Raw genomic sequence first — 72,089 nt, 5'->3', positions numbered from 1 at the left:
AAAGAGAGAAGTATTCATGGAAGGTTGCTAGGGAAAAGAGGGAAGAAGAGGTCCACATGTGAGGAAGAAAGAGAAAGAGAATAACTTTTTTGAGATTTAAATGACGGTGATTAAAACAAAAGATGCATTTTATAATTTGAACAATGAAAAAGGTAAGGAGGAAATTAAATGTCATTTTCCGTTTTAGGGGTTGCATGGGATATCATTTTTCCATCTAAATATGAAAGTTTGAAATAATAAAAAAAGACACTAGCACCCTAAATATTAGGCTTAACAACAAAATGCCCCAAATCATCGATACAGTTAAGCTGGGATGAGCTTAACCGATATTGCGAAGCCAGGACCGGTATCCTCGTGTGTAATATTTTTATAATTGTATTGGACCGTATTTTCTGTAATTTTGTACGGTACGAACATAATTTTTCTTATAATTTATTACTCCATCTCCCCCCCCCTCTATATGCCTTTCACGTAACATCCAGTCAATGCCTGCCACACTTTCAAATGCGCTCAGATATGAAACAAACATGATGGTACGTAGGCGGGAACAAGATTCGTACAAGAGAACAAAGTTGGCTCAAGATGACTTGCAAAGCTCTTAGTGTTGGAAATGTGGAGAACCTTTATTGTCATAACCTTGATTTGCCATAGGGTGGCAAAAACTCAAAACATTATTTTGGGGTGGGTACCACACAAGCAATGCTGCAAACAAGACAGAATGCTTGATTGTGGCCATCGCATTTATGGAAAGGCAACAGCAGAGAGAGAGAATTCTCAGGGCTGAACAGAAGCCCAGGAATTGGCAACGATCCAGTCAAATGCTATTGGGCTTAGATACGCATCAGGAATCCCAAATGAACTGACTAGGGCTAGTGAATGTGGCCTTAGCTCACTGCAAAGCTTCATTAATTCCTTCCTGATGGTTATGGAGTTTGCTGATGAGAGGTATCCATATTGAAGAAATGAAGCATCTTCCTCTATGGTGACCACAGCATACATTGTCCTGAGAAGCCCCAACACATTCTGCAAACACAGCACAAATGAGAAAGTTCGCAGATTCCAAGACGTGATGGCAAAGCTTCTCCTCATATAACTTGCACAACTATAAGCACCATGAGTGAAAATAGTTGAAACACATATAATAACATGCTAGTTAAAAAGTTAAACAACAGTTACATGGTTTTCTATTAGTTCGATCATTTTTTGAAGAAAATGGGATAATGTCTGGCTTTCCTACAGGCTCTTAAGATACCCAACCTTCAAAACAACAAGTACTGTTTTCCTTAAAGAAACTGTATCTATTATCAATGATTTCAAGTACTCATAATTTTCTCAAGCAACAAGTTTTGGCACTTGCATTGCCATGGGGGCCGCATACATGCGACATACAGGTTTGTTTTTTATCTAATTAAAACTATATATAGGTTTGTTTTTTATCTAATTAAAACTATATATAGGTTTGTTTTTTATCTAATTAAAACTATATGCATATATACTATTTGTTTATTTTAAAAGAGGTTTGTGGAGATGAAGTCTTCTCTCCATACGGTTAGTGGATTACACTTTCTCAGAGATACCAGGTACATCCGAATGTTTGGAATAACTCCAACCGTCCATAGAATAGGTTTAACTGTGTCGCAACTCGCAAATGACCATCAAAGAAAAGCTTGTTTGAGAGCTTTGCAAACACTGGATCTCTGAGAAATACAATCCAAGCACATTGCAATCAATCTGGTAGCCTGGAGAGGACAACCCATCTTTCATTTTCTTCTTTTCTTTCACTGGTATGAGAGCCACATTCTGCTGTGAGGTTGACTCTCTACTATTATCTATTGTCTCTATTCTTAGTACCAAGAGTTTCTCTTTTCTATTATCTTCTAAATTGTGCTATCTTTTAGATAGAGGTAAAGATTCTCTCTGCTATCCTTGCAATCTCACCATTTTCATTCATCTTCTATTTTAGGACTTCCCTATTTTCTCTCCATAAAAGAGAACCACATCCCTCCGTTTCTTCTTACACACTTTGTGAAAACCCCTCACTTTCCACCATCGCTTTATTCTCCCTCTACAACTCTAACCCTTATGGTTTCTATCGCTAAAAGAGAAGGGAAATTTTAGTGAAAGGGTGTCCCAAAACCCTTTCTCCTCATAAAGTTTCTTCTTGAGCTTTGAGCACTTGACCCTCCTCTCCTTCCAACGATATCAGCACTTCTTTCTTCTCAGCACATAAGGGTGATGTTCAAGAGACACAAGTGCTTGGAGACAATTGTTGCTGCAAAACTTAGAGAAAGTGCACCATCCACCAACAGATTCATTTGGGAAGAATATTCTTTCTTCCTTTATTTCGTTTTTTTTGGTGGGTGGGTTCGAGCTTGTAAGTAGATATTTGGAGAATCCATGAAATAAAGAAAGAGAGAAAGAAATCAGTCCACCATTCTCTTTCCTCCTCTCTTTGAATTGCTAGGTTTATAGAGCAGGAACTGCTGAAAAACAACTCCCTTCTCTCTCTATACTGGTTTTGAGTAGGTGCACGAGATTGAAACACCAGTACTTGAAGGGCAGAATTCTAATTACTCTCGCTCTATTGAATTCCAACCAATAGTGAATGTTTGGTGTTGCTTAGTCTCTCTAAACCTCCTCCTCTCAATTTATCTTTCCACCTTCCTCCTAAATAGGCTCAAACTTAGTCACTGAAAGACAAAAAAAACCCGTTCACAGTTGAAAAGCTAGTTTTGGTGGGGAGATTTCGTGCCTGTTTTCTCAGACTGTCAGCCCCTTTTCTCAATTTACTCCACCTTTGTTTCAGGGCTTGATTGCATCGAGTAAACCTGTAAGTGAAAGAGATTGATGTGGGTGTGCCATAGTTGTAGGGTGCGGGTGTGTTCCAGGGAGCGGGAGCTGGCTCAGGTCCGCAAAACTGCGGATTGCTGGAAGCTCCTTGTGGTTAGGATCGTTGCCCATATGATCCCATATCAAGGGAGCGCAATCCTTGTCTTAGGGAAGCGCATTTCCATGAGGAAGGAATTGCAATAGTAAGTTTTAAGGGATCGCGAATGATGCATAGGTTCACAATACCATTGGGTACAAACATGAATCAGTCCTGGATAGAGAAAACATCATATGCTGCGTCACACACTAGAGAACCGTGGTTCAAACCCACTAGGCACGAAGTCCACAATATAGGGATCATCTTAGTTATGACTGACGGACCAGTAAAGTGGCTTCTTTTCTTTAGTAGCAGGGGAGAAAGCTTACCAAGAATTAGGAAATGTGCTTCTTCATATGCACTACATAGTCGGCTCCCTCTCGTCTCTGCTTGTGTTGTGTAGTATGACGTCCATGTCGTGTTTGACTCTGACAATCTTGTCAGAACTTCAAAAAGTGGGTCTGCAACTTCGGCTGGAAATACCGTTTTGTTGATGCTTTCTTGTTGAGAATGAAGAACAAAAGAGAGAATCTTTTGAGCAGGAGAATTTGGTCACGTAGATCTTCTATTTCGCCGGAATTCGTTGATTGCTCCATACGAATTTACAATGGCTGTTCGTTGGTTGTTTTTTTTTACTATGACCGGCTTTATTCGACAAAAAAGGCCCGCACCGCCATCCACGGTCACTACCATGGCCAACCTTGAGTATCTCAGAGAAAAGGGACAAAGGAAAAGTCAGTAAACCATTGTTTCTACTAACGCAGCCAGTCTGTTACAAGCATAAACTCAATTAAAATTTTTAGTTTGGTTGCTTTTAGTTGCATCTTTCAGGATTCTAGCCATATTATCTTTACCCAAACAACAATGGCATCTAGGCTAGTAATGACGGACTGATGGAAACTAGAAAAATTGAACAGAATGAACTTTTGAATGTGGAGGAGAAAAATTAGTTATATTCTCCTCCAAGATAGGATAGACCATGTTCTCAACATCAGATCTACAGGTCATACGAGCCAATGCCATTGACCAAGTTCGGAGGATTAGAAAATTAACTAGAAGATAATATCACTAAGACAACAGTGTCAAGTTTTATGGAGGATGACTCAATTAGGGCCATAACACAACCTCAAATATGATGGATGTTTTGTTTAAAAAATATGGGACTACTTCTAAGGTCCATGTTCAGCTTCTACTTGAAAAGTACAATTCTTGTGGGACGAAAGAATGGCCTCAGTCATCAAGCATGTCAACAAAATGACTTTGCTCGCAGATGACATTGGTGCAATTGGGAATCTAATCCCGGACTGCATGCAAGTGTCTATTGTCCTAAACTGTCCTCCACCTCCCCCCCTTATACTTTCCTATGCACCTTAGCATCACTGAGAGAAGAAATACAAAGAAGTCCAATGAACTTCACTTTTTCCAAAAGTTCCTCTTCCTAAAACCCTAGAAAAACTAACAACAATGTGTGGAATAAAAACAATAAGGGAAAGGGAAAGAATTTAAAAATCAAAAGCAGATGCCATTCCAAAATTCATCTGATAGGGCATGCATTTATTGTAAGTAACCTGGGTAATCGAGGCCAATTGTCCCAAATTGAAAAATAATTTGGGAATTGGGATACTAACAATGCTCATCACAACAATAACAATACTCAAAACAAGAGGAAGGACTTGATATGCGTTATCTCAAAATCTTTTGTTGCCGCCCATGATTTGAAGAACTGGTAGATTGACTCAACCTCTACTTCGCATGTTTTGAGGACCAAGGATGGATTTATACATTGAGGGAGATCACAGGCCGCAAGCAACGGATATACATTGGAAATAACATTATCATTACGTACTTTGTGCAGGAACTTTCAAGCTGTGTATGCCTAGACAAGCAAATCTCTTGCTTACTGATACTTTCTGCACACCCAATATCTTGTGCAATTTGATTTTTGTTCCTAGGTTAGATAAGAACGGTTATGAAGTTTTGTACCAATTGGCTATTAATGGACGATCCTCTTGTTATGCTTATACCAATGTTCTTTTGGTGTTCATGATGATATGAATGATTCTTGTTTCTGATACTTGAGATTGAGACATACAAATAAAAATAGAATGTAAAAATTAGTTAAAAATATGCTTGCTCGCCAACTTAAGAGGAATTAATCTTCAAATTTGTGAACCATGTATATCCAGTAAGCTAACTAGGAAGTCTTCTCCAAAAGGAAATAGGTCAAAGATACTCCACAACACTATATATGTAAAGTAGAAGATACATAGGGGTATGGATTATTTCATGACCTTTATAAATTACTTTTCTAGATATTATTACATATATCTTATTAATAGAAAATCAAATGCATTGGAAATATTCAAAGAGTTAAGTTGAAGTTGAAAACCAACAAGGTAGACATATCAAAATTCTTAGAACAAATAGGAGAGGTGAACATTGCTTTGACTTATTTTCTCAATTTTGTAAGAAGCATGGTATAATTCACCAAACCACTAGGCCCTATACACCACAATGGAATGATGTAGTTGAGAGAAGCAATAGGACCCTAATGGACATTGCCAGGTCTATGATGAAGCATGCTAAATTGTCCCCTCAGTGAAGCCACTAGGTCACGTAACTCAGCTAAGTGGATCCAAGCCATGAACAATGAGATTGATTACATTGAGAGGAATCAAGTTTGAGAGTTAGATGATCTCCCTAGAGATAGAAAAGTCCTTAGTTGCAAATGGGTCCTAAAGGAAAAGCTAAATCCAAATGGATCATAGAAAATGTAAAGCTAGGCCAGTATCGAAAAAGTTTACTCGACAGAAGGGTATAGTTTATGTGGAGACTTGTCCTCCAATAGCCAAATTCACATCCATCAAGATCATTCTAGCAATAGTTGCATATTATGAGTTAAAATTATCTTATATGGAAGTTAAAACAACTTAATTAATAGAGAACTTAAATGCCAAGAAAGCTCTACAAACTTAAGAAATCTTTATATGGTGGTTTAAGACAATCTTCTAGGCAGTGGTGTTTTACTCTTCAAAATGCAATCATAGAAACTTGTTATGTAGTCAATAAATTAGATCAGTATGTATATCTTTGGAATAGTGGAAGAAATTTTGTTACATTATCTTTATATATAGATGATATTTTGTTAGCTGGGAATGACATAGGTATGATTACCATACTAAGTCTTGCCTTAGTTTCCACTTTGAGATGAAGGACATCTGATACGCTTTCCTTTTCCTAGGCATTAAGATAACAAGAGATAGGAGTTTGGGACTCCTATTTTATCTCAGGATAATTATCTAGAGAGCATTTTAATGAGATTATTTAAGATGGAATACTATAAGGCTATACATACATCTGTTTGTAATGGTCTGAAATTATAAAAGGAGATTTGTCCATCAAGGGGATGGCTATAAAACTGAGATGGAAAGAATTCTATGCTCAAGCTATATGGCATATAATGTATGCAATATTGTTCACAACACCGGACTTGAGTTATGCAGTCTGTCTTGTAAGTAGATTCCAAAGTAACCTTGGGACTGCTCACTGGTGAGCCTTAAAAAAGAAACTCAGGTATATTAAAAAAACCAAGAACTATAAGTAGTTTATCAAGCTGATCATTAAGAGGTTAGAAGGCAGATGCGCGCTTTGCACAAGGCCTGGATGATAGAAAATCAACCTCTAGACATGTATTCCTATTCAGAGGTAGATGTTTTTCTTTGGTCAAGCACAAACCATAATTGTGTCACTCGGTAATGCTATGGAAAGCCAAGTATGTCGCATATAGCATCGAACTACTCATCCCATCTTAGATGCTTCATAAAGGATTTGAAGCTAGATAGAGTCAAATGGACGAGTTTCAATTCTCTATCATAATCAGAAGGCCATCGCATTGATTAAAAATGGAGCACATCGAAATTGAACAAGTGAGAAAAACTGCAATAGTGTGAAAACTCCATGACGAGATTATAATTGGATTTATAACCGCAGTAGCGTAAAAAGTCTCAGAACGAGGATATGCTCATAAAGGATAAATCCATTAAGTTGCACAAACCTTATGACAAAATATCGATGAATTCAGCCCTCATAGCTATGTCGGAGGTGTTGCTGGCACAAGTGTAGCCATGGGACTTCATAGCGCTACATACGTTTTTTTTGTATTTATTTATTTATCTCATTAAAGCTTTTCCAAAAATACTATTTATCTTTATCATTTATTTTAAAAGAGGTTTTTAAAAATCTCTCTCAAGGGGTTAGTGGATACCTCCCATACTCCCAGATTTTGAGGGGTCACTTTCTCAAAGATATTAGATACATCCAAATGTTGTAGTAATTGCAACCCTTAACTCGTTTATGAATGACCACCATGAAAAAGCTTGCTCGAGAGTTCTAGCAAACATTGGGTCTGCATAAAATACAGTCCAAGGATATTGCACTCAAAAGCTGGTAGTCTGGAGAGGACTGCCCAACTTTCATCTTCTTCCTTTTCTTTCAAGAAAACAATTTCTCATTGTGAAAGCCAAATAAAAATAATTATATTTGAAAAAGAAAATCCACAGTGCTATCTGCTAACTAAGCTATAAAACCAAAGCCATTCACAAAGAAACAAATATGCCTAGAGAGGTCTAAGGACACTTTTGGTGAATTCTAGAGGTCTTCGGCATGTTACCTTAAGAGGACCGCCAGGCATAGATGTTTCAACATCCAAAATGTATTGCAGTATCGTACGTTCTGTGAAGGCCCTCGCTAAATCTTCGGCAAGTTGATAGGTCTGAAAGCAAAGATAGAGTTGTGTGCGTGAGAGAGAGAGAGAGAGAGAGAGAGAGAGAGAGAGAAAGAAGGGGGGGGGGGGGGGCAAGGATGAGCCATCCTAAAGAAACATACCAACATGAAAGCATTCTCTTTATGGTATCCCTGTGACATGTACTGAGAAACTTCAGCTGCAAAGCGCCCCAATAGATCACGCTCCCTCAGGCAGAAAAGTCCAACCTATTAGACATATCATAAAAAGTATTATATGCTCTGAAAGCTTATTGCAAGTTCTGAAAACCTTGTTTTTTTTAAATATAAATCAAAGTGCACTAAGGACCTCAGCTAGGATTTGGCTTATCCAATGTCAAATGGACTCGATAGAATTTGATAAGTTTGACATAGTAGCCAATTTTTTAACCATAGTAAAATGCAGAGGTCTTTAAAACTCGAGTAGTGCTCGGGTCACATTAACTTGGAAAGAGACCCAAGTTTTACAATTGAGAAGCGACCTGAAAACAAATCTGAGCATTTTCTTACCTCAAACTGGGAGCTCCTTAAGACAGAGCTGGTCAATACAGATGGGATCACAGGGCTCGGTTCGTTCAGGTGCTCCAAGCCCAATCCTTTATATGGTTTCTTCGTCTTTTGAGCAGCCATATAATCTCCCAGGAGTACCTTACTGACCTGATTCCAATACTCAATATAATAAGTAACAATACTTGCCATCAATATTTAAAATAAATGAAAGGAAAAATATACCATAATCAACTAGAGAACAACTCCAAAGGGGCCACCAAAGGGCCATCTACATCCATTCCTGATGATGGATGGTGGAGATTGGCTGTTCCCAGGTGAATGTGCTGACGGGTCTCACTACTGCCAATCACCGTTGTCCATTAACAAGAACAGATAGTGGATACCCATTGGAGGAGCACCTTATATCATAATCTATAGGATTATACAACAATCACCCTAAAAGTAATGCTTCTAAGATTACCTGTTGCATTAACACATGGTTATCACCCTCAAATGTGGACTGCACATCATGTTCAGCTTTCAAATGGCCTACACGGTTCTCGGTTTTCAATCCTTGTCCACCACAAGCTTCACGGCATTCCTGAAAATATCATTGCTTTTAGCTCACTTCATAGCTACTTGTAATGATCTAGACATGCATAAGGATCCATACTGACCTGAAGTGTTCTCATGTTATGCCAGGTGAATGTGGCCTTGAAGGCACTGGAAATAACATGTATTGTCTTGATAGCTGCAGGGCTCCTATTTACATATATTTTCTTCAGAACGTTTCCTGCAAAGCTCATGGCTAATCTGAAATAAGGAAGCAGGAGGACGTTAGCCTATGAGTCCCTGGTCTAGAGAACATTAATAAAACATATATCAAAAACCAAAAGTCCAAGCCTTGTATAGGGCGGCCCTTTTTTGGGTGGCCTCATTTATGTACAACTCTTTTTAGTAATACAAGTGAACATTCTCAAAAAAAGCCATATATGCATTGAACAAGGCAAGAGTTTCCAGAAGTTTATGATTGAAACTAGAACATCTGGAACTTTTATTACATTTTAATGAGACCTCAAGGAAGTCTCTCTCTCTCTCTCTCTCTCTCTCTCTCTTGGCACGTCAGACCGAGGTTGAGAGAGAGAATACAGGTATGGCCTTCTATTTTGCTTCTTTGATTGGTAGAAGTTTCTATGGCTTTCATTGGAGCTTTGATGTTTAGATAGGCTATTAAATGATTAATGCAGAAAACTTTTTGGCAAGTTCATAATATTATCAATAGGCAAGTGGTGATCTAAGGAAGTTCCCAACGGCATAGTTCCAAACCATGTAAATAGTGTGCAACATGGTTGTTGGGATCTCCCAACCTAGGCGACGATCCGGCTATGCTCGTTCCCATGTTTCAGGAAAGGGATCTTCAAAGGATCTCATTTCTAAATTTTAAGATCTTGATCCCCATTGTTAGGATTCTCGATCCCCATCTTAAAGACCAAGATATCAAAATGATGAATTTCGAGTCAGCTAGCAATGCAACTATAGTTTTAGTAGAATAAACAAAAGAGATCCCTATTTTACATAGCATGTATAGTCCTAGAAATACATATTGTTTAATTCTAGGAGTAAGATCCCAATAGGTTGGAATCGAGATTCCGAAACGTCGGAATCAAGATCCCCATCATTTGGGGACCGATCCTTGACATATGCATTGTACAAACAATTCTCCCAACTATAGGGATCTTCTAGCCTGTCACGATCACCCCAGTCCCGATCCCTATCATGCTCCTAACTCGGTCCCAATCCCATCAACTATGGCCTACAATTAACTTGAACTCTTTTAGTTATAGATAAGAGAAACACCAAATTATAACTAAGACGAACATAATTCAAAATGACTAGTATTGATGAATAAAGTTATGCACTTGAATTTTATGCAACGTAAATAAGTAATTTGTTGCTAGACTGGAGAGTAATGCTACAGGTTAACGTGACCAAAACTTCAACAAGGTCACATCAATGTGACTTGGAACCAAACATGCCATATTCTGTACCTTTGTTTTCAGATTTTTTGAGGGGCAACTATGACAGAATAGTCATTTCTAATTCAAGTTAAACCCCCTAGAAGAATGGATGCAGCCCGTTCCCAGGTATCGCAATTTCGAAGGCTCTTCTAGTAATTAAGATTTATGCCCATAGTCAGCACATAATCCATGTCAATTTATCGCTTAGAATCATCAAACAAGATACGATAATGCAGCCAAAAGGAAAGTATGGCATTTTTAATTTGTGTCCCCAAGACATTGCTAAATAAATATGCGAGCGTCATATTATTTTCTAGCAATTGCTAGTGCTGGAGAAGCATTTCTCTAGCCAATATTACATACATGAAGTGCTTACTTATCATTTGTGGAGTCATATGCGTATAGTATTCTGGAGATTGGTCATTACAACTCATGCACCTGAGGTCTACAAGCTCATCACAGCACATTGATTATTTTTCTATATGCAAACTAGACATGAAATTTATAAACAAGTATACCTGATCAAATTAGTAGTCAGTCATAAGTACGCTCCTTTTTTGGTTTAATTATAAACTCTCATGCACAAAAGGGTGCACCCAAAAAAAAAAAACAAGATGTAATCATCAAAATCATTAGTTAAGTGATTCCCTACAGGGATGGCTTATAAAGCTTATTGTGCAGATAAATCATTAAATGTTCTTTGTGAGTTTCTTATCGAAAAGAACATGCATATCATTCTCATTTTATTCCACTGAATGAACTACATGAATTGAGAAGAAAGTAAATAAAAATGTACTACAAACTCTTAGTGTCAACGGCCAAGTCAAAATCAAATCCATGCGTACAAATTAACCAAATTAGATAGATTCAACTAATGCTTCAAAATTGACCAATCTGGATCACGAATCAACTATCCAAATCAGGAATTGGTGGGCGCTGATCCGGTTCCTAGTCAGAACTGGGAAACGGTCTGATTTTGACAGACTAGCCCGGTTCCATCTGAGAACCTCACGAGTTTGTCAAGGAACTAACTGATCCAGATCATCTGAGTTTCCATGTTCCCATCCATTTCATTTTTTATTATTTTTGTCAAAAATTTTATTTTTTCAAAATTAAAATTACGATTTAATTCTTATGGGACCAATTCTTACACTAGAGACGCAATTCATTTTGCCGATGCGGATCATTGGTTCACCGACTTGGACCGGATTTTTGAAAGGCTGGTTTGCCTTGCAAATCCATTTTTTGAAACACTTGATTCATCATAACTATTCTATTCCCATCAAATGTAAAGACATATTTTCTGTTGTCTATTTTGGGGTTTTAGTCTTCAGATAGGCAAGTTGGATAGACCAGAGAATCTAGCAGCTAGGTACAAGCAAACTTGGTTTAAACTCCAGTTGTAGGCAGTGTTAAAACAAGGATTTCCAATGAACAACATTATATTAAAGATTGTTAGATGGTCAAGAAAGAAGCAGCAAATTGGTACAACGATAACAATTTCGTTAACTACTTATCCTCAAAATAAAAAAGAAATCAATACATCTTACGTCTTTGCAAGCAAAGGTAAAAGTCGGCGCTGATGACTTGGGTAGTCGAGCAATAGCACTTCAGGCTCATTGGGAATGACAGAGAAAGCTCGCCTGGTCAGCGCATATCTAATTGCAGTCACTAATCCAATCTGTGTAATAGTGACAAATAATAAAAAAACTAATATCCTTGTAAACAAGAACAATGTTGCATTCTGCACTTGAATCCAAGAAAACAAGAGAACTCCAAATGAAGTAGCAAGGATCTTAATCCAAGTAAAAGGTGTACCTTAGATTGGTAAATTGCATTTACAGCTATAGTAACACGACCAGATGTCAATGGGGCAAGAAAGGCTGCAAACCTCTGAAATACGAACAAAAGAATTTCATTTACAAGTTGTGAACACTTGTTGCAGCTTGATGTAGCCATATCTACTATACCTACGACATATATCCTATCCTAAACAAGAGCCACATAATATGAAACAAGCATAAAGAAGAAGCAGATCAATTTCCAATTACTTTTTCTTTTATTGCGTTTTTTGTTGAGGATTTATACCCCCAATCCAACTCCCCCCCAACCCCCTCTTTTTCCTGCTCTTTATTTCCCTCTTTCCCTTAGTCCCCTAGAACATGTGTTTTAGAACTTTAAATTCCTAAATACAAGGTTGCAACTTGAATCTCCAAAAACCAAAAGATCACCAAAAAAAAAAAAAAAAAGTGTTTCAAAACATGTGAAATGGATTGGAAATTCCAATCCAGATCGGATTATGCGGGTGGCCGGGCGGGCCAACTCCCCTGGGATCAGGAATTGTCCTAATCACCCTCTAAATTTTTTTTATTTTTTTACTTTTCAAAATCCACTGTTTTTGTTGTTTTCAAAACCATTTGCAAATAAATTTGTTCCAAATTCTTCATTTTTAAAAACTCTACAAGATTTTCTATAGTATCTTTTTGGATCAAAACCCCTAATCACATAAATGACAAAGGAATTTTAACCGACTACGACGCCCAAAATGATAAATTGTTTATTACTCTCTCTTTTTTCAGTCAAGATTGATGGCCAGGAAGTACAAAAAAGATCGGCTTTTGATATCTTAGTTCGATAATCCAGGAAAATAGAGAGATTGAGGAAGATATCGCACACAAAACTAGAGTTGGGTGGGCCAAATGGAGATGCGCAACTAGAATTTTATATGATCGTTACATTCCAATTAGGCTGAAGGGAAAGTTCTATAGGACAACTGTGAGACCAGCTTTGCTCTATGGGACAGAATGTTGGGCAGACAAAAAACAATATATCCATAGAATGAATGTAGCGAAGATGAGGATGTTGAGATGAATGAGTGGCAAGATAAGAAGGGATAGAATTTGAAATGAATCTATTCGAGAGAATTTAGGCGTGGCTCCAATAGGCGATAAAATGAGAGAGAGTAGACTTAGTTGGGTTGACCATGTGTGGCACTGATCAAGTACAACACATGTTAGGAGGTGCAAGTTAGTTCAAATGGAAGGACTGAAAAGGGCAAGAGGTAGGTCGAAAAGAATATGGTTGGAAGTAGTCCGAAAAGATATGGGGAGTTATGGCCTCACTGAGGATATGACCTTTAATAAAGCAGAATGGAGAACCAAGATTCATGTAACCGACCCCAATTAATTAGGAAAAGGCTAAAATGATGATGACTCTCTCGTTTTTCAACCAAATTGAATCAAATTTGTCATAAGTTATTCCTCTTTGATAGACGTACAATTGTCCGATATTTTTGGTTTAATTAAACAAATCATTTATTTGAACTTTGATCTCTAGTGGAAAACAAGAGCTTTGAGGCTTAGATATATGTTTATTTAAATAAATATGTTTTAATTCAAATCTCAAATAGATTTGGATTGATTGGAATCATTTAAAAAGAAAATAAAAAAAATCTTTTGTTTTGAGTTTTTAATCATTTAATTTGGCTTACATACTTTTTCGGCTCCTTTTTATTTGTTTTCTTTCTTCATTTTGGTTAAACCAGATTAAAATCATTTAAACCAGCTGATCCATGTATTAGGTCATTTTAAACAATAATTGTAACAGATTTAAAATCATTGTAAACTAATTAAAATAGATTTTAAATCATGTTTTCCTTCATTTACTCTTTTCTGAATTTTTGCTTCTTGTTATATATTTGTTTGGAACGATTTCCACACTAGAGAATCCATCCAACTCTGCCAGCAGTGGTGATCCTTATAGGTCTAGCCAGAGACCGATCAGGCCACCCGATCCAGGTTGTAAAACACTGCCACAAAATGAATTTTGATAGCCTTCAAGATGTATTATCGAATAAAGCTCAAATCTTGTAACTGTTGTTTTTAGAGAATCAAGACGAGGACTCGAGTTCCTATAACCTGATCTGGGTCTTTTATTGCAGTAACATACTGTCCATCTGGGGTAACATCAGCAACTGAATTTAGTATGTTCTCACGAGGTATCCGAACATTATCAAACCTGCCACAAAAAACAAACAAATACATCTCATTTCTGGACTTAATCTATAATAAGAAACAAATAGCATGTACTTTCAAACTCAAGTCCACGGAATCATAACGTTACCATATTCGACCATTATCAACTCCATTTAGTCCTATTTTATGACCACAATCAGCTATGCGGATGTTTGGGCATATATTTCCTTCAGCATCTCTGATTTGTGCAATGAATGCGTGAACACCTTGGTTGGTTCCATTTATATGGAGCTGAGAAAAAACAATTGTGTGCGTTGCATGCTGCCAATGACATAACCAAAGCAAACCATGTCAATTTGCAATCAACGACTGCATAAGAGTAGCATAAGAGACATATCCTGAAGAAAAAAGCAACGAGGCCTCTATCAAGATGAACATAAACATACATTCATAACCCTATATGAACTTATCAATGGACCCACACAACAACAGATTCAAAAAATGGGTTGTGTTTCTCACATTGGCAGCTCCTCCAATCCAGTATTTCTGAGCAGATTCACAAGGAGTGTTTATAACAAACTCTCCTGTGTTTGAATCGTAAGTGGTGACAGTTTCTATTCCACGAACCTAGATGCCATACATCAAGTAGAGGAGCATCAAACAACCAAACCAAAGCAAGAAACTTTCTAGTATTATTTGCCTCAAGTACATCTTTTGTTTGTTTGTGACGGGAATAGGTTAACGTTGCGTAAACCAAAGCAAGAAACTTTTTAGTATTATTTGCATCCAGTACATCTTTTTTTTGTTTTTGACGGTAATAGGTTGAAGTTGCATAAAGTACATCAAAACTATCACCATACATTACTTCCATGGCCAAGCTCAGACATAGCAAAACAACCCTTGACAGCATAGCATTCTGTGTCTCTCAGCCATTTATCATGGTGTCTCTTCGTACCAAAAAATTGGATTGCACCACCCCTGTTATTAAGCCAGCAGGATATTATGTAATTACTGATAAACAGACATAACTAAAATATTATTTTGATTGTCCCACCAAAACAAAAAGACGACATGCTTCACACGGAACTAAAAAGAACATAGTTCCATGCCCGTAAACAGGAGCTACTACAGCTCAGCAACAAATGTACAGTGAATAGAAAATAACTTATGTAAATTAAGTCTGTCGTTTCTGATAATGAATTACAGATATTCTGTCAGATTCTCAATAAAAAAAATTATTTTTTCTTTTTAAAACCACTCTAATTCAGATAATTTTAAAACAAGTCGAATGAATAAATTTTACTATCACAAAAGGACATAAGTCAATTAAACAGGACATAATATGTGGTCATTATGCAACTCCATGAGGCCTTTGATCCACGTGATAACATATTTGTAAGTGCCACACAATCCAAAGTTCCAAAACACTCCTTATCGTTAGATTCCCATTATCCAAGAAACCAAGCTCAAAGGCTCCTCTACAGAAAGCATCAAACGAGTCAGCATGCATGGCGGTAGGAAAATGGCAGCTCTTTCACTCTCCTGGATTTTGGAAGGTGTAGTAAGCCTAGTTTCCAAAAACTGGGAAGGATACTCCTAGTAAGATGAGCATGCTTCCTCAAAATTTAGAATGAACAAGTCTAAATGAAATGGCTGATTCTCAATTGAAGCCTCATACATAGTCACTACAAGTATGATCCCTGATGTGGGAAGACAATTAAAAAAAATCCCCGAGAAACTAGAGCAAAGTATGAGAGAAGTTCTTAAATTCTCATGACAAGTTCTCGTTTGGTTCAAGTCTCTCCATGTCTATGATAGCTTGCCTAAAGTTGGCTTCAAGTCCCTTATTTAAAGGGATGAAAAGGAGGTTCCAAGTGGACCCATCTAGTGCATAGAAATGAGGCTCTTTAACCTTTGTGGACTGATGGACTTGGTATGAAGGGGGATGAAATGGAAGAAGGAAAACAAGGTCTAGAGTAGAGCTTTTGAAATATTACAGAAAATTACTCTGGAACCATTGCCTTTGTTCAGCCTTGCAATGGCTCATGCAGAAAAATTGAAGTAATCAAGTTCTCCTTGAGAGATGATGGAGGCCCAAGACCTATAGGGGAAGGGCCCTTCATGTGTACGTGTGTCAGTGTGAATCATAACTCAATGGGTGGTTTACGTAACTCCAGGGCAGTTATCAGGCAGCAAACCTAAATCTTGCTATATATCTGAATCTTATTATAAAATGGAGGTCAGAAGAAAAATCCCAGGCCTGCCTAGTTGAGGACTTTTATTTGGTACATTGCTAATTCAATGATCCTATAGATGTTGCCCCAAGGAGAAAAACACATGAATTGAGACATGGTTGGGGACTTTACATCAATAATTTTGCGATGCTCAAGGCCAAGAGGATGGTTGTGATGCTAAAGACATGGCATTATAAGCTAGCCCCAATTTCTTGCAAATTTAAAATGAAATTTTGTTTCCATGCCGACTGATGATTGCTGAAAAAGTTGAGTTTAATAACTCCCATAGGCAAATGGAGAGGGATTGTTTCAGGCATAGGTTCACTTAGGGAGGACATATATTGATGCAGGGAGCAAAAAAATTCATATTGATCTCTGTCTTATTCAAGGTCTTAGCGACCGCAAAAGAGAAAAGAACATTCAACTAATATTAGTTCTTTCTTCTTCTTTTTTTCTTCAAACCATCCGAAAATATCCAAAATTTCTGTGGAGAAAAACAAAAATTAAAACAGCCCAATGTCTCTTTCTACAATTCCACCAACTTCTGAGGAAACGATATCAATCATTGCCAAATCAAAAGCTCCAATGCAATATTACCCTATAGCTACTCAACAACCAATAAAACCCAGAAACCCAATACCCACATGTCCCTTCAATTGCTCGTTTATTATATAAAACAGCTATCAGAACTAACAATCAATAATAAAAAGTCCCTTCAATCGCTCTTTTATTCTATAAAAAAGCTATGATAATTAACAATCCATAAGAAAAACTAACAATCAATGACAAAAAAAAAAAAAACAGCTACCAGGGAGAGATAATGGCCAATTACCAGAGAAAGAAATGGACTCCGAGCTTAATAGAAAGAGAATGATCAAAAATCCCAAGGCACTCAAGAAACGCAAGCTTCTTCAGCTCAGCCTCCACACCCTTACGAGTAAGCCAACCCTCAAAAACCCCATTGCTGAGCAGAAAGGAAATCCTCTTCATCGTCACTTCCCTCTGTTGCTTCATGCTCTGGTTATAGTCTGCACCCACAAACACCTTGCCCCCAATTTCCCTAGGGCAAAAGTAATTGCATCCAGCCATGAGATTGAGAAGCCAATCTCTCTCTTCGACGTGGTGCCCATCCAAAAGCCTCCGAAGCTCCAAATTGTCGAAGGAAAAGGAGCCCTCAGACACTTCAGGAGGGGTGAATTGCAGACATGGTGAGGCTTCGAGAGAAGAGGAATGACTGCGTTCATGGAGCAGGTGACCAGTGATCAGTGCTGTTCTCCTTTGTATTTGGTCTGCATAATAAGCCATTGGAAACAGGGAGGCTCTAGAGAGAGACAGAGAGCAAGAGAGAAGGAAATGCAGCAAGAGAGAGAGGAAGATATAAGAGAGATGATAAAAAGAGAGGCAGTCGAGGGGGGTCTGAAAATGTAGGGATGGGGAGTACGCGGAGGCAGGCGGGGTGTCTGAATTGCCCTTACTGTGTCGTCACGCTTGCGTGTGTGGTAGATGTTCATCTCCTCCGCCCTTCAAATCGTCCATCTAGAAGGAAAATTGATTCATGCAGGCTGGACAGCATTTCTACAATATGCGGTCCAGAGTATAGAGCATTGAGGAAAATTGTTTAAGGTGGACGGCATTTCTACATATGCGGTCTAGAATGTTTAAAGTATCCATTTTAAAGATACAAGAAGGTGTTTCATCTAAAACCAATGGAATCTAATGGTCCAAATGCTTTTTTACTAAAATTATTACTTTTGGTTTTCAAAGTTTATTTATTTATTCATATTCATATTCATGATTCACATGTTATCAATTATATATTTTTAAAAATTAAATCCAAAAATTCATCTTAAAAATAGATTTATTAAAGAGATCCGTATTTCTACATATGCCGACTTGGCCCCAAATTGATAGCACATGTAAAAACAATTATAACTAACTGTGTGTAAAAAAAATTTAATATAATTATTATTTTTAGCTTTCAATTTAGTCTTTTTCATATTCATGATCTTCATATTACATATTATAATATTTTAAAAAAATTAAAATCAAATTACATTTAAATAATATACTTATTGTCAAGCCTCCATTTCTACAGTATTCGGGCTGGCTCCATAGAAAACGTGTCCAATTTAGAACCGTCCAATTTTCGCGTCTTGAAAGTCTCAAACGCATGCAGTTAAGACAGAGGATGAACAAGGTTCAAGATACCTACCTGTACCTTTTAAATTTGGGAAATCTATATCTGTGACTCCAACGGTATTCAAATTAAGTCTAAGGATGAGGTTTCTATACATCCTACGTTTGTTTGTGAAAGCAAAATAAAGCTTCATCTCAAATCTCGATCGAAAAGCACCTTGAGCATAAAAAAAAATCAATTTTTAATACCGATAATAAAAATTTTAAATTAATATCTAACATGGAGATCATGAATATGAATAAATAAATAAATTTTAAACTAAAAATAATAATTCTAGTAAGAAAATATTTGGACAGTTAGTTTCTATTATTTTTAGATGGAATACCTACTTGCATCCATCTTTAAGATGGATGCTTTACACTTTCTGGACCGCAATATATAGAAATGCGGTTCAGCTTGCATGAAACGAGTTTCCTTAAAAAAATTGGTACAGATCTTGTGAATCTGTAAACACTTAATTTTAGGGTGAAATGGATAGTCTATATGATTTGTTGCAATATACACTACTTTTAGAACTTGAAATGCTATTTTTTCTCACAACCATAATGTTCAAGCTGTGATGATCGATTTAAAGGTTTTTCAACACTTGAATTGTAATTTTTGATTAGTTACGAAGTGACGCTTTATTTATTTTGAGTAGGATTGCTGATGTCACAATGTCACACTAGAATATTGTTTAAAGAAAATTACATATGTATCCATTATATTCATTGTTATTACGGGATTGCTTATAAATTTTCGTTATTATATCTATATCCGTTTTTTCAACATCCTAACAATTTTTTATGGAAATGCCCATTTTTGGTTTTTCAAAAACCAAAATTTTAATATTTTTGATTTTTTAAAGACCGAAATTTCAAAAAAAATTATTTAAAAAATACAAATTTTTCTAATTTTTTCTATAAAATCATTTTTGCTAAAATTTGAGGCCGTACTCAGTAAAAAAATATATAAAAATATTTTTTATAAAAATAAATACCCCTGAAAGTTTTAGAGATATTTTGATAATTTTTTATTATAAAAAATATTTTTGATTATAGTTATCATGTGTACCCCTATCATGCCCAAATTTCACTACAAAATGATTTATAGAATAAAAAATAAAAATAAAAAATTACATTAATGAGCTATCGGAACATGATCTGACACTCAAGAGCCAACTTGTGACATTGTGACTCGAGCCATATCAGCCATCTACTCAGATCTATCAAGGTCACATATATTATGCATGTGGGTTGTCGCATGGAAAGATTTTCCTTTACATTAAATTGGACCCATTAATTTAAAGAAATTTTTAGGAAAGAGCTTATATACGGTGCTAAAAAAACCCCAAAACAAAGTTGTTTTGATGCTATAAAAACATCAAATTGATCATCTTGATATTACGAGGCGGATATAGAGAAAAACAATTTCAAGCCCCGAAAATACATTTGGCAACACATTGTCTAGACCATCCATTTTCAAGATTGTTATGAATTTATAGATAGATATACTTAATTTGAACTATTTTCTTAATTTAAAATTTTATGATTAGAGATTAAAATAGATTATTGTATCATCTTAAGAATTTACAATTCCAAAATTACATCTTATAACAAGTTTAAAGTTATGCCTTACTTCAATTATTTAATGTTACAACCTTATACAAACCACACTCTTAAATTAAGGATAGGCTTATAGTATCTAGAATTTAATTTCTCAAACCCAATATTTGAAATCGATTAAGACAGGTAAATGAATATTTGTGTATCATGGGGTTTTCTATTGGTAACACCTCAGGAAAGTCAATAGGTCACAAAAATTACCTTATTTCTCATTCTTATGTTCTGTAGGAGCGTTTTTGTCATTGAGAATGACATTGTAGATATTTCTACTAAAAGGCAAAGGATATGTTTGTCATCTCAGAAGACATTTTTCAAATATTTACTTTAAAAAAAAAATAGTATTTATAGTAATAAAGTATTTCAAGCTCCACTCTATAATTACCCTTATTTTTTTGGTGAAAATATCAAAAATATCATTTTCAAAGATAAAAGAGAAAACTACATATATATATATATATATATATCCTTTATATTTACCATTATTACAAAAATAACTTTTAGTTTCTGTTATTATATATATATTTATTTTTTGAACTTCATAACATTTTTTTAAAAAAAATATGAAACTACCCATTTTCGATTTTATGTAAAACCGAAATATTTAAAAAATTTTGTTTTTGAAAAACCGAATATCTATAATACAAGCAAAACCTTTTATTTGGTTTCTTATGCGGTAGAAAGAGGTCATGGCTTCCATTCTTGGGGGGCTATTTTTTTAAAAAAAAAAAACTCCAAAAAGATGGCATTTTAAAAAAATAGTGGAAAAGTTGTCCACACAAGGTGAAACTTTATGCAAGCGTGCTAATCAAAAAGACGCTTTAGCATATCTGATTTACATTTGGGGGCGTTTGGGTACTTAAAAATCTATTACGTGACAATAGATTACAAGGAAATACTCACTGTTTGGGTGCACTTAATTGTATGGAAATAGAAAGAGGTTACGCGAGATTTCTTCAAAAACAGGAAATCTATTACGCACAGTAATAGGTGAAAAATCTATTATGAGAGTGACGGGTAATTTTGAAATATCTTTCGCATCCATGTTTACTTACCCTATCCTCATTAAAAAAATCTTCCAAATCCTCTCCCTCTTCATAATAACTAGGTGATCCCTCTCTTTAAGCATGTCCCTCATCTGAAGGGATCAACTGCCATATAAAAACAAAAATAATAAAAATAAAAATCAGTAATCAATAATAAATTACACAACACGATCATAATAAAAAATTTCACACAACATAATGTGATCCCACCCTTTTTAAGCTGATCCCCTCATCTTAGTGTCATAATAAAAATAAGGCTTATTATAATAAAATCATGTTATTTCAATCATATTGTTCCAATAACTTATCATGTTAAAACCAATGTCATGTGAGAAAACATGTGATTGCACATAAGTGCCAAAGGTACTTAAAATAAGTTGGAAATAGTGTCATGACTGTAAAATGGTACAAGGTATTATTAGAAAATCTTTTTGGAATGGTGGTAATGTTATTATTAGAAATCTTTTTGGAATGGTGTGATGATGATTTTAATTCAGTATTTTAGTGGAATTTTGGGACAAAAAAGGAGAAAATGATAATTCTGCATTTTAGTGGAATTTTGTGACAAAAAAGAAAAAAATGATAGTTTATAGGCACGTGCTGGTAAAATGTTGGTAATGCATTTCCTATATTTCTTCCAGACATAGTCAAACAATAACAATGTATTTCCCAAGTTGCATCTAAATACTACCCAAACAATAATGTCCATTTATAAGTAATTTATTACGCCAGTAATATATTTCACAGACAATATATTTCCAGGTATCCAAACGGCCCCTATTAGAATAATTAAAGTAAACAACGTCATCTTTTTTGAAAAAGGCCTAGAAATATTTGGAAGCACTATAAATATTTGGATTTTAAAAAATGAAAAATTATTAATTTTTCAGTTTTTGAAAAACCAAAAATTGTAAAGATTCCGGTTTTTTAAAAACCGAAAATTATAAAGATTTCGGTTTTTTAAAAACCGAAAATTGTAAAGATTTCGGTTTTTTAAAAATCAAAATTTTTAAAGATTTCGATTTTTGAAAAGCCAAAAATGGGTAGTTCGATCTGTTTTTAGAAAAATTGTTATGTAATTGAAAAACAGACATATCTATAATAACGGAAACTAAAAGGTATTTCTGTAATAATAGTAAATATAATAGATATTTATGTAAAATTTCCAAGATAAAGATACCCTTACTATTTCACAACTATAGAATAAAAAATTGGGCACTTACGTAATTTTGACAATTCATTCCCATTCTAAATCTAACCTATAGGATTTCATGGGGTGTTAACACGTGAAAAATCCATCATTATATTAACATTCGACAAAGTTTTTGTTGCATGTGCGTTGCAACACAGATGTATGATCATTTGTTTTTGTTTGGTATTATGAAATTAAAGGGAAAATCATGAGTAGAATGTTAAATAGTTGATCTCTTGTAGATATTTGAATAAAATTTTTAAGAAAAATGCCCTAATCAGATAGCGATTGTATGTGTCTGATACTCCCTATACATGTCTCAGATATTAGAGGCTTTCAAAAATTATATATATATATGGAAAATGACCTTGTGATACCCTCTCACACCCATGTGTGTAGTACCCTAAAGGATCACCATTAAATTTGGCACAGATTTCTATAAAAGTCAAGTCCCATATCGATGTGATAACTTTTCTAGAGATCTGTGCCAAATTTAATGGTGATCCTTTGGGTTCCTACACACATGGGTGTGGGAGGATCTCATATAATCATTACTATATATATATATATATATATATATATATATATATATATATATATATATATATATATATATATATAAAGACCTTGAAAAAAAAGGTGTAGTTTATATAAGGGAAAAGTGTATAAAGTTGCAACCTTAAAATGTAGAATTACAGATGTACCTCAAAAATATATCGAAAAGGAAAAACCCGCTATTTGATCATCTCGACATCGAGATGTATGAATATATATAAATAAAAAAAAAAAGGTTTTGAGTCTTAGAAATAATGCATCTTGCAACACATTATCTAGGTTGTCCATTTTCAAGACTTTCATATGTTTATAAATCTCCTTGATCTTAACTATTTTTGGAGTTTAAAATTTTGTAATTAGATATGAAAATAGATTTTAAGATAATCCTAAGAATTTTTTACAACAAAATTACATGTTATGATAAAATTTGAAGGTGTGTCTTAATTGGATTGTTTAAGGTTGCAACCTCATAGAAACCGCACCCTTTATATAATGATGTCAACCTTAAAAAATCAAAGTAAGGCATACCGCAAACACTATATATAGATGCAATTTAGGTACCGGACCCTTATGGTATGACAATCTATTTATGTTGTTGACTATGAAATTCAAAGCCCTAAAAATAGTGTAAATCGTACAAATCCATAAATACTTAAAAGAATGTGCATTATGAGATCATCTATTTTTTATACACCAACGTCACAATCATCTCTAGCTATTAGATTTGAAATTTAAGCACTAAAAACAATGTACAAAGTTCCAGAAATTTTTTATTGAGCATTGTGCATAATCGATGGCTCACCCTTAGCCATTTGATTTCACAGGAGATGGCTAAAAATAAGTGTGACCTTCTTGTGTTAAAAGTAAATGATCTTATCTTATACTTTCTCATACTTAAAAATCTTAAAAATGTACGGTCTAGATAGTATGTTACAAGATGTAGTTTTTTAAGACTTTCACAACCGTTTTTTTCATATACATACATCTCGAGGTCGAGATGATCAATTTAAAGTTTTTTAAGGTGCGTCTTACTTCTCTAGTACAAAGTTGATGCCTTCTATAAACTTTTTTCTTCCACAAAGTACTCAAATTTATAGTTTTTTTTGCTGCTTCTGAGACTTGTGAAAGAGAGGCAGAGGTTTGGGATAAAGAGACGAGCTTGAAGGAAAGAGAAGGGGAGCTAGATAATTTTTAGTGAATTTTGGTTGAGGGCTCACCAACTCTAGTGAAGTTTGGTGAGTAACAAAATTTGAGTGAAATTTAGGTGTGCCTTTTACTACATATTGATTTTCCCGGTTGTCAATAAAGATATGGAGGTCATAATCATTCAGTCAATAAACGTCAAATTGGATAGCTTGAGTGAGTGACGAAGTCGGACAATTTTTTTTTAAATTTTGTATCTATTCAATTTCTCACCCATTTTGAAATTTAAGGGATACGAATGATTTTGACCTCTATATACAAAAGATAAATAGTCTTTTGTAGACAATCCCTTGATTTTAATAGTGCGAGCTAGAGTGGCAGGCAGGGAGATCAACGACTGAGACGATATTGGATGGAGGGATTGGACACTCTAATGAACTACAGTTTGTGAAAATCCAAGAGATAAATATATTTATATTTTTTGAAAGAATGCATGTTTATTGTAGGGGATTGTATACTATGAGACTATGGACTATTATTATGCGGAGGCCAGAATCACACTTTGCTATTAGATGTCAAATCAGATAGCTTGTGGTATGTTATGAAGTTTGAGAATTTTTTTCTAATGTTGAATCTAGTCAATGACACATGTATAACCACCCGATTTAAAATTTGATAGACAAAAATGATTGTGACGTCCTTATACTAAAAGCCAAAGGAAAAAATACACAGTACTAAAGGAAAATAATATATTGTATACTTCTCCTCAATTTATCTAAAAGTAAATGAGGTCACAATCGTTCCCTCATGTATTAAAAGTAAATGAGGTCACAATTGTTTCCATTCATTGGATGTCAAATTGGATGGTTTGGATGAGTCGTGAAGTCCGACATTTTGTTTTTTTTTGGAACTTTGTGTCTATATAATAACATTCTTACAACCTTTTTTTAAATTTAAAGAACAAAAATAATTGTGACCTCTATGCACAAAAGATAAATGATCACTTTGTAAACAAACCCTTTACAATACAACAAAAAGAGAGGAATCAATGGGAGAGAAAATAAAAACCTCACACACACACACACACACACACACACACACACACACACACACACACACACACATATATAAGAAAAGTCTTTCCAATGCCAATAGGCTAAAATGAGCAGCTATTTCACCTACCCTCATCACCGTTTAAAGTTCATCGCACGGTCACGATTGCCCGATAGTGTTTCATTTTTCATTTTTTTTTTACAAACCAGAACAATCTGAAATTTGGAGTGTGTATGTACATCTTAGTTAGGTGTACCTAATTAAAATATAAAAAAAATAATTCGCTAAAATAATTGACTAAAATACCCCCGAATGGCCCAAATTGAATCTGAGCCGATCTGACGGTCACGACTTCATTTTGTGTTTGAATTTTCATTTTTTTTTCTACAAATCCAAATCACTTGAAATTTGAAACATCTATTCTTCAAAAATATAAGAATCTAATAAAAATATAAGAATCTAATAAAAATATAAAAACAATAATTCGCAAAATATAAATTGATCAAAATACCCCGAAACATTTTGGGGGTATTTTTGTAAATTTATATTTTATAAAAAAAATGATATTTTTATTAAGTGTACCTTAATGAAAAGTATGAACGCTTAAAGTTTTAAGTAATTTAAATTTGTAGAAAAAAAAAAAAAAAAAAAAAAAAATATATATATATATATATATATATAAACTAAGCCCTAGTTGGGTCACCTAATGGGAAAAATGGTCTTCCTCTAGAGAGAGGGAAGAACCCTACATGTAGAGGTACAATTCGCATAGAGAAGCAAGACATCCATAGGAAGAGAAGTGAGAAACAGTGTGATAGTGCCTCTAGCAAAGTGTGAGGTTAGTTCCTCATAGACCTCATAGAGAAACGCTCCCATGAAAATTGGGCGATATCCCTTTTTGCTGAGAGAGCAGTTGCTCTTAGGGTTTAGAGATAAGATATAACAGTTTTGGGTTAAAATATACCCAGTTGGTTGTCTCACTATTTTAATTCCAAGAATCACATCAGCTAGCCCAATGTCTTTCATATTAAACTCAAAAGACAATAACTCCTTCGTGTCCTTATTGCATGGAGTATTGCTACCTAATATGAGCATATCATCTTCAAACATACAAATTATAACTACTGCACTATCACAAACTTTGGTGTAAACACATGTATCAGAATCACTTATTTGAAATCTGTGTGAAGTAATAATTTTATTGAATTTTTCATGCCATTGCTTGGGTGCTTGCTTCAAACCATATAAGGATTTTACAAGTTTACAAACTTTGTACTCATGTCCCTTAAGGACAATCTGGTTGCTCAACATAAATTTCTTCATCTAGTTCACCAATTTTACTTTTACAATGTCGACCTTCATATTCATTATCCCGTTCACCAATAAATGTGCATTCAAAAAATTTGCGTCCCTGGACTCTATGATTATATTTGGCTTCAGGTCCATAAATCTATAGGGTTTTCAATGGTCAACATAGCCCACAACAATACACTTTATAGATCTAGGTCCAAGTTTGGACCTCTTAAGGACAAGGAGCCTTACCAAGGCTACACATCTCCAAACCTTAAGAAAACTTAGATGAGGTATCTTACCTTTCTAACTTTCATATGGTGAAGCACTAGAATTTGAATATGGCATGCGGTTTAAAATGAAACAAGCAGACATAAGGGCTTCTCCTCAAAGATTAGCAGGAAGGTTGGAACTGATGAGCATTGCATTGACCATGTCCATAAGAGTGTAATTTTTCCTTTCAACTAAGCCATTATGTTGTGGTGTTATGGGGCAGTAACTTGCTGAATAATTTTATTTTCTTCACAAGAGTTAGTGACATCAACGGAACAATATTCACCACCTCTGTCACTTCTAGAAACCTTAATTTTAGAATTCAGTTGGTTCTCAACTTCTGTTTTGTAAACCTTGTGTCACACCCCAAGAATTTACAATACTGATATTCCTGAGATGTGGCAGTCAAAACATATATATACATCTCTTTCATAATTGTCACACCCCAAGAATTTACAATACTAATATTCTTGAGATGTGGAAGTCAAAACATTTATATACATCTCTTTTTAGGACAAATTTACAATGGTGAATTTTTAAAAAGTAACAAAAGAAAGTTTAAGCACAACTTCAATATCTTCCCAAAGTTGATCCTGACGAGCACTCAAATGAAACCGCAGTTATCCTGAAAAATGTTTATCATAGTTTGATGAGTTTGGCTACTGAGTAAGTGATCATCATACTCCTAAAAATAATCATGATTGAAAGATATCAATATTTTCCAAAATGAGATCTATTAACAGAAATGCATCAACAGTTTCACTTTCAATAAATGCATAATTAAGTATAATCCAAGTAATTGAAATGCTTATAACACTTTTAACGGTAGTGCATAATTCAAAGGATTTCACAAAATACCCTACTGGCGTCCCAAGTAGGTCACCTATATACCCCATCAGCGTTCTGATGGGTCCACTTAATCCCTATCGGCGTCCCAGATAGGTCCACTTAATCCCTGCAGGTCCACTTATACCTCACCGGCGTACCAGATGAGTCCACTTAATCCCTACCGGCGTCCCATATAGGTCCACTTATACCTCTCCGGCGAACTGGATGAGTCCACTTGCATACTTAAATTATTTCTAAATCTCTTTAAACATTCGAAAGCAGCAATATCATATACTCAACATATCACTGAAATCATTAATATGAATTTCACTTAAACCATTAATAATGGTCACTCTCTATAACATTTCAAAAATAACCAATCAAATATTTTGGGCTCAAATTTAGAAAGGTAGCAGTTTGTAAAGGCATTCTAGCATAATTGCCAATTTAATATGTATAGAAAAACTCTTATAGAAATTCAAGAATACGGAATTATCACAATGTATGGGATATCAATCCACAAATAAACATTTCACAACAATACTATAATCAATTGTAAAAATGTCAATTTTTAAATAATAAGGCAGTCATTTGCACATGAATTTTACAATGTCTAAATATTCAAAACAGTAGAAAGAAATATCACAATTTTACTAAAAGCAGAAATATCACATTTATTTCTAACAATAGACAAGAAAATTAAATAAATTTATTTTTCATAATTTACAGCATTCAAAATTTCTAACATAGATAAAATATCACAATTTCTATTAAACATATTATTTTTCAGGAAGATGATGTCACTTACTCACAAATATTTGAGAGGGAGCTTCCGATAAAAATTCGGCTCGAGAGAGGAGTTCACTGTGTTTCGACTAGAGAAAAAAATCTCAAAAGTTTTCTAAGGTAGGGGTCACCTCACTGAATTTAAATTCTACTAACATATTATTTTATTCTTTTATTACGTTACAGGTGTGAGCGTTAGTTTACGCTTTAAACACCTCAAGCTTTTATTACGTTACAGGTGTGAGCGTTAGTTTACGCTTTAAACACCTAAAGCCCATGTCCTTTAGTGGACGTGGCAAGAGCAAGGAAACACAAAGCTTTTAAACGAAAAGCTTTGAAAAGTAGCGATGGTCCCTAAACACCATCATGTTCAAACGAATCATCATGTATTAAAAGTTTTTTTTTTTTTTTTTTTTTTTTTTTTTTTTGAAAGTTTAGGATTGTTACACCTTGAATTTCTCAAATACTTCATCTTTGTTTCTAATCAAGTAAACATGTGTATCGTGAGAAATCATTTATAAAGTGACAAAGTATTTCTTCCCACCATGAGTTCGTACGCCTCTGAGATCACAGACATCACTAAGAATTAATTCCAGTAACGTGGAACTTCTTTCCGCCATAGGAAAGGGTTTTTTTGTGATCTAGACTGTACACAGACTTCACACATAGTATTATCTAAAGTCGTACACTTAAGAACAAGGTCTAAACTACTCATTTTTCTTAATGCATGATAATTAACATGTCCTAATCTACCATACCATAAAGAAAACGAATCAAGCATATACACCGAATAAGATGTACGTATTTCATTATGTAGATTGAGCATGAACATGCCTTTCGAGGTGTAGCCCATTCCTTCAAAGACATCATTCTTTGACAAGATATACTTGTCGGACTCAAATACAAGTTTGAAATCCCTCTTATTCAAAAAGTATGTAGATACTAAGTTTCTCTGGACTTCGGGGGCATGGAACACTTTCAGAAAGGGTAAGGACTTTACTGGATGTGAATTTTAGTTCAACTGTCCTTTTGCCAACAACCTTAGAGGAGGAAGGATTACCGATATAAGGATTACCGATATAAAAGACAGTATCCCCACCCCCCCCCCCCACCACTTCATAAGTCATAAACAAGTTCTTGTTATTACAGACATGTCTAGTAGCACTTGAGCCCACCCCCTAGTCTGTAGTGCCCCCGAATGCATTGACTTTGAAGATCATGGCAACAAAATTTTCTTCGGTCATGTTGGCTTGAGTTTGCAGCTTCTTTCAAATTCTGTAGAATTTCTGCATATAGCCAGTTTTGTTGCAGAATAAGCATACCAAGGGTTTCTTTCGTTTATCTTGGGTTGTCTGTGGATTTACTTCTTTGGTGTCTTTATTTTCTTCTTTCTTTCCTTCCATCTTGATTCCTTTCTAAGTTCTTGGTTTCTTTCTTCTCGGACCTTCAACTATGTGAGCTCTGGCAAACCATATGAGATTTGTATTCTTTGGTATCTCGAAGTCTAGTCTCTTCTTCAATTCTTAGATGGGTCATTAATTGTTCGAGGCTAAAGTCTTCAAACCTGTGCGTCAATGTATTTATGTAGTCTTTTCATGAAGAAGGCAATTTGTCAATTATTACCCCGGCAAGGAATGCATCATCAAGTTTAATACCACTCGAAGCTAGTTCATTTGCTATGATATGAAAATCATGAATTTGAGCAAAGATCGGTTTTTATTTTATAATTTTGAAGTTTTTAAGTATCTACTAATGAGATACTTCTTTCTGTCAGCTTCTTCTTCTCTATATTTAGTTTCTAGAGCTACCGAAAGTTCTTTTGCAGTTAGCATTCCTGAGTATAGATCAAACAACAAATCACTTAGAGCATTCAGGACATTTCCTTTGCATATATAATCATTTTCTTCCCATGCTGTAATTTCTTTGGAAATCCGATCTGTAGAATTTAGATCATCGGTAGGTGTCAAGGAAGTACTTGGAGCGATAGGGTGTGGTTCTCTTAGCACATATTCTACTTTTAAGGTCTTAAGTAAGAATAGTACTTTCAATTGCCGAATAGTACTTTCAATTGCCATCGTCGGAAATTAAAGCCATCAAAACGGTCTAGTCTGACAAAATCTGGGTCAAAGCTTTAAGCAAGCTTCCAGCAGCCATCACGTTCAACACAACGAAATTATTAGATTTTGGGTAGTGGTGATGGCTGATGCGCGGTGAAAAATCTGACAGACTGTGGACAGCTTGAACTCACCGTCGATAGCTTGAACATACGATCGATAGCTTGAACAGATGACCGATAGCTTGAACTCGCGCCTGATATCTTGAATACACGACCGATAGCTTGAACACACGACAGATAGCTTGGACACACAATCGATAGCTTGAACTCATGACCGAAAGCTTAAACTCACGGTCGATAGCTTGAACTCACATCCAATAGGTCTTGTACTAACTCTCATCCAGGTAAAAATTCGACTGCACCTCCCCTAGATTGTGATAAAGTTTGGATTGTAACATAATGCTCCTAGTATCCGTCGTACTCCCGTCAGAATCGGAATCTGGGTTCGGAGGTTATATCTGGAAAAACGAAAAAGTCATAGACCAGTCGGACTCCCGTAGGAGTCGAAATCGGGATTCAGATGTTATATCAGGAAAAACGAAACACTCCTAGTATCAGTTGGACTCCCATAGGAGTCGGAATCTAGATTCGGAGGTTATACAAGGTGGCAACAAAGATCGGGATCTGGAGGCATGAGAGGAGTTCATTTTCTTCCAAGTGTTGATCACCCCCTACCCGGTACAAAATCGAGATGCAATAGGGTATCTGGTGAACACACCCGCAAGATACATCCAAATCATAAACAATCAGAGGTTCTGAGTTGCGTGCTCAGAAAACTCTCTAAAAATACAACTAAACTGATCTTACTTAAAAAGAAAATGAGACATCAAGAAGAAATTCTATGAGTTCATTTTTCTTGAAAAATACCTCAAATATCTCTTCAAAATTTTTCTGGAAATTTCCATTAACCTTACTCCCTTCACTCTCTCAAATTCATGCCTCTCCATATGTTTTCCCTCTCTTGCCCAAGACTTATACAGTTGAAAAATAATATAATATAGGGAGGGTAGAGAAGTGGCAACTAAAGAGATAGACACACACATGAAGAATGTGTAATACCAAGGGCATAGATACTTGCACCCCATGCGGGGCAAGGAGGTGCGGTCATCATGACTCAGTAATAATTAAATAACAAATAAGACAAAACAAAAAGGTGGGAGGAAGAAGTGGTGGTCCACGCATACCAAAAAAGCATAATGGGCTCTCGTCAATATTACCATTGAAAAGGATTTTGAAACTCCAAAAAATTTTAAATAAAAATTAACACATTTATGGTATTTGGACTTTCATTATTGTTTTACTAGTCATCCAATATTCATCTGGTACTGCTCCAGTATCAAAATGCCGAGGCTTTCCATTCCGGGAAAAAGTTTTACGGATTAGCTTTGTCTTTGGGTCCTGACCCTTTTGGGTCTTGAGAGCCAAAAAAATTGATACGGGTTTTGATCATTAGTAATAGGACTCTTGATGTTCAAGTGCTATTTTTCCAAAAACAATGCATTGGAGATAGAAATAACAAATGGAAATTTCATGGGTTTCTGTAACGGACCAACCTATGGTTTATACAAGTTATATTTAGGAGAGAAGAAGAAAGACGTCTTGTTCGGAGCAACAAAAACTACCTTGAAACGAGGAGACTCTATAGTATTTTCACCCGTAGACTAAGCACGTCCAAATTTTTCGGACGGTGTGGATTAAAGACCGTCACGGACATAGCATGTACATGACAAGATTTTTTTCAAGAAAAAATTGTATGGGAACCCACAACTCCCGTGGGTCCGTAACAATATTTAGACAAAACTGCTACGGATATAGCTTGTGCCAAACCAGTGGGTTAAAAAATAGATCAGAGACCCGGATCGGACATCCCAAGAACCGATCCGGATTGGCGAATCGGCGAATCGGCGATCAAGGTCGGAAATCGGGTCGAATCGTTCGGATTAAACCTTAAAAAAATTCAAAAAAAATATTAAAATTCATTATAAATGTTGTTTTTTAGGAATCCAATAAGAAATGGCGGTACTACATTATTAACTTTCATTGTTTTCATCAATTTATGAATATTGAGATGTTATTTCCCAGTACGAACTTATGTTGACCATTAAATTTACATCACACAAAAGAAATCATAGAATTATTATGGATTAAGTATATAATCATGTATGGACTACAATAAAGAGTTGACTAAATAGATGAAAAATTGGCCACTAAAATCTCGAATTAACAGAAAACCCTAATCCGCTAAAAAAACCCAAATTATTACAACCTAACTAACTATAACATTATATACCAACAATATTTTATAATTATTTTATTATATAAATAATAACAAATCCAAAATATTTTATAATATCATCTAATTTAAAATGTATTATTGACAATTGTGATAACAATAGTACACTACATGATTTATAATACAAAAATTAATAAATAAAATAAAATTTTTAGTTATCAATGTAGAAATTATTAGAATGCGTACCAATTTTTTTAAATTTTTTAAGTTTCTAAAATAAATTAGTGGAATAGATTGTTAGTACTACTTAGTAAAAAGAGAGAGATTTCAAATGGCTTCATTGTATGAATATTATCTTTAAATTAATATTACTAAATTTATGTTAAAGACCATCATGTTATAAAAATAAAAAATATAATCAAACCATTTATTCTTAGGTTGTATTAAGAAATACCTTTCATTTTTTTGACTAGAAATACTTATTGTGTTATCTTTTATTTTTTTTACAAGAAATATATGATACTTGTTGATTATCTTTTTTTTTTTTTTTGACAAAAGAAGAAGATGTCGTACTACATTTTTTTTTGCTTGTTATATTACTTTTTATTTTTTTTACAAGAAAAATAAAAAAATGATGCTGCCAAAGTTCATTTTATTTTTTTATGCCTTTTGTTTTATTTTTTTTGCAAGAAATACTTGTTATGTTACTTTGTATTTTTTTTACAAGAAAAATAAAAAAAATGTTGTATTATTTTTTTTATTTTTATCTTGAAAAACCTTTTATTTTTTATATTTTTTTACAACAATATTTTCTGCCTTTGTTTATTTTTTTGACAGCCAAAAATTTTTTGAGAACAAAACAACAAAAAGACACGGTATGGGGTTCAAACTCTAGACCTGCCCCTAAAAATCAGAGAGGTCAACCAACACAACCACATCGTCTAATGTGAATATATTAACATCTATAATAATATATATTCAATCGTCTTGCTTGAATGATTTTTTGTAAAAATTATCCCACATCGAAAGATAAACGTTGCTTTGTTCTCTATATATTCATGTGTAATAGATGATGCATTGCGCGTGTAGAAAAGCGATGGGACCGACATGTTAAGTGAGCTACCACGTGTTGCTCCCATGAGACGGCTACGTGTAAAAGTCGCGATTCACTATTGAGAATCGTCCGGTTCTCTCTGGACATAAGCGATTCCCAGCTTTTTCATAAGACCGACTCGATTGCAAAAAAATCCCGAGTCGAACCGGACGAGTTTGACTCGACTCGACAAGTTTTTAAACTTTGGGCCAAACCATTGTTGCAATTCGCCTACGGACATTTTTAAAGACTTGTCCCCCATTGAAAAGAGGCAAAAATAGCATACTGACGATGGCTAATTAAGACTTTTTCCCCATTGAAAAGAGGCAAAACGCACAGACGATTGCTAAGAGGCAGTGACTCGCGAGATATTTATTCTACAACCACGCTTGCAATTGCCTCATGAAAAGATCAGTCATACCCGATCTGACTATAAAGTTTTTAACGGGTGCGATTGCACAATACGGTGGTTTCCCCTTTGGAGCCTTGGAAGGCCACCAATGGTTACAGGCCAATGCGTTGCAGCCTTGCAGGGAGTGTAAGATTTCAATACTGTTTCTTGGCAATACAGGCCATGATCACCTTAGTCGGCAATGGTATGGGATGGCCAGAAAAGAGTGACCAGAAAATTATCTTCTGGTTCTTTATTATGTGATCTACATATGCCCGAAAAAAATTTTCTTTGGAGAAGAATTGAACGCTGTGATAAAATTGGGTTTTCAAGTCGATGATTAGGGCCAAATGGTATTTAAGTAGCAGACAAACTACACCAAACCACAAATTATACCATCACAGTGTAAAATTCAATAAATAACCATCTGACGTCCACAAACAGTGCAGATACAGTTTTATTTGGAACCAAGAAAGTGGGTACCTGCTCTTTTTTAACATTCTACCAATCTCCTTTTTCTCCCAGAAACATGCATGCACACACATGAAATGGGAACTTGCAAAAAACAACCTGATCCTAAATAAAGAAAAAGAGAAGCAAATTTTATCTAAATTGTGTGCTTACGAGAGTTTAGTAGCAGACAAACTACACCAAACTAAAAATCAACAAAAAAGAAAAAGAGTTCGTAAAATTCAATACATAACCATCTGCATTTTGACAAAAACTGCAGATTTAGTTTGATTTGGAAACCGCTTCATTTTAACTTTCCACCGATGACTCACTTCCTCTCACAAACAAGCATGACAGAAGTAGAGCCTTGCACGAAACAAAGGTATCCAAGAAAAGAAGAAAAAGCAAAGCCAATAATTTCTTTTAGATTTAAATCGTATGCTAATGAAAAGGGCAAGAATAGCTAAGGAATACTATCAGCAAGGAGAGCACTTGCATGGAGTATAGTCAAGAGTTTTATTAGGTTATGGCCACTGAAGTTGCACCAACAATTGATATTCCATTTGAAACGTTTTGCTTATACTAACAAACAAACTACTTTCACTTGTATATCATGCATCATTGATTTATGTGGTCACTTGCGAGCCTCGGCTTTCTTCGATTCTTTAGCTGAGACAAAGGAAAGACAACAGTTGTTAGTGAACACATGTAAACAACATCACCACAAGTGGGCTTATAAATAAGCAACGACGCAAAGGCATCGTATTAAAGATTGTCAACGAGAAAAATGGACTTAAAATGTAGAGAAACATGAGGACGCATTACCGGCCTTCTCTTCTTCCCGTTTCTTGGCAGCCTCTGCTCTCTGTTGTCGTATCAGGTTTAACCTCTCTGCAACAATGGCAGGCATCCAATGATTTAGGGGACAAAGTATAGGCATAAGTGAATGGTGTCTCAATAGGTTTTCCATAAATTATCCAATAAAAACAAAAAATAGCCAAACAGGAAAGTATATCACAGTCCAGTGGACTAGTCTATGGTACTCCCAGGCAATGTCCACCATTTGTTCCCAGTGATCGATGGTTGAATATGAACTTCAAAAGCAAATCTTCTCAAGGGCCCCCTTCCAGTTCATCTTCAACTATGCATCAGAAAAAATGGAGATGTAGCTTGGAGTATCAAATATCATAGTACTCTGGACTGCATTATACTTTTCCTAAATGCATAGTTATCCATCTCCACCATTCCTCTTATCCATTACCAATGTTGTCAAGACTAGAGCGCTGATGGCCCCAGTCTGGTTGAACCACCCTGCCCGCATTGGTTCACCAGGTGAACAAGTTAAGTAAATTAAAAAAAATTAAAATAAAAAAAATTATAAAAAAAAAGAGAAAATTAAGAAAAATGCAAAAAAATAAAAATATTTTTAAAATTTTAAAAATTCTTACAATCAACAGTAAACAAACTTTTTAAGGTATTTTACAAATGGTAAAAGCCCGTGAAATTTAAAAACCGAAAATGCAAAGTAATGGCAAACAATGAAATTCTTTTTTTTTTTGGTATTCAGTTTTACATTTTAAGGGTTTTTACAAATTAAAAAATCCCTTAAAATTAAAATCCTAAAATGCAAAATTAATTGCACAATTTCTATTTTGGTTTTTATTTTTTGCATTTTCAGTTTTACCTTTTAAGGGCTTTTACAATTGAAATTTTAAAAAAATTGAACAAAGAGATTTCTATTTTTTGTTTTTGCCTTAGAGTTTTACAATCAAGGGCTTCTACAAATTTTTTTAATATTGTCGACATTGTATAGATGGAATAGCGAATTACAAAAAACAATTCAAAGGAAATACAAAAGGACGGCCACCGAGGAGGGTGACAAGGGTTTTTACAAATTGTAAGGGCTTTTCCAGTAAACGGTCTCATCGGGCACCACCGGTCAGATCAAAAGGCTTACAGCTCCGTTGGCACATTGAGGATTCAAGATATAGGGCTTACACCTTTTCAGGCTAGAACAAAATTGCAATTTAGGCAATATTTAATCCTAATTGGCATGTCAAAACAGTTTGCAGCAGATTTAGCCTGTTCTAAGCCAAGTCACCTGAAATTAGGATAATATGTATGCTAGTCACAAATTTTAGCTGAACCAATCATATCGGTTCAATTTAAACTTTTCTTTGCTAGCCACTCCCCACAATCGGACCAATCACAGGGCTAGCTAATAACAGACCAGCCACTTTTCCAATTCAATGCCCCTACAGTCTTGATCACACAGAGACAAATTGATCAAACCTTAACAGAAACCAGTTAGTAGTAGTTTCCCACATCAAATGGTCTTCTAAGAAATCAGCAAAAGATAAAATCATAGTTTCTGTGCTTATTATAAACAACATATTATAATAATAATAATTTTTAAGACAGTTGTGAGATCAGCTTTGCTCTGTGGGGCGGAATATTGGATGGTCAAAAAACAATTTACCCATAAAATAAGTGTAGCGTAGATGAGATGTTAAGATGGATGAGTAGCAAGACACAGGCGGGATAGAATTCGAAATGAATACATTCAGGAAAATTTACGTGTGGCACCAAAAGGCGATAAGATGAGAGAGAGTAAACTTAAGTAGGCTCGCTATGTGTTGCACAGACCCAATACAACTCCTATTAGGAGGTGCGAGTTAGTTCAAGTGGAAGGCTCAAAAAGGGCAAGGGGTATGCCCAAAAAGACATGGTTGGATGTAGTGAGAAAAGATATGGAGACTTATGGCCTCACTAAGGGTATCGCCTTTAATAGAGCAAAATGGCATACCAGGATTTGTGTATCGGACCCCAATTAGTTGAAAAAAAGCTTTAAGATGATGAAGACGAGGTGACACCATAAAATAAAAACTACACAGACAAGAGAAGATAGTTGTTATACAGGCATCGTCTTCCCCAACTGTGAACAGTAAAATGGATGAAAAATATCATGGTGCAGACAAAATTGCAGATGTATGCTTCCGTAATGGATGAGCACTAAGAAGCACTTAGGATAAGGGTACATAAAGGCTAATTGATAAATTAAATTAATCATATGCAGTGGTGAATGTGCCCAGCACAAAGAACATTTGTACAAAAGATGGTACCATTATTATGAAGTGATTATTTAATTTATCCTCAAAGAAAAAACAAAGTCATATTCAAGGATAGAACACGGCTTAATAGGAAAGCACAGCTTCTGAAAGAGATAATTACAAGATAATTTTCACAAATTTTCTGATATTCCAATATGATTTTCTTCAAAAGAGTCTATTTTTTTCTTGATGAATTCATTAAATCATAGATCATGCGATTCATTTAGTCACCAGAAACTTCAATATTTACCCTAGCATATAATATTATGCTATCCAGGTAGCCTGCCAGCACAGCTACACGAGATTCATAGGTATAGACCTCATCATCATTGCAGATTTCTAATTTAATGTCTCAAAAGCCGGCTCATTCTTAGTTCCCGCAAAACATGTAAGAAAATCAATAGTATAAAAATCTAGGAAAATTCCATTTTTAACGATTTTACCTAAATCTTTTCTTGCTTGTTCAGTTTTTCCTTGTTCCTGAAGCCTCATGTATCTCTCATGAGCTTTTTGTTTCTCTATTTCTTCTCTGCAAGCAAAGACACATGCATAACAATCAAGATAAGAAAATTCGCCTCTAATTCATCTTTGTGGAATGAGCAATATAAACATGAATCAGATAAGAAAACATTTGACATGCACGATGGTCTTTTTTTTTTCTTTTCGTTTGAAAAGTGGTTGTCATAGATGATGGCTGAAATTGCAATCTTTTAAAATACACTCAAAGACTTGCTATGGAAATATATTGACAAAATTAAGAAGCTGATCTGCAACATTTGTTTGTTATTTCAGAGCAGCCCCAACATGTACAAGATATTCATGCTGCGAAGGATAAAAAACAACAAGATCCTCCGCGATTTGGAAAGCCGAGGCTTTTTGGCAATTTTTAGATAGAGGAAAACAAGATCTGCCAGTCTTGGAAAGCCACTAGAGGTTTGTTCACAATTTTGAGCCAGGATGCCCATTTGAGTGTGGGGAATGTCAGCAGGCTCCAGCTGTACAAAGATAATAAGAATGCCACCTCAATAGATATGACTCCCAAGACGAGCCAATTTGCAAAAGTAATGGACCAAGAGGTAGCAAACCAATACAAGGATAGGGATCAAATTACATCTTTAAGCTTTGATGATGTGGAGCTCAAAGAGAGACAGCCTTGATGATACGGAGCTCAAACAGACTCACAATACATTTGAGACGATTATGACAGAGTATGTGAGAAAGACAGAGGAGGATTTGGTGGTGTCAGGTGCAGATTATGCAATAATGAGGTCAGTGTGTGTGTTGTAATGCAAGGAGAAAGCAAAAGTCAAGCCATCAAGTTGTAATGCATAACAGGCTTGTTTTAAGAGTCTGAGGGAGTACTGTACCACACTTAACATATCCCTAGTCATAACAACAAGAATAAATGTCCCTTGTCATGACTATATGTGATTTGCGTTGGGGTTTGCGGCCTTTAAAGGCCGTGAGAGCATGTAAAAAACATTTATAATGGATTACACTCCAATGGGAGTGTGTATTGTTTGACTAATCAAGGGTTGGACGGTCTATGGCCATCGTCATGTCCAAAACCCTTACCCCTGGGCATCTGGCAATACTGAAAAAGGTTTAAAATTAGTCATCCTTGTTGAGATTGGATAGATGCCCAAGAATGGTTTGTAGTATAGTTGTTGGGATCGGAAGCGGGAACGGTACCGAGATTAGGATCGTGAGCGAGGGATCGTGAAATGCTAGAAGATCCCTATAGTTGGGAAGGTCGTCCGTACAATCCACATGTTGGGGATCAAGATTCTCAAATGTTAGGGATCAAGATACCAACCTTTTGGGGATCTTGATCCCGACCATTTGGGATCTTAATCCCAACTTTTTGGGGATCTTGTTACCAACCTTAAAGTGTATGATAATCTAGGATAATGTATACTCTTCAAAGTAGGGATCTCATTACTGATAGCAAGCAAGCAATAGTTGTGTTGCTAGTTAGCTATAAACAAAGAAAATCATCAGTTTGGTGATTGTCTTGGTCTTTAATGTTGAGATCGAGATCCCTAACAGCAGGAATCGGAATCCCTATCAGTGGGGTTCAAGATCCCAGAATTTCAAAATTGAGATCCCTAAAAGATCCTTTCCAGGAGCGACAGAATCGAAAACTTAGAAGGGATCGCCTACCAAAGTAGGAGATCTCAGTAACTATGATTTTTAAGTCAGGAGAGTTGCGTCGTCATGTGCGAATGTAAGCCAGTGGGAGAGAGGTCAAATCTTCAACAAACTTTCGCACAGCATGTATATATGGCAGCCACATTTCTAGGAAGCATCCTTATAGAAGGCTACACGTACATGTGCATAGAGAGAGTCCCCCTTGTACTGTAGTGACATGTGCTTGACCTCATCTTCGGGGGTGGGGGGCCTATATCCACATTTTGGGACTATGATTCCACTGTTTATTGGCCGGCTTTGACGAGCCAATCATAAGCCCGTGCATGAGATTGTGGGTCGTGGATCTTGTTGGATCGGTTTGAGAAGACAATTGTTGATCATGGTCACAAGGTCAAGTAGAGTGCCCTTTTTGTTACTTGGTTTTTACCCATTAGTACTAATCCACCTCTAGATATTTATTTTATTTTTAGCATCAGAAATGTTTATGTGAATTTTAGATTTTTAAATATTTATTTTCTGCAGTAAAATCCTTTAAAATGGTACTTTTGGTATTTTTCTAAATATTGTTTGCAAGGAAGGGCACATGTGGGGCCCTTGGATCCAGGCCGACCCTCACATTGGTGGGGCGTGGGGCCACATGTCACCCTAGGAGGTGGCACCCCACTCTTTATCTCTTAAAAGTTTGTCTTAAATTAAAGAGGTTTTTAAGTTGGAAAAAGATAATCTTTTAGAAGGAAAGATTATGTTCCTATTTTTGTGGGAGTTGGTTTTGACCAAATTACATTATCTTTGACTTCTTACAATTTTGAGAGAAACACTAGGAAGTTCTAGAAGGTTCTTAATTGGTTTAATCCTATTTTGACTAGAAGTGGGTATGGGTCAAATATTAAGGGGGTAATGTTCAATATTTCTCCATAAATCATAATGGCTGATTTAAAGGTTGGATGGCTCAGATTTGTTTCTCTCACCTCACAAATTTTCTAAATTCCTATTGTTCAAGTTGTGTCATTGTATAGGTATCCCTAAAGGGGGACTCGTAACCTATAAAAGGAGTACACAATTGAGCCTCTCTCTCCTCCATGCCCCCAAAAATTCATCTCTCTCCATCTCAGCGCACGTCACCCAAAAATAAAATAAGGGGGGGTCGGCACGCCAAACCCTTATCTAGGTTTTTATTATTTGGAGAGAGGTAAGCTCAGCCTAAGAGTTTCACTGTTCATGCTATGCCCTAATTTGATCCTAGGGGATTCCTACAAAACCTAGTTGTGTTTTGACGATCTCTAAAACCCTAATTTAAGAGGTATAGCGTATGAAAGCTTCCGTCTCTGAAATTCCAGCAAGATCAATAGGATAAAAAGTGCATCATGGGTCAGGAAATTGGGTGTGAGATGTACTAAGTCTTGTGGTGGCAACCCTAGTCACAATCAAGTAAGCCTTCCCGGCTGTTGTACTTTTATTTTTTAGTCATATTTCCATTTAACGTGATTTTTCAGGAACATATTTTGTACTTAAATTGATAGTAAAAGATTGAATTTTGTTTATGGATTGCGTTTATTTGTTTTGGCAATAAAAGGAAAGGTATTAGGTTGTATTTAGGGTTTTATTTCTATGTACAGCTGTGTGTTGTGGCACTTGTAAGTGAATTCAGTTTCATTAATAAAGACAAGAAGATTTTTTTTTTTTTTAATTGTCTTGAATTCCACACAGCCACTCCTTTCAATTCGTTCACATTTCGAGTGGTTTGTGGAATTCAAGATTGATAAGGATATGAAGCTACCTGATGGCCATCGAAGGAGATGGAAATTTGTAATTTTTGCAGACCATGCCATGCCATACCATAGAGTTGAAGAAGTGGTTAGCTAAATCAGAAGGGGGCATAGTGAGAAAATATGAAGAAGCATATGATAAGATTATAGTAGCAAATCCAGAAGCCAGAAGCCAGAAGATCCATGAGGATTTTTGGGCCATGGAAGGAGAGGAACAAACATATTATTGAGGAACTACTAATCCACAATGCCAATAAGTGGGTAGACCATCAAAAGAATAATCACTAGGACACTTGAAAGATTCGTTGAACAATATCACACTAGTAAATTTTAAAGATTCAAGATCATTTTGATTTTTAAGACTTTTTGTGAAAAACCAAGCCTTGTGCTAGAGTGATTCCAGGAGAAACAATTTCCTAATTAATAATTCTAAGGCTGAGTTAATGAGAATCTATGGATCATATGGCTTAGGTGGTATCGTCCAATATAAGAATGATGATATATTTGAGACATTACATGGGTCCTAAGAAGTAAAGAGTTAACAACTGCACATGGGAAGAAGCACAAGCTCCGTTATTTTTCCTTTTTACGAGTAGCTCCAATACAGTTCATTGTTGTGTTACAAAGACATGGACATGTGTGTCACTGTCTAACACGGATACATGCATTGGAAAGCCAATCCCAAAAATGGCCTTTAAAATGCGACATGTCCATATACCATTTAGACAAGTAGGAAATAGAATTTTAGGTGACATTAAAGTACACTTTATAGTGAGTTCTCAACAAGAAAGGCTAACAAGAAATGGCCAATTCTAAGGTGTCAAACTCAGGTGTCATATCTTTGGTGTGTCAACAGATGCCAAAAACTGTAGACACTTGTGTCACCAAGCAAGTGAATATCAAGGGTGATTCATTATGCAAAAGGTGCAACTTTTACATAGATGTTTCACTTGCTATGTAGAGACAATGAGCCCAATTAACATCATCTCAAGTGTGGATGAAACTCCGTGGTCAATGTTCTAGCCACAGGGTTGTCAAGGGAGGATTGGGTATGTGGCATACTTTACCACCAAAAGTAAAGAAATGTAATATTTCCATCTTTGCAGTTCCACTTTTTAAGGTAATAATTTCCGATTTCCACCAAAAGATATGATTCAGGGAAATGTGTAATGACTACTATCTATTTTCATCTAAAGGAGTCATTCAGTGGAATTTGCCCCTCCAAATTTGTAAATTGTTTCCAAATCCTGTTTAACATTCAAAAAGAAAAAGAACATGCACATTTTTCACGACATGGAAACACTTGAGAAACCTACAATCCAACATCAAACAACATACATAGAAAATCTAGAATCACCAAGAAGTAAGATGACTCTCAAATGTAAAATAGGCATTATGCAATGGCCATAACAAGCATATCTAACAATAAATAGAAAGGCCAACTTCATGATTTGTAAAGAGCTAAAAAGAGTGACTGTGAAACTTGGAAGGTCGATAAAGATATTCAATTTAAATCAACTACATTATGTTCAGCATCAATGCGCGAAGTCAATTTTCCACAAACATGCAGGAAGAATGAAAGCTTTATTTTTTTCACTACATAAGTGGGAGAAATGGATACCAGTTTTTACAGTTTAAATAATGTATCTCAAGCAAATAAATAAAGTAAAATCTATATCAATAAATGAATAAAACAATACAATTCCACAAACCTTTCACGCCTTGAGAGCTCCGTTGTTTTCTCCACCTACACAATGACATTAGTGTCACTAAACAATTGCAAAGGCACTAAAGTGGACATAAGGACACATAAAAAAGTGCTCCAAACAAAAATATAAATCCGTAGATCCCTCCATTTTCTATCAATATAATCACCTATGCCATATTCCTGGTAGGCAACATCTCAAAAAAAATGTTTCTTAACAATTTATTGAGATAATGTTCTACTTTTTGCTAACAACTAATGTAGCACTGGCAAACCAAAATACGTAAGCTCAAGCCTCAGTATGAAATGCTGTAAATTTGTCACTTGATCCACTGATGACCCAGGTTGGCTAAACCATGATATTGTCAAGGATTTGGTTCACTTTCTTTAAGTATTAAGCCACACCATAAATATATTAATATTACCCTTAGTCCAAATTAAACCTTAACCAGCCCACTGATTAAGCTTCCTTTCGAGTGCTGTACTAATTTTAGTTTTCTGCACTAAATTATTTTAATCAAGAAAAGATCTACTGCTATTGAGCTCCCCAGATGCCACTAGTCATGTCCCCTTTGACCAGCATTTGGCTGCTATGATTATATACCCCACATACCATGTTTGATGTATTAGAAGCTTAACTAATTTGATGCTTCCTTTCTCTCAAAATATAGTTCAAATGGTCCTCACATGAATATAGAAAACAAGCAAAGAATCGACCACACTGTGGGTAGTGAATCCTGCCGACCCATATGAAAAAGTGTGTTGGATATTGTGGCCTTTAAAGGCCTTAGCTCATGTGCTCACCCCCGATATTGAGTGGGAGTTCAGATTGGTCGACCAATGGGCTCCACAAATGAAACAAGCCATTTGAGTGGGCTTTGTGTGATTTAGAGTTGCATGGCATGAGTGACATATTCAAGCGGGCTCTATGGATGTAGAGTGGGCGCAATTACTCTCACCTTGTGTTAAGGTCTATGCCTTGGCTCAAATGAGTGGCTCCACATCCTGGACTGGAAGCTTAAGTGCCTAGATGTATCAATAAAGTGGGTTTATGGGTAACATTCAAGGTTGGTTTCAGTCCAATGATGGATATTATCTCAACACAGGCAGACTTGGGATGGGTTCCTGTGTGTGAGGTAGGCAAACCAAGAATACGTGAGATGGGTCTTCTGTATGAAGGATGGAGGCCTGTGAGGGAAAAGACCTAAAGCCTCAATGCATCATCCCTCACAGCAATGTACACATGATAGCCACACTGACCAAGGATTGGTAGGACCTAGGATGGAATGGAATGCACATGTTGAATTAGGGGAGACCCTCTCCCAATGAATGTTGCGGGTCTAGGATTGACACATTGTCCTTGGGGTAACACGTATAAATATGGTAACTTTGTAGTTCCTCCAGGCCTTGCCGCCTTGGCTGACTTTGATAAGTCAATCACGAGCCCTTGTAATACAGACATGCCGGCCATGGGTATGTTGAGTTTGTTTGAGGTTAATTGTGATTGTAGGGTTAGTCAAGGACTGCCAGTTTGAGAGTTTATTCCATCACATGCACACTCTTTTACCAGAATTTCCCAAAGGATTTGCAAGAGTTTCTTTAGAGAAATAATTGGGTTTTATTTTCTCAAATTAGTCACCACAATTTTGTGTTTCGGAATTGGTTTTTAGAACAAAAGGTATTTCGTCATCATCACCATCTGAGCCTTATCCCAACTATTTGAGGTTGGCTACATATTCCCATTCCGCTAATCTGCTCTATCAAGGGCCACACCATAGTCAAACACAAGTCACTATATCTCTTGTCACTACTTCCATCCATATCCTTTTGGGCCTTCTCATTGCCCCTTTAATGCCCTTCACTTGAACCAAATTGTCCCTCCTAACTGGTGTTGTATTGGGTCTATGTTTCACATGGCCAGCCCACCTAAGTCTATTCCCTCTATAGGGGTGCTTCTTAATAGCACAGTTGTCATATGTGCATGTCGTGTGGAAGTTGTTGAGCCTTTAGTCAATGCTCTCACAAGCCTACAGCCATACACAGGAGACTACACAATTCTCCTAGCCAACACACATCATCCCTGAGCATCTCTCCGACCTCAACAAGAGATGACCCTCTGTAAACCCTTATTAGTAGTGCCACATGCCCAGGGGTAAGGGATTTGGACTTAATCAGTGCCATGAACCCCCCAACCCTTGGTCAGTCAACACACAATCCCACTTAAGTGCATAATTTATATAGATATCATTTTTAACATGCTCTCTAGGCCATTAAAGATCACAAACCCCAACATCATTTTGATAAGGCTAGTGCATTACAATATTTGAATATGGGTTTTGTATTTTTTTGGTATAATATATTATGCTTTGAATCATATGATATTCTTTTTCTTCTTTTTTTTCTTTTATGATATATTTACATGTTTGAAGTTGAAGGATTGCAATGTTTTGTGAGTATTTTCGGGTTTGGACCTATATCGAATTCTTTTTTAGAAAGCTTAGTGCAATACAAAATTTAGATTCGGGCATGATATTTTTTGTATAATTTTTTATGTTTTGATATCCTATTTTTGCTTTTTTACTCTTGTACATGTTTGAAGATGAAATATTTACTTATATTTTGTGAATAGTATGAAACTTTGAATTAAATTGATTTTTTGTGAAGATTGATATCCAAAATCAAAACTTACGGATATTATGTTACGAGAAAAAAATTTCTTGAGCTTTCTTAATATTTCAATTTTTTTTGAAACTGTTCTTAATATTTCAATTTTAAACTTCAATTTTTTTCTTGTGTTTTCTTATCTATCTTGTGTATTTTTCAGGTTTGTTCTGTGATTTGTGAATTACTGTGACTCTTGACTTGTGTAATAAGTCGTGAGTCATGACAATGTCTTCGACTGGATCAAGTAAGCATAGTGATCCGGAGTGGGAAGTATGTATCTTGTCCAAATCCCAACAACAAGAATAGTGTGGAATGTAAGTTTTGCAAGAAATCATATAATGCCGACATTAATAGATTAAAGGTTCACATAGTCGACTGCCATCTTTAGAGGGGATGTGGCCCCATGCACTCAAGTGCCGGCTGAGGTTAGCAGAGAGAAACAAGAAAGAGGTCGTGAGGAAAAGACATGAAGAAATTGTCAGAAGCGTAGATATTTTTGGAGTTCGATAAGGAGGAGACATATATGCTAGCGTTGGGCCTCCTAGTAAACCAATAGAGTCTGTGTATAAGAGGTTCCGATAAAGAGGGCCCATGGATTCTTACTAACCTCACTAATTAACTTTTTGAAGGCCCACAAGGTACTAATAGTTGGAGAAATAAGAGAAATAGAAGCATTAAGAATTTGATGGTGAATTGTCCATTAAGGACAATGTTCTTAACGTCTATTGATACTTATGACAAGTCCCATGATGCAACATTCATTTGTGATTTGGTGAACAAGTGCATAGAGGATGTAGGGGAGCATAAAGTGGTCCAAGTAGTGATCCATATGTACTCAACCAATATGACGGCCACTAGTTTATTGATGAAGAGGAGGCTCTACGTATTTTTTCGTCGCCTTGCACAGCACACTGCATAGACCTCATGCTTGAAGCGATTAGTAAGAGGAAATCAAAGACGACAACCATCAAAAAATAGAAGACTGTCACAATCTATATATGCAGTCACACTCATGAAAGAACATGAGTTGTTTTATACTATGTTTATCCTTTGTTGTTACTTATTTTGATTCTTTTGAGTACACATGTGATGTCATTGTAAGTTTTAGGAAATTTTCTGTTTTGGCCAGGACTTAGCCATGATGAGGAATTTCACCGAGGGTAGAGACATGCTGAGGCTTGAGGTGACTAGATTTGCTACCTCCTACTGGCCCTTGCAATCTTTGTAATAGTAAAAAGAAATGTTGAGGTTCATATTTGTGTTTGAGGACTAGACCAAGTCCACGTGGGCGAAGAAATCACATGGGAAAGTAGTGATGGAGATTGTCATGGACTCACAATTTTGTAATAGGTTTCAATATGCCTTATGCAATGTTCAAGAAGGTGGATGCGGCTGCCTAGGCAGGCATTCAGACACAAAGGTGGCCAGCATTCAGACACAAAGGTGGCCAGCATTGAGGGGAGGGGCAGAGTCTTGTGGAATGTTGGACCCCCCTTCCCCCCCCCCTTTTATTGTATATCGAATTGTTTTTCTATTTAATAAGCAATTGTTAAACTAACTCATAAAAAAAGAAATTTATGGGGATAAAAATTATGGTTTATGAATCATACAATTAAACTCATGAATAAAATTAAAAAAAAAATCATTCAGTTTGGGGGCAATGAACATTTTTCATTGAATTGCTTTCCCAAAGACCCAAACTAAATATCAAAATGGGAAAATAATCCAAATAGTTTTTTTTGGGGTGAATAATAATCCAAATAGTTGATAACATATCAAATATATATCATAAAGTATCAAAAAGAAAATACACAAAGCAAAGAATAACATCATAAGACATTGTGAAAAAATGAAAATACATAACCTAATAAAAAATATCAAAATATACCAACCTTCTTGAAATGGAATCGATATTGGCCAAACCGGAAAGTTTTGGTTCCCAAATCTCCTCTTTCACAACCACTATAAGCCTCAAAAGATAGGGGATTCAAGGAGGTTAAAAAAAAAATTAATCTCTCTACAAATCTTCAAATCCTGTTTTTTTCAAGGTTTTTCTCACTCTAAACCTCACTAAAAACGTTTTGGGGGGCAAGAATGGCCCCCAAAAACCTTTTCCCCTTTTTTTAAGGCGGGGGGGAGGGGCAATGGCGAAATTACCCAAACCTTTCCATCCTCAGTCTCGATTGTTCGAGGTGGCGCCTCAGCGCCTACCTTTTATACCACCTAGTCCACACCTAGGCAGTTTGAGAAAATGGCCACCTAGGCGGCAAGGCGGCTGATTTTTCTTTCATTGGCCTATTGTTTTTTTCAGCCATTAATAAAAGTACTCAAGACGGTTGATGCTGAGAAGGAACCCGCTATAGGTCACATTTATAAAGCTACAAAGGATGCAAAGGAAGAGATAAAGAAATTTTTGGTAATGATGATCTAAGTATGGGCCATATCTAAAGATTATGGAAGATAACCAGCTTGAGAGACCCCTACACTTAGCAAGGTACTACCTTAACCCTGTTCACTTTTATAATGATCATAGCATACATAGCAAGACTTAATTCTAAACTTAGCAAGGTACTACCTTAACCCTGTTCACTTTTATAATGATCACGTCATACATAGCAAGACTAAATTCATGGAAGCATTCAACGAATGCAGTATCAAACTTAACCCTAATCATGAGGTCCAGGGCAAGGTAACGGAGTTAGAAAAGTATAGGCCCTCTATTGGGTCTCTTGTAATAAGGCCAAGGAACAAGATCTCTCCTAGTGAGTTTAAAACTTCTTCATTTTGATTTCATGATTTGAGCATTAAATTTAAATTATATAGATACCTCATTTACAGCATTTACATTTATGTGAAATAGCTGCACAGTGGATGGGACCTGGGGGAAGGACCCCCAATTTGCGGCACATGACGATGCGTACACTGAATCTGATTTGTAGCTCGTCGGGATATGAGCACAACTTCAGCACATTTGAAATGGTAATATTACTTAATACTTACATACTATAATAGTTAGTCAGTTAGTCTAGTAGGTTAACCTATATTATGTTTTTCTAAATTTTAATTGTTCATTCAAATTTTATCTAATAAGTGCATGCAAAGAAGAGGAACAGACTTGAGCAAAAGTGACTGAACGACCTAGTCTTCGTTTTGTATAATCAATCGCTGCAAGAGAGCCATCAACAACTGGAGCACAATGAAAGGGAGGCTATTGAAGCTAACGATATCGATGATACTTACGAATGGCTAATTAATGCTGAGGAAGATGAGGTCTCCATGGAGAGGGCTTGACTTAGGGCCATGAGGCTGCTGAGACAACATTGAGCCCTGTGCGAACCACTCAGTCTCAATCTCAATCCCAAAGGAAGGGGAAGGGGACAGCAAAGGAGAAGTGGAAGAGGTCGATGGGATTGAGAGAGGAGGATGAAGCAGATTCCGAAGAAACAAGGGATGATGCTCAATATGTTGACGAGGGTGATGACTCTGATGACGATGTCATGTCATCATCATCATCAGATTCTACTCAGGAAGGGCCAGATGAACACTCCGAGTGGTGATGAGTGATGACATAAATTTGTTTTTGCCTTTTGATGGTTGACTTATCAATTAGGATATTTTTTATAAAATAACAATTGAGTTTAATGCAATTTGATGATATCTATGTCTCACACTCTCACTGTCTTTGTAATTTTCTATATTTTTTAATCTCTGGGAGCTTTGGGCTCTACAATTTCCCTAAGAACTCCTTTTTTTTAATCTCTAGAAAAATTGGAAATCCACATAACCATACCAACAAAGCACCATCCGGCCCCACAGCTCCACTTAATAACATTCAATGGTACCATTAAGTAGGCAACCCACAATCTGACTCCTTGAGTGTGTACCTCAGCAACTGAAGCATCCATATTTCCAAATAGCCAGCATAAAGTATGAAGAAAGTATCCTTATCATCTCTGAGAACTAATCCTTAAATTGAAGGCATAACCTTTAAAAAGAGAAAAAAATAAAATAAAAACATGAGAAAAGCATTGAAGTCAAAACTCAGTTTAATCAATGAAGTTTGCAAAAAGTTTGCTTACCTTCTTGACACTCTACTCCAAATCAGTCTTCAAAGTTTAGGCAGCCCGGGCGCCTAGGTGGCTCAGGCAGGGCCCCGAACCGCAGGGGCCTAGGAGCGTGCCTATGCAGCTACGCACCTAGGCGCCCAAGGCCCAACTAGAGGCCTGGACATGAGTAAAGCCTGGTTGACAGACTAGGTAAAGGTGTCAAGGAGATAGAGACTGCATTAAATCTGAGAAGATTAACACCTAGGAAAGAGAGAGAGAGAGAGAGAGAGAGAGACTGCATGAAATGTGAGGAGAGAGGTGAAGTATTAATAAAGAAACATGAGACAGTGGAGCGAGACTGCATCAAATATGCATTAAATTGGAGAAAGGGAGAGAGATGGGGTATTATTAAGGAAAAAGAATGGAAGGACGGTGAGTGCATAGGTGTCAATCTCCTGCATTAAATTTGAGAGAGTTGCATTAAATTTGAGGAAAGAGAGAAATGGGGGTATTATTAAAGAAGCAGCATGAAGGCAGTGGAAAAAGAATGCATTACATGGGGAGAGGGTGTGGAAGAGAGATAGGGTATTATTTAAGAAGCATGACATGATGGTGAGTTAAAGTTGTCAATTACATTAACATGTGCAGAGCGATTTTTTTTCTTCTTCTCTTTTTTTTTTGGTGTTTTGTGGAGGCCTGAAGCTCTTCTGCGTGTCAAAGAAAATGACATCTTTTTAAACGCAGACCCCCATTCTTATTGCCATCTTCTTCTCATTCTGCCCCAACAACCATTTTCAACCTTTGGGCCGCCGAACCACTGGCCACCTAGGCTGTTGAATCCAAATTTTTCAACACTGCTCCAAATGAAAGACCAAATTGTGGAAGCACACAAATGAAGACATTAATTAGTGGTCTCCACCTCTCCACTGATGATCTGCCTGAAGGTTCAGACAGTAGAATTGTCCTTACATGGTAATACTCCATAAATACCCCACAGACTCTTACTTCAACACTAAGTTGATGAGAACCATATCCTTCAGATCTCATTTGCTCAATAATCAAAGTGTTGTGGCAATATGTATGCAATTTAGTTTCAGATTGTGGGGGCAACCAATTTTGGTTTTCAAACTCTCAAATTTCCTGATATAATATTAGGTCTATGAATCCCAGCAGAGGTAACTTGTCAAATGATCATCCAATAGATGGATAGAGAGAAAAGTGAGAAGCAATAATTCAAATCAAAATAGCTTCGGAGCTCAGTAGTAAAACAAATAAGGGCTATGTGAAGAAATATCACATATTACAAGCAGCACTCCATGTGTATGACTGCAAATAACACGCAGTCTTTGCAAGTTGTCAATGTGCAAAGCACATGGGTCTCATGACATATTAAGCACATGTTTAAGCGCACACATTGCTGTTTCTGAATAAGCAATATACAGTGAATGGATTCATGCTCATAATATACAAACAAATTTCCCTCTTACTCAGTATGCATTCCTATATTTATCCAGAAAATCATAATGTCTTCACATGTATTTCCTTTTAATATTCCAAGTTCCATAACTATCAGAGAACCATATCCACTTGGGAAGCAATGTCAAACAACAACAGAATATGTGAAACAGGGTTACATCATGATGTTGGATCAAACCAATTTGTGCATCTAAAGAACCACAACATACTTCTCAACTCTATTAATGTGTATAAAGATCCTTAATATTTTCATCCTTTCTGCAAACTAGAAGTTCTTTAACGGAAACCCATCTAGGCTACAATCAAACAAAGAAACCCATCAAGGCAATATACAGAGAGAACGTAACTAAATATTCACAAGGTGCTTAATTTTGAGAAGACATGACTTACATCAACATCTCTCGCTTTGATAGATTTTGGTTTCACCAAGTTAGGGTTATCAATCTCAATGACACCTTGTGCTCCTTTTCTTTTCTGCAAGCATTCAGAACAAGTTAGGAATACCAAGTATGACCATCTAATATAAAAATACAATAAAACGCCTCTAATTCAACAAAGTAACATCTCTGTTAACCCTAAATGTTAATGGTACAGCCCTGACCTCGGTTCCTTCTTCGGATTCCTCTTCTGATTCCTCTTCTACCTCTTCTTCAGACTCTTCTTCCTGGTAATGTTTAAGAACAAAAAATAATCCTCTTATATCAAACTCAGGAAAAAAAAAACAGAGCGAACACATTTATGGCATCCAGAAGGGAAGGTGACACCATTTTAAAAATGCATATTAATTACTCTCCTTTTAGTAATAAGCATCTAAGTTGAGCCATGAAATAAAACAGCACAATCATAAAATAGAAAGTTGGATAGGGGATAATCTGAATAAATATAATTCTCCAATCATGAAAGAAATGTAATTTCTCAATCAACAAATTATCTGATTACTACACAAATCTCCAGAGGTACCACGCACACCAGCCCAAAGGCTGGTGTCGGGTGTCGAACATTGACATGTGTTGAGACTCCTGTGACATGGAGAGTGCATTAAAAGAAAACAGAACTCACTCCTTGGTCAGAACCAGAGAACTGTTGAACCGAAATCATGTGCTTTACCACTTGCCCATCCTCCGATTTATGGTTAAATTGGGAAAACTTTATTAGTTGTTTGGGCTGCATTACTAGATGTTTGGGCCGAGATAAAATTATGACATTTATAACAAACCAACACACGTACTGGTCTCCATGTAACATTGCATATTCCAAGAATAAACAACTATGACATTTATAACATACTACTCTTACTGGTCTCCTTGTAACCCTGCATATTTCAAGAATAAGTTTGCCCCAAGAATGTTCCTTGCGCTAGCAAAAAGAACAGAAAACACTCTGAATCCAACATAACTGACATAACTTACAATGATATGAAAATAATTTCCCATTTATCACATTTTATGATCAGCACACATATGTCAAGAATCAGTTTACCAATTGTGCCCGCCCCTCTTTTCTTACAGCCAGTCTCCAAATTCCTCATCCCCCACTCAATACTTATGTATCATTTGATCCAATGATTCAAAACTCGGCTGAGTCCAAGTTACTAAGACTCCGCTCCTTGCTGAGCCAAGTACTCAGGTCCAACTCAAGCCACCTAAAAAACTAAACTAAAAAAATAACTAATATATAAAACTATGGAATCAATGTATAAAAATTATGTATGTCATTTGGATTCTTTATACAATGTTTTGCGAGTTTTCCCTTATCATATGCCCTATCTTTATATTTTTCCCCTTTTTGTGGATTTCTATAAAATATCTCCAAACATAGATCAATTTTTTCTAAGTCCATACTTTATAATCTTTTAGCTTTCTTGGACTTTTTATGTTGCCTTTGGTTTTGTTTCAGTTTTGCAATTTTTATTTTATTTTTAAAAAAAAAATTGAAATTTTTATTTTTTAGGGTATTTTTATCTTTGACTTGCTCAAAGCAAGTTAAAATACACTGATTTGATCAATGTAGACTTTTTAATGATTTTTTTAGTCGAATTCAACGTGATTGGTTCTTCTCTTTTTCCCCAAATGTGTTCTTTCCCTTCTCTGGCAGTGGTCAGCTGAAGAAGAAAATTCAAAAGCTATTTTTTCAGTTCACCTCACTAAAATGGCCTCATGCTCTTAAATAGTAGCAACCCAACATAGGGCATCAATCAAAACTCACCGTAAGAGTATGTATGACACCCACGGGAGAAGTAACTCATGGAAAGACACAAAGGGCCAGCATCGCTTCTGAATACAACAAATTAATATATGCATACCACTATCATGTGCCTAGTTCGATGGACAATTGTCTAGGAAAAGTTAAGTTACTAAAGGAGGTTTCTAACTCAAACAAGGACATTTAGTCAGTAGAAATAACTCAGGAGTGTAACCAATCATCACTTGTATGGTGAAACGCCCAAATGACCAAAAGGCCCTAGCATGGATGAGAGCTAATTGGGGCAAAATATAAGAGGATGTGCACAAATAGAGACAAGAAAAAGTGCATTTTCAAAACTACCCCAAAAGAAAAAACAGACGCATATGAAAACAAATATACATTTGTATGCTATAACAAAAGCTGATGCATTTGCTTCAGATGGACAGGGCACCATGACAGACGTAATCACATGGTCTAGAGATTCCTAGAAATGACCTGTGGGCATGAATGAGGGACACGACATCATATTCCTAACATCAAGTTAGTACAGGTGGGAGAGTGGTGATATTACTTGATGTGGCTAAAAGGTATGGGCTCAAATTGACGAGAAATACCCACAATTCATGTTTATTTCCTTACCTGCACTTTCCAAGTAAGCCTTCTCTTATCCTTCACTCTTGGGGCTTAAATTTATATTGCTTTTCCATGTCCCTTATTTGATTAATCCCAGTTCAGCAGTACACAAAGTTCAATGGAAATTTCACTTCCAACCTACCATGGACTTCAACTATGGTTCTCAGATTCCCACTTGACATTCCCTCTTTCCACCAACTACCAATGATCTCAATTATACAAGTTCAAACACATTTTAATTCCAATGTGGGCTTCCAATTAATAGCAATATCTAATTCACCTTGCTCAAGATCCAATATCGAGTAGAAAATATTATAACAAAAGACAGCATGAGTGACAACAAGATGTAAAGCTCTCAGTCTTACATTGATGAAAATGTATGTAGGTACAACTTGCTTGGGTATTCAGAAGCAAAACCTATGGTTGACTGAGAATGGACGGATGAGGATCTAAAAGCACCACTCCCAAAGATGGGAGACTTCACATCAGCAACACCAATAATATTAAAAAATATGACAATGAACAACAACATAAACAACAGATATTACTATGAAAACAATAATAGTAATCGTTTTTTTCTTTGATTGGTAACAATAATAGTAACATTTCCTTATATGGTACAGTGAATCACGCACTAATGCAACCAGAATTACCAAGTATGGTTGAAGTTTATTCAAGAGTATAGACACAAAGAGGATGTACACAAGAGACAAAAGAACAAGGAAAAGAGAGAAAGAGAGAGAGAGAAAGAGAACAAGCCAGGTATAAAGGAGCCTCCAAAGGTAAATATGGTTTCTCAACCCACTTCCTCCTTAGACAAGCAATCAGATTCTTAAGTTTGCGAAGATATGAGAAGAAGAAATCAGGGTCCACCAAAGTTAGGTGGATGATATCCTCCACAAGGTCCACTACACTCCAACAAACTTCTTGTGTAGCCCACCTAATTATTATGAACAGGTCATTATATACCATCAGGGAGCCTAGAAGCATGAAGGAAAACATGTAAGGCCATTCACAAGATGCAGTCACTTCCCACATTAGTCAAGAGTCAAGATACAGGGGACAAGAACACCTTTCACACATTTCTAGCACAATATTTGAAAGTGCTCCCTAACCCTGTTGAACAGAGGTTTCTAAAGGAGCTTCTACCAAAATTAAGCTTTAGAGAGCCCATTTGAGGAGATGGCAGCATCCCCAGTATCTGATAAGGTCATAAGCCCCAATTCTTTGGAGTCCCCAAGACTACAACTTCCTAAATGGAAAGATAGCAACACTGTAAAAACCAAACAAGTCCATAATCTTAGGAAGATCATGTAGAAGCCCCGAAGGATGGCTAGAAGGCAGAGCTTCCACAAAGAACCCTCTCTTGTATGGTCCATGTAGGGGATGCATAGCATCAAAAGAAACCCACCAAAATGACATCACCCAACTCACCCTCAAGAGATCAAAGCAAAAGCTCCACATTTCCCTAGAAAAAGGGTAACAAATAAGATGATAGTCCAACAATTATTTGAATTCACTAGACATTTATGGATAATTTTCAGGAAGCCTTGGCCGTAGATTCCAGTTATCAGAAAGTGAAAGCTGTGAGAGAAGCAGTGATGCCCTGGATAAGTCAAGTTTGCCATGTCTAGGCCCTGATAATCACCCACAAGAGCAAGCTAAAGAAATACTTAATCAAATAACCCAGATCAGAATACCAAAGACAAAAAACCCCAAAAAAAAACAGATTACTATTAACCGAGATTCACTTTTCAAATAAAGATAACTGATCCAGCAGCGCTTGTCAAACTTTCCATCTCTAAGATTCCTCCTGAAACAAGGACACCGCAAACCTTCCAGGCACTCAACTCAAAAGAATCCTAATCAGAATAGTTAGAGTTGGATACGAGGGGCAAGCCTGCATAGATGCTTTCCCATGCATTAGTTTAGTTTAACCTGTGCTCTCTCATTCACTTTGGGCCTAGCCCTTCACTAAACTTCACCTAATTGCTCCTCCACACGCCTAACACTCTGGAGATCCAGCCAAGATCTATCAATCAAAACTGCAAAATGCTCATTTGTTGGAGATCTTCTCTTCACTTGAAAGGAATGTGTAAGCTCCCAATTTGCAATCCTAGCCATAAATCTTCTTTGATGGTTGATGGTTTAGCGCCAAGGTATGTAAATGGGAAACACTGACTATGTCAAGTAATTCAATGACCATGGAAATATTGAAAGGATGCATAAATCTTGTTTTAATGTGCCTCACAATATATGCTTTTCGAAACATTTGTTACATATTTTTAAGGCATTTATTTTGAAGCAGTTTCAATTCTAACTACAGATTCATTTTTTATGGATCCAAAGAGATTAAGATAGGAAGATTATCTTTAGGAATCGGAAGAAATCATTTCATTTCTAATCAATATTTTTCTATTTTCTTTTTTCTTAGGGGGAAGGGGAAGAAGGTTTGGCTATGGTTTGGCTATGTACTCCATCGTAAATATTTCTCTATTATGTAATATTTTATTAGGATATGGTTGTGTAAGCATAGGTAAAAATTAATAGGATTTCTTTTTTTTCCTTGGCTGTTGTGTTTTGCATGAAGGCCAAATAGTTGGGTTTCAGTTCTATTGCTTCTATATTGGATAAAGAAAAGGAGAGAGAACAACTGATGTTTTTAGGTCTTGCGGAAAGATCTTTAAAGGTGCTCTTCCTTGCAGGTCTAAAGAGAGAGAGAGAGACAAGCCAAATGTTTTAAACTTTGGGTGGACTATCACGCAGACCCAGAAAAATGATATTGTAACTCAATCCCAACTTATTCTCAGTTTTTTACTTTCTTCTATAAACAAAAGATTTATGCATTTCATATAATGCATTAGAAAGGATTTGTATATCTTCTTGACTGTTCAACACTATCAATTGTAAATGGTAACACTGAGCACTGATTGTTTCAAGTAGTCTAATTTACTGATGACTAACGAAGAAAAACTCCTAGCTTCACATTAAGGAAAATACTGCCCTTGTGTAACATAAATATCTCAAGATCGCACTAGAAACAAGCAGGAAATCTTAACGTAACGCAGGTCTATGCAAACTGCAACCTTGACCGCAAGTGAATTGACAGGAGACCCCTACCAATAAGAAAATCATATTTCAGGCTATCAGAAAAGCCAAAATGGATAAAATGGACACTTCAAAAGTGGTCAACATCATTAGTCCTTAGTTTTTTAGTGTCCATTGTAATAAAATTTCAGAAGAATCTCCCCTTGATCGAAGTCAATTTTCAGTAACTAATTTGGGAATACTCTTTAATCCAGTTAACCCCTAAAGGTTTAGGTCTGGTTTCAGAGTTATAGGAGAGAGATTAAAATTAAATATAACAGAAAGTACAAGGGACTTCAAGGCACAAAACGGTCTTTCTTTTAAGTGTTCAACACCCCTGACTCGGAGAAGTTCACAAGAAGCAACAGGTCATAGGAAGCACATTCCTAGGATACAACAGGCCCGACAGAAACTGTCACAAGATCTCCAAGTTGCAATCTTGATAATTTTTAAAATCACAGCTCTTCTTGAGTTTTTAAAATCAAATCCTTAGAGATTTCGACAACCTTTGATTTTACACCAATTTTGTGAAAACCACCTTATGATTCTTAGAATATACCCCCCTTAAAAATTTCCTTGTTTTAAAAAATTTGAAAGCAGAGCATACGGAATTACAATCTATTAAAAGAGATAAGAGGTTCCATCTGAAAAGAGAGAGCATGCAGCCTTGCAAAACCATGTCAACCTTTGAAGATAACATGTGGAAGGTTAAAAAAGGAGATTATGTCCCCCTTAAAGAAACAAACTAGACATGCGTATATCACCAAGAGGGGGTCCAAATGACCCCCTCTACTATAGCTCACAGCAAATAAGCCCTGTTTGCTCACGACAAATAAGCTTGGCTCGCTTCCGGCAAACATGATTTAGCCATGGCAGTTTTCTTTTAAATTAGAATGGTCTGCAGGAAGTGGATCGTGGTCTGACAATAAAGATAAATCATTAGGCAAACTACAAATGGCATGTATGCCAACAGTGTCGATCATCCCTTTGCATGCACACACGCATCACACAATTCCATTCTTCAAGAAATTGTCTCAACAAAACATGAAAACCCAAAATTTGTTTTGAAACACAGCTTACACAAAATATAACATTAACGAGATCGGCATCCCCACAAATTAAATCCAATAATAATACAAAAATAGAATAAGCATTGCTGATCTCCAGTTGCCATTTGGGAAATAACATGTGAAATCGAAAGCTCCTCGATGCAAATAGGCAACATGGAAAAAAAATATCAAGGAGAACCAGGACATGACCATACATATTTTCCAAAGCCTTCCTACAACCTTAATGAGTATAGTAGTAAACCTGTCTAAAAGTGCGAGGTCGGGTAGAGGTTCCAGCAACTGCAATGTTAAAAACAAGATAACAAAGTGAGGTAAATTGGATAAAACACAGAATAATGACAAGACAAGACATGCAGCGCATATTGTCATTAAAATAGTATTTGGACTCATCCAACTGCACAGTCTTTTCTCTTTTATCATTAATGACATGAATGCTCATGATGTAAAGCAGCATTTAGATGGCCAAGAAGACCATTAATTTGGCAAGCAAGGACATTTACTATCATGGAGAAGAGGAAATCTCGATAAATGCAAAATACTTGAGCCCAGTGATAGTTATTCTAAAGATAGACGTAGTGGGAAGTAAGCAGCAAGCCAAGAGAACAATAACTACCTTTGCTTACTCTACTTCACAAAAATAACTTAAATAATAGAATAAAATCATGCCTAAAGCTAGAATTAATTTTTTTATTTTTTTGATAAGTGAATCAAACTTGATCGTACATGCATAATGCACCAACAAAAGAAATTGAGCTTATTAATCATTGTTCAATGGCTTCACGGTCAAGTTTATCTTTTGGGGAACCAGAGTTTCATAATCACAATTCCTATCCATTTTTAAACCACTTGGGGTGTCCAACAAACCACTTTAAAATGTAGTTGAGATGGATTTCATTCAGTCCTAGAGTAGTAACAAGTAAGTATGGTTTTGGTTTCAATTGGAAGGCCTTTGGTTGGTCAACATGACATCTGCGCTTTGGAGGAAGATTGCATGCATAGAAGTGTTCATGAAGGACATATTTAAAGATGAGATAGGACCCAAGTCTTTTTTTTGTGTCTGACTTCTGTTTGTTTTTCCCTCTTATTATTTTTCTCCCCCCCCCCCCCCCCCCCTCGGTCTGGTTGCTCGCATCTAGAGAAAATAGTCATGGAACTGTAGTTACCAGCACACAGTCTATCATATCCCATTTTGTTACAAATCTTAGGAATAGCTCGATAAGTTAGAGATCGTCTTTGGCTATGATAGAGTCTGTTTAAATACTTTCTAATGGTAGATTATCTAGTTTCTTATGTATTTAGTTGTAGTTATCAAACCTCTAGTACTGTATTGTGATCTTTTTGGTCCATTCTCCATCAGACCTGTGCCCACACATTACACGGTAGCAGGGCTAAAAGCTTTTAGTTGTTTTGGGAGGCACAAGCACCATCCATTGGACTACTTTGAATTCTTATCCAACAACAACAAGATTCATCTTCAACACTATGGCTTCCAACCCTTGGACATCTGTAGAGTGCTTAGAGAAGTGGATGACATCCATGGACCATTGTTCTAGCATTAGACCTTCACTATATTTTTTGGAGTTTCTCAGTTGACTTGGTGGGGGTTTTCTATGTTATGCCACTGTCGGTTTTATACAATTAAGCATTGCATCTAGTGTCTCCGAGGATGAAGACTTTCGAATTTGCGTCTTGTAGTCATCATCTGTGTTCTCAAGGAGGTCAAGAAAAGCCATACCTGGAAGTCAAGAAAAGCCATACTTTTGATATGTATATGTATATATATATATATATATATGTACATAAATGTATGTATGTATGTATGTATGTATATATATATGTATGTATGTATGTATTTTTTTTCTGTAAGACTACAGTATTAGATCGCAAGACCTTGTAAAGGGTGAGAAATAGAGGACCCCACTCAAGCTCTTCTATGAGAATCTAAAGCTTAACTATGTCACTGGCTATTTGAAGAAACCAACTTATAAGGTGTGAGTCATCATATAAGGCCTCCAAGACATGAATAAATAATTGTGCTCAAGGCAAGTGAGATTTTGTGCCTCAATCGTGGCAGAAAAACTTACTACTTCTCACTAGGCTTAAAGTGGCAGAGCAATTATCCCCTCACTTGCTCATAGTTGAAGGCAATTTGCTCTTCTTTTAGGATAACATTTCTTCCAGCATTTAAAAAGCTAACAAGGCCAAGTCGGCTTCCAGAGTCTTGAATTGCTTTCGTGAATCTAGCCAAACCCGGCAAAAACAGAGTATTTAAAATTACCCAAAAATGCGAAAATTTAAGTGATATTCACCGTATGACCTTAAGACTGTCAAAAATAAACCCTAAGCATATGTTGGGGTTAGGCTTCACATCAGTAGATATGAAACCTGCCAAGTAGGTTTGAAACAAAACAAAAATTTGAATTCTTTATTTTTTTAAAATACGTTGATGAATCTCAAAATTTGTTTTTGGATATAAGAGAGTGATAAAAAATAGGCCCTGGGAGCCAAATTTGGGGCTGAAATAGCCTTATATGATCTCCCAAATAGTATATTATAGCCTGCACTTTTCGGTGGATGAAAATAACCCAGAAAAAGGTCAGACTCGATTGGGAAGCGACCCCAGTTTGTCAGAAAATTAGCCGATTCACTGGCCCTATTAGCTGCCCGATTCAGAGAACTCCAGACTAGGGGCCCAACAAGTCCAAGTGACTCAAGAAAAACTAAGCATAACTCGGCCAATTTTTTAAATATTAAGCTTGACAATAGATATTCTGATCCAATTTTATGGTTTATGTATTATCAAGGGTACAACCCCCGTAAAGAGACTATAATTGTTCACCAAATTGTGCACGTCAATACGTAGTAAAAAAATTGCTAATCATCAGAAGAATAAAGATATTGGACATTTGTACCGAGGAAATATCCTTATTATTCATAATTTCGTATGTTTCTATCTAAAGACCAAGATGTAGTTGATCAAACTTCTTTGTCAATAGGATATTTGTGTGCTTAGATCAGTGCTGAAAAATTCACCGAGTCCAACTCAGACTAGACCGAGCCGCTAATGGCAAGCCATGAAACCCCCTACTCCCCTCAAGGAGCACTTAAGGTTGCAATAGCCCAGCCAATATCTGTTTGAAATGCAACAAGTTCCTAACAGATTCGCCGTCTGTCGGGACTTGCGGAGTATAGTCGTATTTACAGCTTAAAGGAAAGGTGGGGACCTAAGATCCTCTCTGTACAGTTACCTTCAACCAATCTTCAAAATGACCTGGCATTTTGTGTCTAGGGTTGTTTTTGCATCCTCTATCCATTGTTTTTCAGATTCAAGAGAAAACTCAAATCTCACATATTTGAGAGGTAGAAATTCTCTATCTAGGCTTCGGCCGAAGTTCAAACCTTGTGAATTCTGTGCAACCCTATCTCAATCTTGGTTGGAATTTGTTGCCTAAGCCTATTTTTGAGTTCTTTATCAAATCATAGCTTATTTCTCACCAAAAAAAACCAATTAAACATCTCAAGTTTATGGGAACTTGAAAATTGAAACACTATTTTCCCTAAAATTTCAAGAGCTCGGATCAACTAGTTCCAACCTTGAATTCCGAATCTAGCTTAGGGGTTTCGATTTGCGGTATTTGAGGACCCTTTGACAAAGATAAGCACCAAGTGCAAATATTTGAGGATTACCATCAAAATTTCAAGTTTCATTTAGTTTAAATTCATAAGTATGAAAAAAAAAAATCACTCAAGGAAAATCTTAGCTATTATTGTATTTTATTGCGCTCTCAAAAAACAAATGAGAATTCAATTTTTATTTTCATTTCCACGTATAGAGAGAGACTTTTTGCACATATATGAAGATAATATATTTAGGCATTCATAATGTCGGTTTAAAAAAAATGTCTATTCGAGGATAGCAATTAGGATTCTTATAGATTTTTTATGCATTCAACATATTACCTCTCATAGGTTCAGCAAATCAATTCATATTTTGATGCCTAAAAGGATATTTTTCTATAGATGTATTATCATAATAATAGTATTCTTTTTTAACTTAATGTTGGCATGTTGCTAATGGAATATCTTCAAAGGTTTTTTTACTTTTTAGTGCGCGTAGTATGCCTAAATAGTTTCCAAAGTAGCATTTCCTATCAAGAACTCAGTGATTTGACCTCTCTTATATTTTGCCCCCTAGCGACCGGGGGTTGGCATGGCGTGGAGTGCGCATATTGTGGGAAGGAGATGTCAGAAGGTAACCATCACTTAAAACATCATCTTGCCAAAGATTAGGGCGATGTGGCATAAGGCTTGAGTTATTATTATGCCGGACTGTGAAAGGGACAGTCATCCACTCCTGCAGATCTCTCCAAGAGAGTCAACATCGGAAACTTTTGTTTAGGATGATTGGTTCGAGAGGATAATATAGTTCAGGTGATTACAGATAATGCAAAGAACTACATCAAAGCATGGAAGTTGCTCATGAGAAAAAGCACTAAACCTGTTAAATTGCTAACTGCATAGACCTCATGTTAAAAGCAATCAATGAATTGAAGCAAGTGAAGGGCTAGGTTGAGAATGGAAAGCCTATAACAAAATCCATGTACAATCACTCCTGCATCCCTAGCCTAATGAGGCTGCACTGCGAAAAGCTACCACTAGATTTGCGACGTCATACTTCACTATGAAGTCGATCACGAAGTTGCAATTGAGATTGAAGTGGATGGTAACATCTAAGCAATGGGTTTTGCACATCTCTAGAAGTCAACCTGCAAGTTTAAGTCAAAGGAGTTATTGACAACTACAAGTTTTGTGATAAGTGTGAGCAAATTGCCATTGTCGCTGCCCAACAATCCTAAAGTTGGTTGACCCAAACAGTGGAGCTTGTCATGGAATTCTTGTAGGAGGCACTGGATCGTGAAAAGCAAGGTATACAAACCCATTGCAAATACCACAACAAAGTTTATAAGATCAATGATGAGAAGTGGGATAGCACATTGCACTACCATATCCTTAAAACAACTAGCTTACCTCAAGTTTCAACATATATTTAGTTTTTAACTTGGGATTTTTATGTGCCTTGTGGGTTATGGCCTAATTGACCTGGTCATTTATATCAATGTATTCAGGTTTCTTCTTTAACCCAGCGTATCACTTCAAATGGGCCAGAGAGAACACCTAGAAATCATTAAATGGAAGTAGTGCATTAGAAGATTAAAGCGAGATGAGGACAAATCCAAAATGAAGCCTTGAGAGAGGTAAAAAATCTTGTTTAAAATGTTAACCACTGATGATCTTTAGCTTGTTGTAGCTTGTAAAGCAAAAATCTGTACTTTGTTCTTTTAGCTTGCTTTATATATTGATACACAAGACAAATATGGGTTAAATCTCACAAGTCGCACACAGTACCTAGGTCAGCTTTCAAATCCCATAAGTTGGAATTCATAACTCATAGAGTATTATATTACAACTAGTCTGTGTGATTGGATTCATGTTTAACCAAATTATCTTCTCTCTTTCAATGAGATGGTAGGAGATACATGGACACGACACCCCTCACTTACAAAGGACCATAGATGCTATCCTAGGCCAAACTTATTCTGTTGTGCAGTACAAGAAAAAAACTTGACTACATTTTAAGCTGAGGAAAAGGCGGCTGAGGAGGAAAGTGAAGAATCACGATCCAATTAGCTTGGATTACCTATTTGAGGAAGATTATGATGGTGGAAAAAAAAGAACTGGTCATCAACGCGAGAGTTATTTAAGAATTAGTAAATACAGAGCCAAAGAAGAAGCAATGAGAGGGGGGTGTTGAGGAGACTTAGAATGAGGCACAGCTAGAGTAAAATGATGGGCAAGATGTAAGGGTTCTAAGGAGAGACAAGGTAATGAGCACTAGGGCGAAGGGGGTGGTGAACACAGGGGCTGGAATAGCCTTGGCAAATTTGAATTAGGGTGGCACAGCTAGAGTAAAATGATGGGCAAGATGTAAGGGCTCTAAGGAGAGACAAGGAAATGAGCACTAGGGGTGGTGAGCACAGGACCTGGAATAGCCTTGGCAAATTGGAATTAGGGGCTTCCCATCCCACCATATCCGAGATGTTTAAGAGGGTACCCTTCCCTGACACTCAAGATGGTTATGAGTTATGACCCTCTATAATGTTCCTATTTGAGTTAGAGTGTGTACTGATATATTAATGTATTGGTGTGCCTTTTGTATCTTTATGTTTCTCTGATTCTGCAAGAGTATGACTTCTATAATTGTGTGACTATCACTCTACAGTTTATATGGTTGTTGTATATAATTAACGTGATCTTTACTCTATAATACGAAGTGGGAACCTGAGAAATGATGGGATTCCTTTGAGTCCGCACTAGAAATTTAGAAATTATAGTACAATCACATGTTACATTAATTATCACATAATTTCAGCTAGTGCAAGCCAATAAAATATTTTTTATCATTTTCCATTTTAAATATATATATCATGAATTTTTAAAAACGTAAAAATTATTTAAAATTCATTTGTTGGTAAAATTCATTTGTTGGGAGAAGGAGATTTTTCATGACAACTCAACCAATAGAGTGGACTTTTCAAGCCAACTCACTCGAGACCCATGGCAAGTTCCGAAGCAATTCGGAGTTCACCACCCCTGATTTAGATAGATTGAGAGGATGTAGATAGACAGAAAATATCATGTAACATCACTAGAAACGGGGATCATCAGAGTCTAATGTGTATAACATGGGGATCCATGATCCAACTAAGGCAAGAGTGTTGTGATGAAAATCAGGATGTGGGCTTTGTGGCATCAGCCCTTTCAAGAAAGCAGCTAGTTGGTTTACCACCGTCACTTGAAAACGTCCTAAACGTCCTAAGGCCAACTACGTTATTGAAGCAACGATACCTTAAAATATGCCTAGGACCAGCTATAAGGGATAGATAAAATGATTGAGTATAAAAACTAATTGAAGACATCCCTCGTTAATAAATACCACACACTTCAAATTAAATTTCAACAATGGAGCTTCACAATTCCAAAGCAATAACAGTTAAACAATACCACAACTTCACAAGAAAAATATGATTTTCATTGGCAATTGGCAAATCAATAAGAGGGAATATGCTGTTAGTGACAAATTAGTTGTTACAATTATCCAAAAAAAATTACTAATCGTAATTATTTTTCACAGATAATGGCTACAAAATTCACAACTTCAAGTAAACAAATATATTTTAAAAAACCCAGATATTGACATGCTCCTTACACAGTAGCTGTCTTACATAATTCAATCAAGGTTTTAACTCAGCTCGGGCCTTCGATTCTGCCCTGGTCCAAGCCGAGTTACACGCCCCACTTCGAGTGGACTCGACCAAGTCCCTCACTTATGAGCACAAAACTGGCCCAAATATCCATTAAAAATTTAAAATTTGTCGAAAAAAAATTAAAAATAGGAAAAACTAAAATAAGTAGTGGAAATCATTAAAAGCCTACAAAAAGTGAAATAAGTATATAAAAGGTGGATGATTAAAAAATTGATTTATAGCTTGAAATATTCTAGAAAATAAAAAAAGGGAATAAAAAATTAGGGCATATAATAAGAAAAGTTTACAAATCATCACAAAAAAACACTAAGAAGCATATTTCTAAATCATTAATTGGGGATTCTTTAACCAAATTTTTTAATCTTTTAAGTTTTAAAGTTAACTTAAGAACGGCGGGTTTCGCTTGGAAACTTGCCTCAGCAGGCTTCTGAGTCTGAGTTACTCCGCCTCAGACTCGGCCAAGATTTAATGCCAAATTGAATCCTTTATGGAGCCAATCAATCATAACAGAAACGAAATTACGAATCAAACAGAAACACAAAAGCTAATTCACCGATGCAACATATAACACTTCCAAATATGTTAATTTTTTGAGGATCTAGATCGACACCAGATGAACCAATAGAAATAGCGCAACAATAATCACTCTAAAAAATATATGAAATAACAAGCTTTTGGGAGTCGTTAGAGATAAAGAAGAACGTACGCATCTCTTCAGGAGTGGAGAAGTGCCTGCGGCCCGTGGGCTTCCCCTTAAATTTTCCCCTCCCCATAACTCAGCCTTCGCGTGCGATGAAAGCTTATCTGCAACGAAGACAATGATGATAACGAAGGAAGAGGGAGAGAGACAGAGAGGGTTTTGGAGTTTGCGTTAGAAACCCTACCCAAGCTTTTGGAGCAGGAGGGAAAACGTTATGAGCCGTACTTGAATTCTCGGGGAATTTGGATTATTACCGGCAACAAGGAACGAGCGTATTTATTTAATTCATTCAACATTAAGAACGCTCTTTTGGCGGACAGGTGCCGTGGTCCGCCTCCCCCATATTGGGACCGTAGGTCATTCGCCCATTTGCCTTGGTTTCCGCGTCAAAAACATAAAAACTTAAAAAGTGTTGAGAATGGGTTGGATCGGGTCGGTTCCACCCAAAAATCTGATCCGAAAAGTATGTATAGAATTGGATTAAGATCTAATCGGATATGTAATATTTAGATCCAGATATGGATTTGGATTCGGATCCAAACAAATTATTTTATAACATATAACAAAAAATATAATATAACATGTGAAAAATTATACAATGAGGCCATTTATCTTTAGTACAAGGTGGTCACAATTAATCTTGACCATTAGATGTGAAATTAGATGGCTACATTTATTCCATCGACCAAGCTCAAACGTAAAAGGAAATTTGCTCGAACTTTGGGACGCACCCAAGCTATCATATTTGACTTTGACATTATATGGTTGTACACAATTGTGACCACCTTATATAAAAGATAAATGGTCTCATTGTATACAATCCCAATTCATATATGCATATATAAAAAACAATATATTATATATAGTGAGTCGAGGCTCTAAACAATCAAAGTGAAACACACCTTCAAATAGTATTGAGAAATGTGGTTTCAATACTGGAAATCTTTGTAATAGCCTTAAATTATATTTTTATCTCTAAGTATAAAATTTAAAGGTTCAAAAATAGTGTAGATCAAGTAGATCTATGAAAACTTTGAAATCTTGAAAATTGACGGTTTGAATATGCATTACAAGATGCAATATTTCCAATTTTTGAAATCTACTTTTTTCTCATGTTCATGCATCTTGAGGTCGAGATGATCAATTTGATGATATTTAGGCATCAAAACAGCCTCTTTTAGTGAAATTTTTGTTGTGCACTCTAATTTAATTGTTTTGAGCTTAGGCTCTATATAAACTTTTTCCATTATATATTAATAATTGGGTTAAATTTGGATCGGATCCACTATACCAGTATCAAATATGAATTACTATTCAGATCCAAAGTGTGGATTCATCCTGGGTCCAATTAGGATCCATAATTCAGGTTTCGAACCCAGGTAACCTTACATAAAAATTTGAAAAGCAGCTTTCTTAGGAGAGGAGATACCGTGATGGGGACTCATCTATTTTAAGATAAAAATAACATATAATATAAAATCAAGACATAAAACACCCTCCTAATGTAAGGGCCTTTAAATTTTGGAGATATAGTTATAGTTATAGAAACTTTTTGATGGCATAAAAATCTATTTTTATCTCGTATTATAAAATTTAAAATTCATAAAATGGTATAGATTGAGCATATCTATAAGGGTGTGGTTTTTATAGAGCCGAGGCGCTAAACAATCAAAGTAAAGTGCACCTTCAAATAGTGTCAACCAATATGGTTTCAATACTAAAATCATCGTAATAGCCTTAAAATATATTTTTATTTGTACTTGTAAATTTTGAAGCTTCGAATTAGTGTAGATCAAGTAGATCTATGAAAACTTGAAAATCTTGAAAGTTGATGGTCAAAAAATGAATCACAATATTCAGTATTTCTAAAACTTGAAATCCATTTTTTTCTCATATCCATGCATTTTGATCTCAAGATGATTAATTTGAGAATATTTGGGTACCAAAACAACCTGTTCTAGTGAAATTTTCGAGATGCCCCCTAATTCGATTGTTTAGAGTCTCGCACTTTTATACAGTTTTTTTTTTTATTATTGGCTGGAGACTTTCCATTGATATTACAATTATAACAAGGGAAATGACATTGTGAGACCCTCCCACACCCATGTGTGTAAGACCCCAAATGATCACCATTAAATTTGACACATGTCTCTAAAAAAGTTAAGTCCCACACCATGCGATAACTTTTCTAGATATCTATGCCAAATTTAATGGTGATCATTTAGGGTCCTACACACATGAGTGTAGGAGGGTCTCATATGATCATTACTCTTATAACAAATAAAAAAGGGTAAATGTCCTCCAACCCCAATCGAACTGCCACTACGAACTATTACCTAAACTGTAGGGTTTTCGGGAACCCCTAGCTTGCAGAGCCGGGAATCCCAAACACCAAGATTCCACCCAATATCGCGTACTCAATTGGCCAAATGCGAAGTAGATGAATACAACTATAAATCTAGTGTGAAATAAAGCAAATATAAAAAGCATACCACAACAACACATGATTTACGTGGTTCACTTCGTAGGGCTACATCCACGGCTTCGACAACTAGTAATCAACTATCACAATGAAGATTACAGTTTTGGGTTATAAGAGATAATACCTATCTCTAAATATTGGTAAAAGACCATCACCGATTTTCCCTTCTAAACCCGCTCTTCAGACCGAGCAACACTGTCGATCAACATCATTTTTCTTACCGCAATACATCTACCGGAAAGATAATCTTGAGAACAAGCAAGAGACTTTATCTCTCTAAAAGTGAAAATTAACCAACCCAAAACTCATAAGAGTACCGCCTCTCTCTCGGAGGCCATTTCTCTCTCTCTTGGAGACCCATCTCGATATTGGAGATCCATTCCCATAACCCCCAAAGCGGTGACCTTCAAATGATGGGTATTATGTCCTCATTCACTCTCTTATAAAAAATTATATTCTTGCTTCCCAAGAAAGTCAAAATTTTATTTCCTATAATACCCTAATCTTTAAAAAAAAAAATGTGTATAGTGATTTAACTACCACCAAACCCAACAATCTCCACCTTGATAGTAAAATCACCATAATTTCCTTGACAATCTTTATTGAATATATTTCTTTATACTTGTCTCCATTGTGGATTTTTCACGAACACTTTACCTTCATATTTCTGCACCTCAAACTATGGATATTTCTTGATTTATTTTCACTTGCCTCCGTTATGGAATTTTCACAAACACTTTGCCTTCATATTTCTCCACTTCAAACCATGGATATTTCTTGATTTATTTTCACTTGCCTCCATTGTGGAATTTCATAAACATTTTGCCTTCGTATTTCTCCACCTCAAACCATATATCCATAAAACTTCGTTATTCCTCTTTTTCTTAATATAAACCTTAGCCCCGTACACATATTGTGCTCTGATACCAATTGTAGGGTTCTCGGGAACCCCTTAGCTTGCGGAACCCAGAATCCCAAACACCGGGATCCCACTCAAGATCGTGTACTCAATTGGCCAGATGCGAAATAGTCGAGTACAACTATAAATCGAATGTGAGAAATAAAGCAAAAATAAAAAGCACACCACAACAACACACGATTTACGTGGTTCATCCCATAGGGCTACATCCACGGCCTCGGCAACTAGAAATCCATTATCACAATGAAAATTACAGTTTTTTGTTACAAGAGATAATACCTATTTTTAAACATCGGTAAAAGACCATCACCGATCTTTCCTTCTAAACCCGCTCTCCATACCGAGCAACACCATCGATCAACATTTTTTAAAAATTAGGATTTCAAATTTTTAAAATAATGTATATTGCAACAAATCATCTAAACCATCTAATTTTCCCTAAAAATAAGTGTTTACAAATCAGCAATATCCATACCATGTTTTGAATTTATAATTTTATTGTCGGTATTGAAAATTAATTTCAGAGCCATCATGAAGATTTCCAATGCCGAAAGTGCTTTCCGAATGAGGTTTTGAGGTGAGGCTTTATTTTGTTTTCATAAAACCTAGGCACTATGGAAACTTCATCCATGAAAGAAAATGTTGGGAAGGAAATAATGTCTTGGAATAGGGGAGATCTCATAAAGTTATTAAATGAATCAAATGACTGGAAGATTATTTTTAAGTTTCATTTCATATAAACATCTCTCTAGAAAAGTTGTTCAAGAATTCGAAGTTACCTCAATTAGAGTTCGGAATACAGAACAATCGGCAGCATTTTGGTAATTTTTATTGATTTAAGTGACTCGGACTAAATTACAAATTCCACTATAGATGTTCAAATTTGGGAAAATGAACCTGCCAATTGATCAAAATATCCCTGGTCGTTCAAGTTTAGCAATATCAAACCATGCATTTTTGTCATTTCATATTAATGTGTTCCTGACCTTTTATTTTTGTAATTTGGATAGAGTTATTTTTGTAATTTGGATGGAGTTAATTAAGTGGGCCAATTTATCAAAATAGCCTTAGTTGTTCAGGCTTCCCTTCCCAAGCCTAAATAGGGATAATTCGAGAAGTTCTGAACAGATTTTTTGAGCATGCACTTTTATGAAATAAAACTTAAAATATAACCCTTCAGTAATAAATGAGATCTCTTGATCCCTTTAAGTAATTTTGTGAGGTAATTTTGAGCATGTTTTCCCAATAAAAAAAAATATGTTAGATATAACATTTACGTCAAAGAATGATGAGTGTTGCTGCTGCTAGCTATTAACAGCAATCTCCACCTCCTGTCGGAATGGGCTCAAGGCTTTCACCTTTTCATGACTTGCTTCAAGAATATCCCACATTATGGCTCCCAGTCTCCACGGAGGTTTTGAAGTGCTTAAGAAAATATTGATCCAGATTGGGAATTGCCGATTTGGATCAGGAATTGATGGGACCCACCTAGTTTCTAGTCAAAACTGAGGATCAACTTGGTTTTGATAGACTCACCCAGTTTTAGTAGAGAATTAGCCTAGTATGGAAATGAATAAGTCATTTAGATTGGTCGAATCATTGGTTCTCACCTATTTTATTTTCTAAAAATTTTAAATTTTATTTTGAAAGAAAAATTATTATTTAAATTTTTATGGATGGATTCTCACACCAAAGAAATGGTCTGATGTTGCTGAATCAGTGATCAAAATCAATCCAATGGGATGTATCCGCATTTTAAAACGGAAATGTATATAATGACACCATTTACTTTTGTTGTAAGGAGGTCACAATCATCATCAACCGTTAGATTTGAGATCAGGTAGTTGAGTGTATGTCATTATTTGGCCACAAAGTCAAAAACAAATTTTTTTGAATGTTGTGACACAATTTCATCTATTGGATTTCACATCCAATAGTAAAAAATGACTGTAATCTCCTTGTACAAAAAGTATACGTTCCCTTTCCCTCTCAAGCTTCATCAAAAACCTACTGTTCAGGCTACTAGCCATTGGAGGATTCCATATTGCTGAGATGGCAAAGGGCCAAGTACCCCAGCCCATAAAACCTTTAGCCAGGGCCGAAA

At 35.9% G+C, this 72,089-nt stretch overlaps 2 protein-coding genes and 1 long non-coding RNA gene across 6 annotated transcripts; all 3 read right to left on the bottom strand.

Moving 5' to 3' along the window:
• Positions 1-602: 602 nt before the first annotated feature.
• LOC18442263 (acyl-coenzyme A oxidase 3, peroxisomal) lies at positions 603-17,919 on the bottom strand. Of its 2 annotated transcripts, XR_002282252.2 has the most exons (14): positions 17,253-17,919; positions 15,047-15,164; positions 14,706-14,813; positions 14,335-14,507; positions 14,130-14,229; positions 12,031-12,105; positions 11,763-11,893; positions 8,872-9,007; positions 8,676-8,795; positions 8,216-8,362; positions 7,811-7,915; positions 7,596-7,697; positions 3,256-3,626; positions 603-1,023 (listed from the first exon to the last, which is right to left on the bottom strand). XR_002282252.2 is itself a non-coding variant. In XM_006852486.4 (13 exons), exons 1-13 carry the CDS (start codon positions 17,723-17,725, stop codon positions 775-777), a joined length of 2,037 nt encoding a protein of 678 aa, XP_006852548.1. In that variant the 5' UTR covers positions 17,726-17,919; the 3' UTR covers positions 603-774. The 2 variants fall into 2 exon arrangements, 1 of the variants encoding a protein (XP_006852548.1); XM_006852486.4 differs by lacking the exon at positions 3,256-3,626.
• Positions 17,920-27,113: 9,194 nt separating this feature from the next.
• On the bottom strand, positions 27,114-28,467 carry LOC148783874 (uncharacterized). The gene is made up of 2 exons (XR_016044604.1): positions 28,407-28,467; positions 27,114-27,395 (listed from the first exon to the last, which is right to left on the bottom strand). It is a non-coding gene; the product is annotated as an uncharacterized LOC148783874 (long non-coding RNA).
• Positions 28,468-35,062: 6,595 nt separating this feature from the next.
• On the bottom strand, positions 35,063-66,833 carry LOC18442262 (28 kDa heat/acid-stable phosphoprotein-like protein). 3 transcript variants are annotated; one of them, XM_011627983.3, is made up of 9 exons: positions 66,769-66,833; positions 66,591-66,688; positions 58,801-58,838; positions 52,187-52,249; positions 51,976-52,059; positions 43,407-43,441; positions 38,221-38,306; positions 35,493-35,558; positions 35,063-35,336 (listed from the first exon to the last, which is right to left on the bottom strand). In XM_011627983.3, exons 2-9 carry the CDS (start codon positions 66,655-66,657, stop codon positions 35,302-35,304), a joined length of 474 nt encoding a protein of 157 aa, XP_011626285.1. In that variant the 5' UTR covers positions 66,658-66,688; positions 66,769-66,833; the 3' UTR covers positions 35,063-35,301. The 3 variants fall into 3 exon arrangements, with proteins under 3 accessions (XP_011626285.1, XP_088724404.1, XP_020527867.1); XM_088868278.1 differs by lacking the exon at positions 38,221-38,306; XM_020672208.2 differs by having other exon boundaries at positions 66,591-66,783.
• Between the last annotated feature and the right edge of the window lie 5,256 nt (positions 66,834-72,089).

Source organism: Amborella trichopoda, chromosome 1 (assembly GCF_054954075.1).
Source record: "Amborella trichopoda isolate Santa Cruz 75 chromosome 1, AtrichopodaSantaCruz75HAP2 v2.0, whole genome shotgun sequence".
Lineage (NCBI taxonomy): Eukaryota > Viridiplantae > Streptophyta > Magnoliopsida > Amborellales > Amborellaceae > Amborella > Amborella trichopoda.
This window is presented reverse-complemented; position numbering and strand designations above follow the sequence as displayed.

Excerpts from the sequence above, each read along its gene's own strand:
- LOC18442263 (XM_006852486.4), bottom strand. The coding sequence starts at position 17,725 with ATGGCTTATTATGCAGACCAAATACAAAGGAGAACAGCACTGATCACT. Across the intron at positions 8,796-8,871 it reads ATAACATGAGAACACTTCAG|GAATGCCGTGAAGCTTGTGG; the intron begins GTCAGTATGGAT and ends TGATATTTTCAG. Across the intron at positions 7,698-7,810 it reads AAGAGAATGCTTTCATGTTG|ACCTATCAACTTGCCGAAGA; the intron begins GTATGTTTCTTT and ends CTTTGCTTTCAG.
- LOC18442262 (XM_011627983.3), bottom strand. The coding sequence starts at position 66,657 with ATGGGGAGGGGAAAATTTAAGGGGAAGCCCACGGGCCGCAGGCACTTC. Across the intron at positions 38,307-43,406 it reads GAGCTCTCAAGGCGTGAAAG|AGAAGAAATAGAGAAACAAA; the intron begins GTTTGTGGAATT and ends CTTTGCTTGCAG. Across the intron at positions 35,559-38,220 it reads ACAAGCAAGAAAAGATTTAG|AGAGGTTAAACCTGATACGA; the intron begins GTAAAATCGTTA and ends CCATTGTTGCAG.